The following is a 59,487-nucleotide window of genomic DNA, read 5'->3' as shown; positions in this document are numbered from 1 at the left end:
AAGGTCATGAATGGTAATTTTGATTTGTTAAAATCAATATCTCCTCAGCTGTATGCATGGTATTGCTTATAGCAGTTTGGAATTATACTTTTTTTTATTATTGTTGCAGTGTTTTGCTAGTATGTAACATTAAAAAAGGATACTTTTTTCAACTGCTTGTATTAATGATTAATGATTCATATTAATGTTTTTCCCCCAATTATTTTATTAAAGGAATTATTGTTCATTAGTTACATTTACAAGTAAACAACTTAAAATGTATAATGAGCCAATCTTCATGATTTCTTAACATTTGCTTTAAGAAAATTGCATCTTATGTTTTCACTTTACTTAAAGCCATCAGTGATGAATTTATAGAGGTTAGTAATAGTAACTGGATATTAATAACAATGTTTTCACTTATTTGACAAAAATAAATCTGAATTAGTAAAAAGTCATTGTAACTATGATACAATAACATTTTAGAAATGCTGGTTGCGTCTTTATAAATACATTAATGGAATCATACGACTGCCAAATTAATTCTTATAAATCAGTGTATAATGGATTATGAGTATGTGCATTGAAAAAGAAAATGCATGTAAATACCTATTATTACCATTATGAAGACTTTTATTATGACTGTACAGGAATGATATGTAAAGATGAGTATGTGGGATAGATTTCTTTCAAGAATGTGTGTGTGTGTGTGTGTGTGTGCTCTCAGTGGCTGAAGAGAACTGGAGGAAATGAATAGTGGGTGTGGATAAAGAGAGAAAGAGCCAGAGAAGGAGGGGTGAAGACAAATGTAACTGTCTCTGTAGCTCTGCCACAGTGTATTACAGAACAAAAACAAACCCAGACCGTTTTAGAGATGCACGGCTTGTGAATTCTCCTGTCATGCAGGTGTACACAGCTGAGAGAGACTCACCAGGGAAGACAGAGGATAAGGAACTAAGTGGAAGTGTTCATCACGGTATGCATTAATAAGGAAAGGGATTGGTTTGTTTCTTGATCATTCATTCACTGGACTGAGGAAGTATACAGTGAGGAGTCATCATTTGGGGGGACGTTCGCTCTTTTAGGATGCGCTCTCTCTGCTGTACCTCACATCTGCCCTGGCCACCCTTTCTTTGGGATGTAAAGAAGATTGATGCTTTTCCCCTAAACATCTGCTGACTCTGGAAACCGGGCATCATGCCAGTGATGAAGGGGCTGCTGGCACCCCAGAACACCTTCCTGGACACCATTGCAACTCGTTTCGATGGCACTCGTAAGTACTGGCACAAATGCACATACACCAAACCCATATGAGAGAGAACACTCAAGCTGAAAAAATACAGTTGGTACCTTGAATGTGAAGGTTTTTCATTTCTGTAGGGTCATCAAATGGATGTGCAAAAATAATGGCTTTTTTCAAACATGTGTCTTGAACAAACTTATACTGTCTTGCAATTTACTATTGACATGTTCATAACTGCTACCAGAATTATAACACATCTGGTTTAATGACCCCCTTGAGCACTGAGGTGTGATACTGCCATAGTAGCGCAAGAGCACACATTAGTTATGTACAGTGAGGCTGCACTTTTAAAGTGTTTCTGGCCTGGAAATAAAGTGACTTAACTGATCTGACCCTTAAAAATAACTTCCGTTAGGCAAACTAATGTTGTGTGGTTGATTCAGTCATAAATAATTTACCATTTTAAATAATTCTCATGGTGCTAGCAACGCCAAGGTCATGGGTTCGTTCCTAAGTGATTGCATGATCGGCTAAAATTGTATGTATTTTTTTTTACCATATACAGTAAATTAAAGTTAACTAAAACAATTTTTTTATTGTAGCATTTTCTGTTCAAAGGACTATCATTTTGGTAGCACTTCCTTTTACAGTCCAGTTATCCATGTACATACAATTAACTTATTACAGTAATTACAATAACTGGGTAATAACTTGGTACTAACCCCGAACCTACTCTTAAAGCTAACTTTACCCCTGTAGGTACCTTATATTACCCAGTATTTTCTTAGGTAAGTATACCTGCGTAAGTACACGAAGTGTAAAATAAAGCGCCATCAACATTTGTATAGATTTTATAGATGGCTGGATCAATCTTGAATACCAATTTTTTTTTTTTTTTTTTTTACTGTTCATTTAACAGCAAAATGAAGGCATATCATAAGCTTTAAAGTGAAAATAACTGCGTAAGCAGTTAATACTGTATACACAGATACCATACTCTTGTGTGTTTGTTCTTGTTTTATCATGGGAGATGAATCTTGTGTTTTGCAGTAGCTGGAGTTCTCTCATGGCATTTGTCTTTGAGATACATGTGTGCCATGGGAAAAGTGGATGTCAAGGGACATAGCTGTTTGTGTAATACTTTTATCCTGAACCTTCTTAGCCACTAGTTAAAAGACTGTGATGGTTAAGGGTCAGGTTAAGGTTCTCATTCATAATAAAACCAGGATGTGAATTTTACTCTATTGCATTGAAATATCTATCAAATGACTACGATTTTTAGCATTACAACACAAAATACTAAAATATAATCATAAAGCAAAAAAAATTCACAATTCAACAAAGTTTTCAAATCTGAAGAAATTTGATAATATTCTTCCATAACAGTATTTGTACCAAGATTATGGGCAGCCATACCACACAAATCTGATGACATAAAAGTAGCATACAATCCTCCCATCTGTGCTTTCTTACCATAGTAATGAAGAAAACCCTTCACACAGCTTACATGCAAACTTAATCTCTTCTGTTAGATAACACCACTCTCACACAAACCCACAACTGCATGTTCATGCATATTCACAGCTTCTTATTCTAATAATATGCTATGCTGCAAGATATAATTGTACTCTGCATGAGTGTTTGATCAACTGAATTCGACAACATTTACACTGTTATTTTCCTGATTATTAATATGAAGCTGCTTAGCAACAATCAGTTTTGTATAAAGCACTATATAAATAAATGTGACTTGACCTAAGGACATAATTATAAAATATATATTATTAGCACTAAATGCTCACACAACCTCAGAGCATAATCACCACAACATTTATCAAGGTTACCAAGAGCTGGTTAAAAAAAAAGTGCAACTTTGACTTGGTGGTGATGCTGAAGTGTTTGAGAAGGGGCCGTCAGGAATGTTCAGAATCTCGTCTTTCAATGTGCCAAATTTCACTTTTCAGCTTTTTACCACATGGTTCTGTGGGCATGCCATTGACTCTCAGCATGAAGAAGGCGGCATTTTATGTGCTTGTGGATTCATTTCCTTTTTCTTCACTTTACTTATGTCATGTTCTTCACATGAGGATTCATTTGACATTATAAGGATGTTTTCTCACATGGGTCTTTATTTCTAACAACAGTTTGAGATGAAGAATATAGAGGAGATGTGTCGTTAATGTTAACTTCTCGTCTTGAGATACATTTCTTTTGCTCTTTCTTCACAATGCTGGATGTTTCTGGGTAACAGAGCACCAGTTTACTCACGGCCCAAAATAGCTGCCCTCTTGTTGCCGTAGAGACCAGCTTTTCTGCGCAGTAGACGCAGTGAAGCTGAGCTTGTGGTACTAACCAATGACTTACTGAAGACGCTTCTACAAACAACAAATGTTGATCATTTCACTTTCATTGTTTATATAACCTTTAATTTCATACAAATATATCAGTAGATCAGGGCTAGCTGTCACACAATTTACTTCAGTGAATATTTCTCAGGGTAGTTCATATTTGAATGTCCATTTCTGAATAGGCATATACCGTGCTAGTAGCTACAGAAAACACTATTGAACATTTCCACCGTTAATGACCAGGAAGAAACATGCAATTCATTTAACACGTATTGACCCTGCTATTGGGGCATGTTGTCACACTATATTGGGTAATGTATCACAATAGAAAAGTTACAGTAAACAGCCTTACAGCAAAATTGTAGATTGTTATCAAGCAAACAAACCAATAAAATCTATTTATGAAAGAGCAAAAATGTTGAAGATATACAACCTATCAAACTGTTTGGGCAACAAATAAAGTGTTTGTCCCCATCTGTATTTGTGAGTTTGTGCTCATTTTTTTATATTTTATGAGTTGAGATTTTATTATAGATTGTGGTAGCATATAAATAGAGTCAGGTGGTTTCAAAAGTCTTCCACCAGTTTGCGAGTTCACACTTACAACCCAGAGTACTTCCCCCATTTCCCTGGCTGAGATAAGAACAGATAAGAGTGAGGAGTGAGTTGGGGTGGAGGAGGGTTGCTCGAAAACTGTCATGGGACAGAGGTGAGTCTGCTATTTATATATAGGCCTCCTTGTGCTGATTGGGTAGATTATCTGAATGTGCTCCTTCGGAATTTTGTTAATAAAACATCATAAAGAGCTAATGGTGGGTTGTTTTTGATTGTTTTGGTTAATGAACAGCTTTAATTTGTCTGGCCCTGCCCAATATAAACCAGACTATTGCCTGAATTAGATTTACATTTACATATTTAGCCGCTGCATTTATCCAAGATTACTTACCTTGCATTCAGAGTATACATTTGGTATACGTGACATTGGCGTTGATAGTGCCATGCCATGCCCTACTGTTTGAGCTACAGGAATGCCTTGACAAAAAAAAATATATATATATATAATAATAATAATAATAATAAATAAATACTAAGGCTTATTAGTCTGGAAAAGGTCAAAAAGGCAAAACATTTTATTTTTTAATTTTTTTTTTGTAAAAGTACACACTGATTTGTTGCTTGAAAACATGTCTTACATTCATTATTGGTTTACATTCACAACGTTTCAGCACATGTAACACACACACATACATAAAGGGGGTTTATTTTATTGTCATTAAAATCATTTGTTAATTGAATTGTAATATACATTACCAGTCAAAAGTTTGGAAACATTACTATTTTTAATGTTTTTGAAAGAAGTCTCTTATGCTCATCAAGCCTGCAGTTAAAAAAAAAAAAAGCAGTAATATTATGAAATATTATTACAATTTAAAATAATGGTTCTCTTTTTCAATATATTTTAAAATGCAAAGCTGAATTTTCATCAGCAAGTACTCCAGTCTTTGGTGTCTTATGATCCTTCAGAAATCATTCTAATATGCTGATTTATGATCAATGTTGGAAACAATTGTGCTGCTTAATATTTTTTTTATAACCTGAGATACTTTTTTCAGGATTATTTGATGAATAAAAAGTTAAAAAGAACTGTATTTATTTAGAATAGAAATCTTTTGTAACAATATACACTACCGTTCAAAAGTTTGGGAACAATAACTATTTTTTTTTTTAAGAAATTAGTACTTTAATTCAACAAGGATGCGTTAAATTGATAAAAGTGATGGTAATGATTTATATTGTTAGAAATGTTTTTATTTTGAATAAATGCTGTTTTTATGAATAAATGCTGTTAACGTTTTACTCATCAATGAATCCTGAAGAAAGTATTCCAAAAAAATATATTAAACAGCACAACTGTTTCCATCATTGATAATAACTGAGTATCAAATCATCATATTAGAATGATGTTATGATTTGATTTTCTTGTATGTGTTACACTGCATTTCTGCCTAGTTTCATGTGTCTTGGTTTTTAATTCTCTGCCTGTTTTCTGGACTATACCCTTGTTTTTTGCCTATGTTTTCTGCCCTGTTGCTTGTCTGGATTGGTTGCCCATGTGTTTGACATTTTGCCTGTTTTATGGATTACGACAATGTGACAAAAAGTTGTGCTTCCAGTGTCGCTCTCCTGACCACTCCCGCCTTGTTAGTCCTGAGAGGGTGAAATCTGCGTCTTCTCAAAGGGCTAGGAAACTAGAATGGGCCTCTGAATTTAATTGAGAAGTATGAGTTGACCTTTGGGGAAGCCGACTGTGGGGAAGCCACTGACTTTGTCCACAAAATCCACTTGGTGGACGAGAATTGACGTAGTGTACAGCCCCCTGTCACTATGATAAGCTGTGCACTGTCTTAAATGAGATTGAATTGAAGGGCATTATGAGGAAATCTCAGAATGAATATGCATCTCCGCTAGTTTTAGTGTGGAAAATAAATGTTGACCCTCGTATTTATACAGATTGTAGATGGCTGAATGTGAAGACAGTGAAGGAAACCCACCCACTCCCACACCAAGCGGATGCACTCACAGCCCTGGGAGGCAAGGTTTTATATGGACTTGACTTCTGGGTTTTATAATGTTCCCTTGTTTGAAGAGCATAAGAAGTACACCACTTTTTTCTCTTCTTTCGGTCTCCATGAGTACAATTGGCTACCTCAGGGACTGACCAACAGTCCAGCAACCTTTATGAGGATGAGGATGTCCATTTTTGGTGATGGTATACGGATGGTATAACCCTTTCTCAAAAGAAGATCAGATCTTTCCTGGATATGATTTTATATTATCAGCATTTCATTAAGGACTGTTCTGCTAAGGCAAAACCAGTTTTCAGTCTCCTATCAGATCGGTCACAGAACATAGCTCAAAGGAAGTGTGGTCGAATGAGGCGGCCACTCAGTGTCATGAAGCTTTCTCCAGAGAATTGGACTAGTGAGTGTCGAATGGCTTTTGAAACTCTAAATTCTTGAACACCCAGATTTCAGTCATCCCTTTATTCTCTCTGTTGATGCTACATTGAATGGCATAAGTGCTGTGTTATCTCAGGTGCCGCCTGGTGAGAATATTGCATGCCCATTTGCTTTTGCAAGCAAAACACTCTCCAAGTCCCAGATGAACCACTCAGCACATAGACTTGAATTTCTGGCTTTAAAGTGGGCCATTTGCGACACGTTTAGCCATTGGCTAAAAGGGAGACATTTCACTGCATGGTCTGATAATAATCCCTTGTCCTATATTCTAACCAAACCCAGATTGGATGCGATTGAACAGCAATGGGCAGCGAAGCTCGCTGCATACGACTTTGATCTGAAGTATGTGCCAGTCACGAAAAACATTGTTGCAGATACCTAGAGCAGAGAGCCCTTTGTTAAGTCTTGTGTCAGCCATCATCTGTTGAAAGAACCATAAGTTTCTCTCTTGAATGAGGTCACTGGTGTTGTTATGCATGATGCCTTTCGTGTCACTAAAAACTGTCAGAAAACTGTCAACGGAGCTTCAGGATGACGTGAATGGCTCATGTCCTGGATCCTTCGATGCTGCTGAAGTTTCTCCTGTCTTGGGATGGTGGAGTTAGTCCGTTGACTGTGGCCAGGCTGCAGAAGATCCATCTGTTGCGAACCCATTTTCCAGACTTGTCCATCTCCAAGAGCAGTACAACATAGTTGGTAGAGTCATCAACTATGTTCTGAGACATAAACGTCCTTCAAAGAGTGAGAGAGCAAAGGAACCCAGCTCTGTGACAAACCTTTTGAAGCACAGGAAAAAGCTAAAGATTTGTAATCATGTGCTGTACAGCGTCTGATGAATAAGAAACTTCCCTGAAGCATGACATTCTCTGTGGTGTTCATGATGCAGCTGGACATCAGAGTAGTGTAAGAACTCACTCCCTCGCATCCGAAAGATTCTTTTGGCCAGGGATGAGTAAGGACATCAAGCTTTATGTGAAAAACATAAATGTTATCGGGAAAACTCCAGAAACAGATGCTTGTGCGCCCTGTCGCACCTCTGAAGCTATGGAACTAATATGCATAGACTTTTGGAGTGCTGAATAGACTTCAGGGAAGATGTCCTAGTAGTGACAGATTTTCTAAGATGGCACATGACTTCCCTTCACACATCACAACCAGTCTGCTAAGCAAGTTGCCCATCGCCTTTGGAATGACCTTAATGAAAAATCATTAAGAACTTGCTTGGTGATGGCTAGGGAATATGATAAGAGTTATCCCAGTCAAATCCAAGTCAAGGTGGCCACAGCCTCTAGAGACGTTAACATTCAGCAACAATAAATTGTACTGTACATGAAACAACTGGGTTTGTTCATTTTTATCTTATGTTTGGGAGTATTCCAAGGCTGCTGATTGACATGTTTCAGTATGTCTTTCTTGATGATAAGATGATCAGCCAGCTTGAGTTTGTTACTGCACTGAGAAGAGACCTGAGCACAGCTGCAGAAATTGCCCAGAAACAAAGTCTCAAAGAGCAGAACCGTCATGCCATTCTTTACAATTGGAAGGTCAGAGGCTCACCCTTAGAAGTGGGAGATAGAGCTTTGCTGCCTAACCGTGGAGAGAAAGGCATGAGGAAAGTTGTAGAAAGTGGGACTCTGTTCTGTATGAGGTACTGTCAGTGAGACCAGAGATTGATGTGTACAGGATTAAGGATGTTCAGACTGGCTAAGAAAAAGTGATGCACATGTAACCTTTGGCTAAAAGTACTTAAGAAACCTGACTACGCCACCTAGGTTATTTCTCCACTCAGGAAAATAAAATAAAAATCCCCCAAAAAGAATTAAACCAAAAGGAGTTACAATAATATGAAGGACCCTGCTGGTTCAGATTGGATTAAAGACAGATACGTGACTTTCCAAAATGATTAAAAAAATAATAATAATAATAATAATCACAAAAAAAAAAACATTCATTCTAAAAAGCACTCAACATAGATCTCTTGCCCAGTTTACCAATTAAATACCCAAAGTTAATAAGAGACCATAATCAACCCAACTTTAACAAGGGACAAACCACACAGCAAATCCGTGAATAAAGCTTCTTAAAAGCAAGTGATAAACAAAATAAAAGGAACAAAAAAAAAAAAAAAAAAAAAAAAACTCTCCCCTTCAGTTAAGCTTCAGTATCACAGTCATCAAGCATCCACATGTAGATATACACTGGCAAAGAAACCTGTCATACCAACAAAACAAACAAACAAAAAAAAATCGTTCAAGCTGTTTTAAGGAACCAGAAAACAGGCATGTTAGTTTAATTTAATAGCCCAAAAGACAAAAATGTCCATTACTTCATCACATACAGAGCGATAGGGCAGAATCGTCTGTAAACACTCGGTCGTTCAGTGGTTCAAAACAGCAATGTCCACCGCAGTCTGACACAGTCAGCCGGATGAACAGGACGGTGAAACAGCAATACAAACAAGTAAACAGCAGCACAAAACGGGTATACAAAACAGCAGCACAAAACAGGTACGAAACAGCAGCTAGCGCTCTTGGGCCGCACCTGAAATAAAAGTACAATAGAAGCACGAAAAGTGCATCAATTTCAAATGATTTCACCCCTTCCAAAATAAGAGAAAACCCACAATAAAGTTTCTTACCTAGTAGGTGAAATTTAGATTACTGTGAGCTTTATGCTACCTACGCTCGCCACTTCACGCACACAACATCCCTAATGACAAACATATATTTATCTGCGACTGTGAGAAAAAGCAATAAATCAAGCAATTCACCAGGCAGGGAAAAGCAACAGGAACTCTAGACCCCATTAGCCCTTTATGGCCCCCATGACATGAGCACACATAGAGGGAGAATGACACGACCACACTTAAACATGCTTTTTATAAAGCCTCTAAAACCTAACTCGCCTCAGTAATAGTGCCGCACAGGTGTGCTCAATGTCAAGACGAGGCTTAACGACAGTGGACGTGTCTTCCAATTTCAGATCTAATGAGTCAAAACAAATATTAGAGACACTCAAACTGTCACACACAGAAATCTGTTGCTTCCAGTGAATTTCTTATCCTGGGATGATGGAGAGGACTCAGTTCGATCAGATTCTACATATTCTTGGGACTGTGTCAGATCTATTTCCAGGCAGCAAAATGGACACATTTTCAATTGTTAATAAAGATGATTAATTTGTTTAATTGTTCAATGTAATACATATATAGACATCAAGTTGAGGTTGGGTTCTCCTACTCTTTTAATAAAATACTGTAAAGTGATAATAAATGTGTGCTCCATCCAAAATTCTAAATGCTGCCCCTTTACATAAATAATTTTGGCAATATATTAGCTAAGGCTCTGCAATTTTTCACCACTGTTGTATTGTAGTGACAGTACTGACAGTTCATTGACTGTTTATTAAACAGTAAGGTAGGCCAGCTGGTATGTCACTCCCATGGTCTCAAGAGATACACATTTAAAAATTAAAGCTGTAGAGTTATGAGATAAATATCATGCTATTTTGAGAATAAAGTCATATCAATATGAGAGTAGAGTCATAAACTGAGGAGGGGGTGCCTGAAGTAACATAAGGGGGTGATGACATAACGCAGAGTATCCCCCGCTAAAAAAAAAACATGTCGGACCATAAATAAACCTGTCACTACTACAACTATGAAACTAAAAACTACTAAGCAAATACAGATGGCAGAGCAGTGAATAATATTACTACATAAAACAAAATTGCCTAGGCCAACATGAAAATTTGACACATCAGCTCGGACTGATTTTAAAGTGTCATTTTTCCACCACTAAAATGGGCCATGAGCAGTTGAAATTTGCTCATTTAAGAACATACATTAGCCTATTGCATGGATCGATGGAGCAAAAACATAGTGTTTAAAATGCATATGCATAGTTGAAACCTTTCTCTCTTTGGCGTGCTGTTAATGCTGTTAAACTGAATGTACTCTGCTTAAATAACAACACTGAAATAAGAATGCGCTGTTAATCTTTCGATCAGTTACGACCAGTCACACAGAACGCAGGAACAGGGTTGCTGCAGTAGTCAATTACATTACAGAACATCAGATTTCACTTATCTTGTGAAGATAGTATGAGAAATGACTGACAGGACGATGTCAGAGGATTTGGTGTGCAACAGATCCTGGGTGTCATTGACAAATACTTTATCTTGTAAAATCTGTAAAGAAACAACTTACAGTATATTTCAAAATGCACTGCAATAATTAAAATTCTTAAAATATTAAAATTGTTAAAATAAATACAAAGTACTGAAAATCGAGTTATTACAATTTCTTCACACACACACACACACACACACACACACACACACACACACACACACACACACACACACACACACACGCACACACACACACACTTAGTATACTTCAAGTTCATGCAGTGTTCAAGTATATTTTTAAGTATAGAACATTTTAAACAAAAAGCTAAGAAAATCAAATTTTTGTCAAAGACTACGCCTGGATGGGATTCAGAATGATCAAAACACAGATGGAGTAGATTGAGTCCATTAACACCCCCAAAGCTTCACAGTTGTGGGGAAAGGGTAAAGTAGAAGTAAATTCCTATGTACAGTGTATGAAACCTTATAAACCCAATGAAACCTTATTGCAAAGTGTTACCGACTAGCCTACACATATTAGGAACCGTCACAGTTCTGTTCAGTTTTAATGGACTTTTAGTTTGTTTTCAATTTTTTGTTACCATGGTCCCTGTTACTATATGAGTTTGTTTGGTTCAGCTGTGTTCTATTAATTATCTTGTTTGAGTTACAATTTAAGTTGTACCCTCAGGTTCATTCTCTGTCTGGTCACGTTCACATTTACTGTGTGTCGCTACCTTCTGTTAACCTTGTGAATATTTGATATTAAAGGGGTCAACAGATGCTAAATTCACTTTTATGTGGTGTTATATAAAAGTGACACATATAAATGTGTATTTGCAGTGTGTGGACACAGCCACCATTTCATATAATGAAAAACATCCATTCACTCCTTTTTTTAACACTCTCAATAATCAAGCCGTTTGTATTTTCTGAGCAATATGATGTCATTTTGATCATGCTCAACCCACGACCACTGACGGACTGTCCCGTATTAGCATATTTCCACAAGGCAGGTTGCCATACTTTATGAGTCTTGTGTTGACACGCCCCATGGAAGAGAGGGGTGGGGTGAGCAGTTGCTCATCTATAAATTACAGAAACGTCTGTTTGTCTGTCTGTCTGTCTGTCTGTACGTCCGATGGATTTCAAACTTGACAGGTGTCTTGCTACGGGCACGAGTAAGTGCAATGCCAAGTTTGACGTTGTTTGGATTAGAAATGCAAAAGATATCAGTAAATATATTGATAAAAAAAGCACACAATGGCTTCTGCCGCTCTAGCCGCTGGCCACTCCCCCTCTCACACTGCACATTAAGTGAGCACAGCGCAGGACCAGAGGCCACTCCCCCTCTCACAGTGCACACTGAGTGCCACTCCCCCTCTCACACTGACACTGAGTGAGCACAGCGCAGGACCAGAGGCCACTCCCCCTCTCACACTGACACTGAGTGAGCACAGCGCAGGACCAGAGGCCACTCCCCCTCTCACACTGCACACTGAGTGAGCACAGCGCAGGACCAGAGGCCACTCCCCCTCTCACACTGACACTGAGTGAGCACAGCGCAGGACCAGAGGCCACTCCCCCTCTCACACTGCACACTGAGTGAGCACAGCGCAGGACCAGAGAGGGTCGAAGAAAGCACCGGAGCTTAAGTAGAGTTTTCTCTGAGTTCACTGTGTAGCCTGCTCCCTGAATCGTCACGCTTATTCATTTGTGGATGTTAACTGAATCTGTAAGTCAGCTACACTGTTTATTTCTGAATATTATATTTTATTCTGGTGCGCTTAACGTTATCGCTAACTGTGAAATAGTGATCAATATGCTATTCACCAAATAAACATATCCTATTCAATGCATTCACAGTCTCTTTCACTGCCATCATTTGTAGTAGCCTATTCACAAACTGTTTGCTCAAGTTCACTGTGTAGCCTGCTCCCTCAATCGTGTAGTTCAATTTTTTATATTTATTGTATGTCATTATGTCAGTATCAGTATTTGCTTTCTACCATGAACCACATGAAATACACCGAACCAACAATTACTAAAAACACACACAAAAACTGATTTTGCATGGGCACTTTGCACTAGTTATCATTTAAAAAGATATGCACCGAAATGGGTCGCTGTGAACAGAGCAGTTTTTGAGGAGGTAAAAAGGGTGTTTTACACAACCATTGAGGAATTTTAACCAAAGTATGGTACAAACTTTACATGAAGACCCTAAAGAATCATACCAACTTGTGGAAAATGGGCATCCAATGACCCCTTTAATATCGTGTTGGAACCTCCTTCTTCATCTTTGTCTGTTTACCTGCAACCACACATGGCAGATGACCGGGCTAAAAATGGATGGACTTGCTGTTGCGGCTCAGGAGAGCCACGATTTTTTTAGTTTTACCGAACGTTTTTGTCGTCTTGCCATCACCAGCCCCCATTCTCATAACATGAGAACTGAACTGAGCTGGACGATGACAGCAATTCTTTCAATGACAACGAGACCCTGAAGTCTCTGTTCTGGATAGGGGCAAATTACCATCATCCCATTGACCTCCCAGACACCACCGGACTGACCTTGAAAGAAGCCATCATCCGGTGTCTGGAGAGTGTCCTTCCCCCGATCCAGGACACAGCCAGACCCTGAGCCCGAATCACTACCATTGACCGCAGAGAATTCGTGTGAGCCACCCTGCAGACGGAGAGCTACCACCTGCCGCGACGTGTCAGCCAGAGCCAGATGAGAAGAGGACAGATCTGACCCTCGCCCCGGAAGTGAAGCTCCATCGTGAGTCTGACCAGGGGTGTGAGCCCACAACATCATTGGACGAGGGAGTAGTGAGTGCGGAAAATGAGGACTGGCTAATTGACTTCAACACAGGGGTATTTACTCCTACCCTATCCCACCCAATACCTTCATCATCGCAGTTTCTGTCACAGATTCCACCAACACGCCTTTAGCACCAGGTCCTTCAGCTCCACCCATCCGTTCACAATCGTATTCTAACCAGTCACATCTGTCACCACTTGATTACCTCCCTGACATATACTCACCATCCACACTCACCTGTTTTCCAGTCTCGTCAGTCTCTACAGGAGAGCGCTCTTGCTTGCCTGACTCCTACTTACCTGTATGCTCACCTTATACTCACTACACGCATCCTTGTACCTATGTTCCACATCTCATCCCTATACTGCTTTATCACCTGCAAAAGAAAGAAAGATCAATGAGCTAAGTGTGACTGTCTGCAACCTATCTGCAAATTACTCATTACCTGTTCAATAAAGTACCTGTTCAACAATAACTGTATTCCTTCTCCTGTTTATCTGTGACACCTACACATAGCCATTTCTTAAAACTTTGTACAGTTATAAAGAAAAACATAACAGACAGACAAGTGTAATCACAATTTATTTTTTGCAAAAAATGTCAAAAGCGATACCAAAAGGGGTTCAAATGACAATGTGTTGCAGTCGCGGTCCTCTCTGGCGGTGTGTAATAGTTTTGTATGAGGTACAGAGCATAATTTAAATTATTAATCCATGAAGATGTTAATCCGGCTTCACTCTGTGAAGGTGTGCATTTACCAATTCCAAATGTATAATTTTTAATTTGAATTCATCATAACGAGAGCAGGATTTGACGTTTACGGTCGCTGCGGAGAATGGAGATGAAGATCTCTGGATAAAGGGCTGACTTGGATCTGTTCCTCACAAACGTATGGCTTCTAAAGATTTGGATTACAGCGAACGAATAAAATTGTTGTCTTTTGTGAATGCCACAATTTTAATATTACTAAATTTGTACATCTGTAAAGTTGTTCATAAGTAAATAATTTACATTTTAGTGCTGTCAATATGTAGGCTAAATATTTTATGTTTAAGTGCTGTCAATATGTCATTATTCTACATTTCAGTGTGTATGAAAACGTAAGTGGCCTAAATGTACGTGTGGTAGGCTACACTTTACTTAAAAATACACACATATTCTCATGTCACGTTATTCTGTCGGTGTAAGTCAAGTATAAGTGCAATTTTAAGTAGCTTACATAAGTATATTTCTGAGAACATACAAAGTAGACTGGAAGTATACTTTCTTATTTTTAGTTTAAAAGTATAGCCTACTAATAGTACACTTGAATAAACTTCTTTTTCGTAAAGGGTATTCACATCCACTTGAACTTAATACCAGAAATACGTCATGTAAGTAGAAATGCAAAGATACCACATGGGGATATTGATTTGGAAATGATAAAATGGTATAGCAACAGTACTGCACAAAACACAATACTCAAAACTAACTTTACAATGTCTTTCAAAACATTATTATTCATGATCATGTTTTTGTTCCTCAGACAGCAACTTCCTCCTTGGAAATGCTCAGGGTCACCGGGGCTATCCCATTGTATACTGTTCCGATGGATTCTGTGAGTTGACGGGGTTCGGACGAACAGAGGTGATGCAGAAGAACTGCAGCTGTCATTTCCTATATGGCTTGGGCACTAGTGAGCAGGTTACTCAGAGTGTGGAGAAAGCTCTGGAGGGCAAGGAGGAGTACCAGGCTGAGGTGCAGTTCTACAAGAAGAATGGTAATAATACTGTAGAAATAATACTGTACTAACTTCAGTTGACAACTAATATGTTGGATAATCACTGCCATGATAAAAAACAACAACAACAATGCATATAAATTTAGGCATATCACCCAACCCTTAGCAGTTTCATAAAGAAGTTAAGTTGCCCTGCCCATTGTGCAAGCCAAATGCAACTGTGGCAAGGAACGTAAAACTTTTGTTGTTGAAAAATAGAGAGAAAACCTTTAGCGAAAACAGGCAACACCAGGATGTCAGTTCTCCTCTGGCTATACAGTTAAAAGTCAAAAATAGATATATCTGTTACTATAGTTATTGAACTGTTAGATTAAAGAGTATACGTTACTTTGAGTTCAAGGTAGGAATGAATGAGAAGATGCATCCTGAAGCATCCAAATTAAAACCCACCTGAAGAAGCTAATCAAGGTTTTCAAAAGTACTTAATTGCAGCTAACATAGATTTGTAATTTTAACTGAAACTGATTCCTCACTGAAGACCATTGTGAAATTGATGGTGTTCCCCTGTTGTAAAGTTACAGCTGTTACAATTGTTGTTACAATTGTAAAGCTGACTTGAAGCAATTTGTATTGTATAAAGTGGTATATACAATAAATAAACTGGACTTAACTTGATTTTTACATTGTCTGAATGAAATGTGAGTAGTGTTCGCAGATCCTGTCACTACAATGGGGTTTCTGGGTGTTTGCTTGGGCATTGCTTTAGGCCTTGTCCAATATCAAGTAAAGTCAGGTTTATTTATATACTGTAGCACAGGGGTTTTCAAAGTCAAAGACAGTGGGTCTCCGTTTTGACACAACGTACACAATGGCACCTCCCCGTCCCCCAATTTTTACACATTTTCAACAGATCAGTGCGCAAAGAGTGCTGCAAACACACGGTTTGTTTGCACATCAATAACAGACTCGTGTGCCTAATGTTCGACTCTGTATGTCACTGTAATCGTCTTTACCTTGATTACAATTGTCACCCATTGAAACTTTACTAGCGTGACACTAGTTTGCTGTATCCACCCTAGAAATTTAGTTTGCATATCATTTGCTCATGCAGTGGTTAGGTGTTTTGAGCCGCCGTTCAGTCTGTATTTCACAGCAGGATGAGGCTCCATGAAGCTGGCAACGTGATACTTAATGCCTTTGCAATACTAAGCATCCAACTAGTTGGGGAGCTGCCTTCAAGAAGGCCTGCTAAGGCCTAACTACTTGATAGCGAGGATGTTTAACAGAGCTAGCCTTCAGAAGCCTAGGTGCTCTCACAGACATTTCTGTGGGGCTGGTTATACTTATTTAACATTGCCAACAGGCAGTGTACTCAGCACAAGTGCTATCGACCCTTTAAAGCAAGGAGAGTACAATATCACGCTACCGGAGTATCGAGGAGGCCTACTGTAAGGCCTACAGCTCTGAATATCACAGGCGTCAGCCCGGGCAGTGCTTTGGCTCTAAGGGAGCATCCTCAACCATTCCAAATGGGAGGAAGTAACTAATATGTCTCTACCTGAGCCTGGGTGGTGAAGAGTGATAACATTCAAGCTATGGGTAGCAAAGTACTCCAATGAATGACCCTAACAAGGGGAGCACTATCAGCATGAGGAATGTATCAGGGTCGAGGCCTATTATCTTGTATTTTTACAAGACAGATTTTATATTCTCTACTAAACCCAAGGGAATGGAGGACTCATTAAGTGGCCAACAGCAATCGACCTTATGACTTGAATTATTTTATTCAAGGGGCTCAGGAGAAAAATCCTTTTTTAACTTAAGGCCTTGCTGCCAGCTACTACACTCAATTCTGTAAAGGGCGGAGGCCAGAGCACACTGCTTCTTACTCTCTAGAGAGAAAGACCTGACAACGCCCATAGATATCTGCATGGGAGGCTTCTTGAAGGTAGCCTGCAACCTATGCTGCTATCTACCCTGTTACACCACTAGCATTTACACCTAATGCAAAAGGTGGGCCTTAGACTCTTGTAGTAAGAGGAGGCCAGTACTTGGAAAAACTAGGAATAAAAACTAGGAATATGATTTACAGGAATAAAATCTCTTGATGGTCTAAGGAACCAACACTCAGATACTGAGAGGCACACGAATATTATGTGTCTGAAGTTCAGAGCTATAATCTCAAAACGACTCCCTAAAGTGAGAGGAGAACTACTGTTCTAGTATAAGGTGGCTATCAAGGTGGCCCGACGAAGGCCAATGCTTGATTTTGTAGTTCTATCTGGAGCTTGACAGAGCGGTGGCCTCAGTAGAAAAACTCCCAATAGGGAGGAAGCCATCTCACACAGAATGTCTGTTTGATGCTCAGATGAACAGTGGCCTGATCAAAAATCTTCTGTTTAATAAGGCCAACCTGTTCACTACCACAGATTGGCTCATACTCTAAATCAGAGGAGGCCTATGGGAAGGGTATGCATAGCCTACCTATATATGGGAACTTCAGGGCCCTATTTTTACTCCTATAAAAACCCTAGCTAACACACCCCTTAATACTTTCTAACAGGGAACCAAGGTCTACTGTTCAACCTTACTAAAAAACTCTCATAAAGGGAGGAGACCTACAGAGCTCAACCTGCTGCCCGTAGAGCAATGGCCTAAACGACATACACAAAATGGAGGCCTATCACCATAATGAGCACTGTAGCGAAAAACTACATTTTGGTGTTATATACACGAAAATATTGCTATATTTAGGGGCCAGTTCTCTTCTGGCTATAGAATTTAAAACACAATGTCAACATTAGCTCGCTATGTTACTATATTGTTTGGACTGTAAGAGTTAAGTGTGTTTGAGGTTTGTCCAAGATTTAGAGGTAACAAAGTAAAGATCCACACACCGGAGAGCTCCCATTTACATGATTTATTAATGTGTGACATTTCGGGCCTTTCGCGGGCCTTCCTCAGACTAACAGGAAGTACAATACAGTTGCCCTTTTCTAGTCTCTGTGTCATGTGATTACACCACAAAATTACCGGATTCATTTTTATAAATACATTCACATCCAATATTGCACAGTGCCCATGTATACACAAAACACTCATCAAGTAAAAATACATACAGGGAATAAATATACATATCAATATATCAATATCTAAATATACACAAATAAACACGCACCTGGGTTATTGCACATTGTCCGTGTAAACCTAACATCCATCAAAGAATGGACATATCAACTATTATACCATGTCTGTGTATCCACCATATATACATATAATCACATATCATACAGTATACATATTAACATCAAAACACGTTACAATCTTACTCTTAATGTGAGTGTATGAAATCACAAATCCAATACATATCATTACCATATTTAAATTAACAACATAATCAGGTAAAGTAAAGCGTAAAAAGTAAAAAGGTGAACCATTTTATCCACTCTATAAGACAAGTTAGAGGCATCTGTTTTTTCTCTCAAAACTGCATCATTAGACAATGAGGATCAAATATTCAGTGAAATTATACCAGTCCATATTTATAAAATAAATAACTACATAAAAAAAGAGAAATGTAGACAACAATAGAGAGTCTCAGAGCACCAGAAATACTACTCACATAACAAATTACCCTAAAAAAGGTCTGATATCAAATTCTTCATTGAGGCCTCTAGGAGCTAAAGTATTTAACGTATATATATATCCAAAATAATTCTCTCTTTAAGAGTATGTTATCAACGTTACCCACCCCACATGGACACTTAATAGTCTCTATTCCCACATACTGTATTTTAAACTAGATACATTGTGTTTGGCATTCATGAAATGTACAGCAACAGGGCTAGATATAACACCATTTCTGATAGCACTGCGATGTTCCGAGATCCTAGTTTTCAGTGTCCTAGTGGTCTTGCCTATATATGATAATCCACAGGGGCATGTCAGCATATAAATCACATTGGTAGTAGAGCAAGAAATTACCTCTTTTATCCTATATTTGTTGCCATTATGTGGGTGATTAAATGTGTTGGTTTTATAAGTAAAATGGCATTGTCGACATCTTCCACATGGGTAGTTCCCAGTAGGTATGTTGTACATTAATAAATCATTTAAATGGGAGCTCTCTGGTGTGCGGATCTTTACTTTGTTACTTGCATTATATATGAGATCCAGCACCCATACTTGGCTGGGATGTGCGCGATTAAACTGCTTCTTAAGATTTAGAAGTAGCCATATATCTCTGTGTAACTCTTCTTTTTGGTGTGTTATCACAGGAAGTTCGTTCTGGTGTCTGTTGGACATCGTGCCCATAAAGAATGAGAAGGGGGAGATGGTGCTTTTTCTCTTTTCATTCAAGGATATCACAGAAACATATGGCAAGAGCCATCACAGCAGCAGAACTGATGGTACTGTCTTCACTAAAAACATTATTCTCACCAGTCTTTTAAATGTTGTTAAAATAAATAGCCTTGAAAACACTTATTTCGATGTCAACACTTATCATTGTTTTCGACATTTGATAAGAAATAGCAAGTTTAGAAGCTAGAGGGCACATGTACTGTATAATGAAAATACTTTAAGATCGGATTAAAAATGATATGTGGGAAAAAAAAAACATTTTAGATACTATATAATCTAATAAAATCAATGTTTTATATTGTCTTCACAAACTGGTGGTTACATCTAACGCACAGAACTGCTAAAACACATGGAACATCACTCATGGACACACTGGCACAATCTTATTTTATAATTTATAAACTGTCAAGGCTATTAAGGCTATTTTAATTTTGTGCAGATAATAAGCCATTCAGCAGGACCACTGGAAACTCTCATATCAGTAGAGCCAGAAGGAGGGGTCGCACCATGATTTACCAGCTAACCAGCCAGTTTACCCGTGACAGCAAAAATGACGTCAGCCTAAGTCGGGTGAGTACATGTATGAACTACTTTTTTTATTTATTTGTAATACCTAGAAAGAGGACATACTTAGTCAGCACTTAACAAATTCAAGTTTCCTGTTTGTAGCATTTTGCAGTGTTACAATGTCTCATTGCACTATGGCAAAAATTATTCTATCAAGTCATTTACTTAAATACAGTTTTCGAGTAGGCTTGGACTTTACAATACAAACTGTGAGAATTGCCTTGACTTTGCACAATGTGGTGCCTTGATGGTGACATTGATATGTTATTGTAGGGTTTTCTCGGATGGGACAAGCTGCGTGCTTAGGACGGGGTTTGTTCAAATCACCAACCCTACATAAAGAGCACTGATAACATCACGCCAATAACATGCATTATATAATGATAAACATGTCATTAATGTCTTCAAATTTATATATATATTCACAATAGAATGTGCATGATACTGATCTGTTAAAATGTTAAAATAATTCTTAAAGGTGCAGTAAGTGATTTCTGAGAAACACTGTTTAGAGTAGTTCAGGATTGACTTCACTTTGTAGGCCAACCGACAGTTAGCATCACGCTGGTTCCCTCGACAAAAACCAAATAGGATTTTCCCTTAGGCTTTTGGATTATCAACAAGCTCTGTGACCAACAAAAGTTTATGATACTTGCACGTTTTGTCCATCAAGATAATTATCACAGATGAACACAGTTTTTATGAATTTTGAAGCCTGAATCCTAAAAACCTAAAGGTAGGTTATAAACGAACTACACCACGGTCCCACAAATTTAATGTCACCACCACTAAGCTTCCACCATCTCTTTTAATCTGTATCTAAAAAAAAAAATTAGAATAGTTTGTAAGATCACAATTATAAGCATAACAAGGCTGTAAAAGCAGACAGAGTTTACCTCTTCGGCGTGATGGCGTTTAATCTCCTCGACAGCCTCTGTAGTCCCATTTAGCCACTTATCAGCAATCGCCTTTTCAAGATGCGTTACAGCTTGAAAAAAATCATAAGTGGGGTAATACTGATTATTCTATGTCGTAGAATAAAACGTCAAAGTGTCTTGAGCTTGTGTTCACCACAGATCTTATTTCATTTAACCAAAACCCCATTCAAAAAACCCATTGACTTCGGGACGGTGGAACCGGACGTGCTAAAACACACTTCCGCGTTTTGGCCTACAAAGTGATGTCATATACTATACTCTATTTGACATCAACCCAGACAAACACACCCCTCCCTTCATTGCTCCGCCCCCAAAATGCACGAACACACAATGCAAGTGTGGATGTCCCTTTATCACAGCTGAAGCAAAGCAAAATAAAGCTTCAATGACACTCAAAATTGTCCTGTTACTATAGCTAACATTACAAAAACAGCATATCTCAGTTCTGTGAAACATAGTAAAACCAATGTTACTCACTTATGGAGCAGAAACAGTGCAACCCCAGTGTCTGTTTTCAGACTTAGGTCTTGTCAGTGCTGGAAAGCTTTTCTAACATTAACGTGGGTCCTAAAGCTCTTGCCTGATCTTCCCTTCTTTTCTGATATTCCTCTGACCTTTTCTCTTTTGTAATGTTTCTCAGCCATCTCTGTTTCTACAGTCTTTTCTTTCAATTTCCTTCTTGCTCACTCTCTCTCCTCCCCCATTATGAGTGTATAGGCCCCTTACTGCTAATTGGCTACAAGTGTGTTGTGGTGCTCAGTCCAGCTCAGGATGTGTGTGCAGGATCCTATTTTCCAGTGACAATTTGACTTGTTGTTCAAACAGTGTGAAAAGTGCAGGCCGAGAAGTTTTTAGGATGTCTAATCCTCCATGTCACATCATGTCACATGGCAATGGCGGAACAGGAGGGCATACTGGCAGGTCCCACTTCCGATCACTCCTGGTAACAGATGGCCATGTTTTCAGCTCGACTTTGCTCTCAGCAGAGCCACCTGGCTTTGTTCTATCACACTCCAACTGACTGAGAGAAAAATAGGCAAACAAAAGCATCATGAGAACGGCTCAACAAGAAGGATTTTTGGCCCAGTAGTTCATGAATGTGCCTGCCAATATTTTCACTGGCCCCATAAATTATAAATACAAACAATTCTCTTAGCAGCATGCCAGTGTCAGAAATTTGTATGTGGTTTTAATAAATTATAATTACCAAATAAAGCTGTAAATTCCACAAGAGATGTTGTGCTCATAGGGGATCCAGTTTCCATCACATATCACAAATCCCCTCTCCCTCCCCTGCCTTCCAGTAAAATAAAATAAAAATATATTCAGCCTGCATTACTGATGTGATCAAAACCTCATATATCATCCAGCCAGATGTTCATTATAAACAGAGCAAACAAATGTTTATGATTTGAGTGTTTTAGATAACTTTAGCCACATTAAGTGAAAAACGCAACAACTGAGACCATTGATTTAGCATTATGACCATCAGATCATGGGACTTCTGTTCAAATCAGTTTTATTTGTACAGTGCTTTGCAAAATACACATTGCTTCAAAGCATTTATAACATTAATGTTTATAATTCATTAATGCCTTATTGGCCATAACACTCTAGAGCTGGGCAATGAGAACGATCATTCAGTTGAGATTTGCTATAATTTATATACATTTATATTAAAGCCAGCAATTCTGTAAATGCATGTCTATATATTAAGAATGTTGTTATATAATTACTCAATATAGGAAACAATGTTTTCCAAAACCTGTCTGGAAATTCATTACTAGTATACTAGTAAACTTCTTTTCATCCCAGAACTCAGCAAATTCTCAGTAAATACCTTAAGTGTAATGACGGTTGCTTGCAAGGAGGTGCAGCTTTGATTTAAATAAGATTAAAGGTTACCTAACACATCTTTCAACCCCTTGACAAATTTTAACTTGACAAACTGAACATTAATTATTGAGAAAATATTTGATGGATTTAGGGTCCTAGACTATATTTCACTATATTAAAGGAATAATGTCAGAATCCCAGTGCACAATATCTTCAGAGAGAGTAATAAAGGCATGATGTACTGACGTGTTCAGCTGCATCATGGGTCTGTTCTTAAATCTTAATGAAGAGTGTGGCAGATGAGAGCACGCTGGATTAGAAACTACTTGATTTGCTGCCTCAAACTAATCCTGACCAAAGACCATTAGATTGACCCTTCCCCTGACCTATGTGATGTAAAAGTTAAATTAAAGAAACACCAAGATTTGTCATCTGTCATGTGCTGTCTTTGCAAATAAACATTAAATGTAGTGGTAACACTTTCTATGAAGCCCGTATTTATAATGCATTATAAGTTATTGATGTCTCAATGTCTCAAAAATTACAATACATGCATACTGCCTTATAAACAACCTTATAATATGTTGTATCATCTGATAAATAATCTTAACAACAGTTACAATATACAGTATAATTACCTATTTGCGTTATATGTTTCAAGAGTATAATGCATTATAACACAGATGAAGCCTGCATTTATAATGTATCATAAGGATATTCATAATGCATTATAATGCACACATAATGCCTAATAAACAACATTATAATGTGTTATATCATCGCATGAATAATCGTATCAACAGTAGCCTATACCTACCTAATTATTAGATTTGCTAAAGCCTTGTAATTTTACAGTTTTTTATAATTAAAATGTGAAAATACGATTTGCATTGTGGATGTATTGTTCTTTTGTACTTTTCCACACAACATTTTACCTTTAGGGAAATGTCATGAAACCACTTCATGATATCTTATGGCTGTTTACTTAACTATTGTCACTTTACATAAAACTGCAGTCCGTAGTTTTTCCTCTTTGTCGCCATCTCTGTTCGAAATCTGCAATTGTAGTTATTCGCGGAATTATCAACTTTACGTGGGTTTTGCCTCGGCACGGCACAGCGCGGATGAATCCAATGTTTTGAGGAGAATGTGCGGCTGTCAGTCGCCGCGCCGGTGTGGATACTGTCATTCGGAATCACAGATTCTACTTTTTGGAAGTATGACCAACATAAGAATTTTCACTGGAAAATGTCATCTGAAAAAGTAAGTAACATCCACTTTTGTTCTGACCAACTAAGGGAAAAAAGCATTGCAGTTAATCGTGCTGATTAAATCTAACGATTGCTTATCTTATCACGTCAAACCGTGCAAATTATACTTTGTTCTCAAATTGTTAATGTTAACAACATCAGCACTGTGTGACTACATTTAATGCCCTTCCGATATTATCCTTGTTTTCGCATGGGCCCGATAGTTGGGGGCCATAAGCACATAAATAGATAATTTTGCGCAAATTCATCTAAAAGCACCAAATTTGGCACAGATGTAGCTCAGGTCATACGGAAATGATTTAGCTAGGGCACCGGAGCCAGCGACCCTTGGGGCCAAGATGGCGACCAAATCCAATATGACAACTGCCCGAAAAGGGTTCCGGCTTTAACTTTTGAACCACATGAGTTACAAATACAAACTTGATATGTTTTTCAGCTTTATTGATCATGAGAAACACATAGGAATGTTTATATTTATAACCCAGTATATCTGGACCCCTTGATCTCCCAATTCCAATATGGCCGCTGTCAAAAAAGCAGTTTGGGCTGTAGTATGGGCCTTACACCCCATTGTTTGCGCAAATTCATCTACAAGCACCAAATTTGGCACAGATGTAGCTGAGGGGATACTGAAATGATTTAGCCAGGGCACCCGAGCCAATGGTCCCTGAGACCAAGATGGCGTCCAAAACCAATATGGCCGCCGCCTGAAAGGGATTCGATATTGAATTTAGGGAATTTGGGCGGTCCAATCATAAATATAAGTATTCCTATGGGTTTCCTATGGTCAAAGAAGGTAAAATAGACATCAAGTTTGTATTTGTATCTCATCTGGCTCAAAAGCTATAGACGAATCCCTTTCAGGCGGCGCCATATTGGTTTTGGACGCCATCTTGGTCTCAGGGACCATTGGCTCGGGTGCCCTGGCTAAATCATTTCAGTATCCCCTCAGCTACATCTGTGCCAAATTTGGTGCTTGTAGATGAATTTGCGCAAACAATGGGGTGTAAGGCCCATACTACAGCCCAAACTGCTTTTTTGACAGCGGCCATATTGGAATTGGGAGATCAAGGGGTCCAGATATACTGGGTTATAAATATAAACATTCCTATGTGTTTCTCATGATCAATTAAGCTGAAAAACATATCAAGTTTGTATTTGTAACTCATGTGGTTCAAAAGTTAAAGCCGGAACCCTTTTCGGGCAGTTGTCATATTGGATTTGGCCGCCATCTTGGCCCCCGAGGGTCGCTGGCTCCGGCGCCCTAGCTAAATCATTTCGGTCTGACCTGAGCTACATCTGTGCCAAATTTGGCACTTTTAAATGAATTTGCGCGAAAATGTGCTTAAGGCCCCCAACTACGATTGCAGTCTCTTTTTTTCTGTAGCCACCGCAAAGTCCGAAGTCTTTTGCATTTTACAACGGGTGAATCTCCAGTTGTTACTGGTGATTGTCGTTTGAACCTTTCTGGATCCGCCGTCAAATTGATAAGTTTAATTATATCAAGTGCTGTGAGAAAAGTCTATAAATCTCCACCTCCAAAATCCTCACACGCAATATAGCCTACTAGCTGAGATACCTTATGTGTGACGTAATGACGCAAAGACATGCTCGAATTTCCTGCGGAAATCCACCAGTACCACAGGAATTAAAAACATTATTACAAGCTTACTGTTTTGAATCGAGCTAAGGGAAGCAGATAGTTCTGAACACTGGCTGGTTATGTACTTGCTCAAAAATGTATTTTGGATAAGTTTTAACCCAAAAAAGTTACGGACTGCATCTTTAAAGCAGACAAAACACCACTTATAAATATTATGACCACATTATAAAGCTTTTTAGATGTTTAAAAGAAGACTGTTTTTGTCACTTTACTTTAAGCAGTGAAAGAGCATTCATGAGATGTAGTATGATACTGTGCAGATCTTAAGTAAACAATGTCAAGATATGAGACTATGGGATATATAATCCATTATAACTTAAGTGGTAAAAAATTGTGTTCATTGGGTGTTTTAATATTATAACCACAAATGCAGGCTTCATCTGATGTTACCATTGTAGTCTTAAAAGAAATAACCACAAATAAGTATTATAATAATGTATTGTAACAGTTGTTATGATTATTTATCAGATGGTACAACATGTTATAAGGTTGTTAAGGCATTATGTATGTATTATAATGCATTAAGAAAACCCTTAATAATGCATTATAAATACAGGCTTCATAGAAAGTGTTACCAATGTGGTTTCTTGTTCTTTAATGAATAAGATTATTCTGTCAGTTCTGCTTCTCTATTTCTCCAAAGGTCAAAGTTACTTACTGTTGAGAATTTTCTAAGGCAGTATGGCAGTATGTAATTTTTGTGACATTTGAACAGGATATTTAGAGATTAATTGCTGAATAATAATCAAGTGACTTCATAAGAAGTCTATACAGGCAAAAAAGAAAGATGCCACAAAAAGAATACTTGCGTTAAAATATTTGATAATGCTTTCATATTGTCAAGTATATATACTGCATATATGCAGTATAAAAGAGAATGTGGTATCAACAAACTTTCACAGGAGAAACACATGAGAAGCAAGAGACTTCAGAAAAACTCCTTATTTGCTCATTTAATCTCACAGCTGCCTTGAAGACGTTGAGATATGAGCTCAGCTGTGGCTTTCTTTCTCTCCTCAGGATATATTTGAAAAACCGTCCCTGCCTGAGTACAAAGTGGCAGCAGTCCAGAAGTCTCGTTTCATCCTGCTGCATTACAGTGTGTCCAAGGCATTGTGGGATTGGATGATTCTGCTGGCTACATTCTATGTTGCTGTGACCGTGCCGTACAATGTGTGTTTCACTCCGTACAGCGATCTGGAGACTGCAGGCAGGAGCACCATAGTTAGCGACATCGCAGTGGAAATGCTTTTTATTCTGGGTGAGTTTACTAAGAAAGCAAGAATTTGAACTATAGAACATTTGAGTGACCTTGTAGCATCAGATGGTGTACCATCAGCACATCAAACTGCAGTCATCACCAGTAATATATTAAGTTATATATATACATGAGTTTGTCTTGCAGTTGTGTTGGGCTATATTTTATATTTATCATATTGTTTTCATATCAATCATATCCAATTGTTTTCCCAATTGTTTTCCCTATCTATCTATCTATCTATCTATCTATCTATCTATCTATCTATCTATCTATCTATCTATCTATCTATCTATCTATCTATCTATCTATCTATCTATCTATCTATCTATCTATCTATCTATCTATCTATCTATCTATCTATCTATCTATCTATCTATCTCAGGGATAGATTGGCAAAAAAAAAGCCTCGAAAGAGAATTTTTTTTTATAAAATGTGACTTCTAAAATGAGACTTCCAAGCAAAAGTCATTAACCTGCCTTCTCTTTCAGACATCATTATTAACTTTCGCACCACTTACGTGAGTCAATCAGGGCAGGTGGTGTACGAGCCTCGCTCCATCTGTCTACATTATGCTACCACGTGGTTCTTTGTGGATCTGGTGGCCGCGCTGCCCTTTGACCTGCTCTATGCATTTAACGTTACTGTTGTAAGTTCCAATGTGTGATTGTAGAAACTAATTTGTATTAACTATTTTGTTCACATGTGTGATTGTAGAAACTATTATAAGAATCATATGGCTATTTAAAATAGTAGAAAGGATAAGGTATGATGATTCAAATGAAATCTCCAGAGGTCCTTTACAAAAATGTGTGGTGGTACCATGATCTACTTATATATGCCATGGTACAGATGAATGATTGCCATATTCAATTATCATGACATTCCATTTTTTATAATAACAGCAAAATATGTGATTACAAGTTATCAATTTTTATATAGGCTACTGACACACCACATGTTTGTGCTTGTTCAAGACATCTCTAGTGCACCTGCTGAAAACTGTGCGATTGTTGCGTCTGTTAAGACTGCTGCAGAAGTTGGACAGGTATTCGCAGTACAGCGCCATGGTGCTTACACTGCTCATGTCGATGTTCGCTCTGCTGGCTCACTGGATGGCCTGCATCTGGTATATCATCGGGCGCAAAGAGATGGAGATCAATTCCAATGGAGTCTGGGACATTGGTGAGATATTCACAAACTCTGATCACTAAATGGGATGTTTGAATAGAAAAAAAACACTCAATCAGAGCAAGTCTAATAAAGCCATCTAAACATGACAAAAACAGCCCATTTCTGTGCCCCTGATTCCCAGAATTTGCATAATGCCACCCAATCAGATTGGCACTGGCTATTGTAAACAGTGTGGAGGGATTTACAGAGGTTTACAGCTGTTGATAGACATTGCTCTTACAGGCCCAAAATTTACAGTATAAGGTGTTAAATATTATGATTTTTGCCTGACAAAGTAAGTCAGAGAAGTCAGCCGCAGTTTCATTACTTTTATTGTTTGTACAGTATATATAACAGGCTGGGACACGGCTTAACCTGGATTTAACTTTTATATGAATTGTCACCTATCTCTTTCCTATTTTTCCAGTGTCTTTTCGACTATAGCAGAAAATATGCTCTGTGACCAAGTCTATAATTCTTACACTGATAGCACTTTTTCTGACCTGGTTGTGTCAGTGGTTCAAATTTTTAGATACCAGTGAAATATCATAATTTTCTGCTACAGAATTTAAATAAAGTTGTCAAATGTAAAATAACACTGCATAGTCTTCACTGTATTAATTAAATATAGATGAATCTTTATTAAACTTACAAAAGTCATTCAGTCAAGAGCAGTGAGTGATTTTTTTTTTTTTGATTAACATTAAAAGAACTGCAGCAGATGTATTACGTTTTTTATCTCAACTGTTTACATTCAATTAAGACATAACCAACTATGTTTACTCTCCAAGATGGGCGTTTTTACATAATTTTGTGTGAATTCGTCAGTTTGAGCTCAAGAAGACATGAAAGAGAATTCAATGCAGGTTTCAAGTAGTGTGGGCACACACTTCGGTTATTTGCGCACAGTAAACTTTATGTTCTGTAAACGTTCCGTAATAATGTATTGGACCATTAGTTATACAAAAATCACTGTACATGTTCAAGTTTTTACTTAAAAAAACATTTCCCTGAAATATTTGAATTAAAATAGTTTTGCAAGAGTGTGATTAAACACACAATGAGGCTGCAAAAGCTGTGAGTGTAGGCTACCTGTCATTTAATGTTCCTACAACCTCTGTAGTACCATTTAGCCACTTGTTCAACTGCCTTCTTCAAGACAAGTAAAAGTTAAAAAAAAACATGAGTTGGGTGTTACAAATGTATTTTATGTTGTACAATAAAATGTGTGATATCTTGAATGTGTGTTAACCACAGACCTTATTTCATGCATTTAACCAAAAACCCATTCAAAAACCCACTGAATACAAGATGATGCAACCAGAAGTGCTAAAATGCTAATTCACTCAAAGTGCACATTGAGCAGCGTTCATGTTCTGAACTTCCTTGACCATTGGTTGAAAATCCCACAGTTAGAGGCTCTGCTATGTAAACATAGGGGCCTGCTACTCAACTAGCTACCCATTTTGTGTCTCAATGTCAACCATGGGAACAGTCTCTTTTTACCATTTTACCATTTCGAGGACATATTTTTCGATACTTAGGTCACTTTTTCAAAACTCCTCACACAGTTCTCCTCACCAACTTTCAGCTTGGTACAGCAGTAAATTTCCCATCCAAAATGCACAAAAATGTTGTCTTATTTAGATTTGTATTATGCTTACCAGTTTTGAAATGAGTATTTAAATGTGCAAATTGGTCTGTAGGTACTGTACTGTAACTGTAGGTTTGGTGGTGGTTGTGTCTGAGAGAGAAAATAATTCACATAATTTGAAAGATGTAATTATTGAATGCAATTTGTGCCAAACCAATGGAAAGCTTTCCACAGTTTAGGTCTTAAAGATTGTAAATACAACTGTAAGATGTCCAACTCTACTCAGTGACTATATGCGCATTTCACAGTCGAGCACATGCAAGCTATTCATCAGTTTGTGGTTTGTGGCAACGCTAGGGAAGAGTGCCTTAGAGCTGTGTCTGCCCTCACGCCATTGGGGACTTTATGCACATGAGATGTCTTCTGGCTTGAAACACTGTGTCCCACAACAAGTAGTTCAGTTCACAGTACATTCTGTCCCACACAAGCCCCATCTCTGCACTTATAACATGCATTTGGGTACGCAACATGCCAGGTTAATTTTTACCATTTATATTGTTCCAACAATTTTGTGAATAGAGCATTTTTAGCACATTTGTAATGAGAAGCATAAGTATGTAAATATGAGAAGTAAATAGTATTGAAATTTTAGTAATGTACTGTACAATAAATTATAATACATAATAATCACCATTATAATGTGAATGCATAGAGCATTTTTAACTCTGACCTTCCTGGTCACTGAAAATTGTCTTGGTTGATTATTGTAAATAGTTTACTCTTACTTTACTTTTGTGAAGATTGAACAGCCTTAAAAAGCAACTATTTCTACTGACAGGGCAGAGTGTTCTCTTTGTTCCACTTTTTTTTTTTTTTTTTTACAAAATAATTGCCATATGAGTTTTTGGCCAAATTGTGCAGCGCTGACATGCAGTTTAACATTTGTTTGTTTCTTTGCGTCAGGTTGGCTGCATGAGTTGGGCAGACGTTTAGACAAGCCCTATCTGAACAGTACAGTTGGTGGTCCTTCAGTTCGCAGTGCCTACATCGCCTCTCTGTATTTCACCTTGAGCAGTCTGACCAGTGTGGGCTTTGGCAATGTGTGTGCCAACACTGATGCTGAGAAGATCTTTTCTGTTTGTACTATGCTCATTGGAGGTAAGCAGTAACAGAATTCCTCCTCAGAATTCTATACAATTTCATTCGTGGAAGTAGCTCTTTGGAATACCTCATTCTGTTCCATCACAACATGCTGCTCCATTTTTACAGTATTTGACAATTGCTTAAACACAGCAACACTTTCAATAATGGTCTGTCATTAATAGGTAACTATGCAGTAGGTAACTAATTGGCTATTACCGATTAGTTCATATTGTTTCCATATTACTGACTGTTATCCTAAACAGTCCTAAAGTGTAACAGAAAACACTTCATTTAACACTATTTTACAGTTTTTCACAAAACACTTATGCCGTTTGCAGTGTCAGTGCAATGTTATTCTCAAGGAGTTTTAAAGACTGGTTACACTTATGGATGAATTGCATTCATGCCAGAGAATGCATTGACACACTGAAATGTAATCAATTAAATGAGAACAATGACTGCGGGGAAAGCCATGCATGCAATCATCTTGAAGTCTTAGACAGCGGAAACAAATACTATTTACTTGAAACCCATGAATGCATCTCTCAGCTGCTGTACATGATCTAAAGTGCCAGTCATAGGAAAGCGCCACAGGCTATCATGTATAATTGCGAAAATGTCTTCTCAGGATAAGGACATTCAGTCTCACGATTAGTTATAAGACACAGACGTATCATTGAAGTATACAGTGCTTCAAAACCTGTGACATTGACGTGTTTGCTGTGTCTCATTATCATACAGAGGTAGAATTTGTCAACCGCATAGATTATTGAGAATGTCTCATTTAAGAAGAGCAGGCAGTCTTCAAAATGAGACACATCTTACGTAGATTTTAAACTCAGAAGATGAAAATAAATAAATTTTCTTACTTATTAATAAATAAATATGAAAAGAATTTTAAATCTATTTAAAAAATGAACAGATCCTAACATTGTCTTCTATGATGTAACACAAACATCTTTGTTAACATCTCTGAAAATGTAATTGAGTGTTTCATGACCCTTGATCCGCACAAACTGAACACAATTAACACAATAATTTTCACCATGTGAACATAAAATCATCCGCAGCCAGAACCTCCTAATAACAACCAAAAACAGGATCACTGACTTTTTTCATAGTATTGTACATGTTTGCATGTTTAACATTACATTTTTTACATTAGCCTGTTTAATGACCTTGTCGCTAATTTGCTAGATCATAAATCATATTGGTTCTTTCTCTAATACAGCTCTCATGCACGCTGTGGTGTTTGGGAATGTGACAGCCATCATCCAGCGCATGTACTCACGTCGCTCACAATATCACACGCGCATGAAAGATCTGAAGGACTTTATTCGTGTTCACCGGCTGCCACGGCAGCTGAAACAACGCATGCTGGAATATTTCCAGACCACCTGGTCTGTGAATAATGGCATTGATGTCAATGAGGTGAGAATGTCCTTGGTTTTATCTATGCAGGGATATATTTTTTCCTTTTTTTTTTCTTTTTTTTTTTTTTTACATTTTGACCACATTTTTTCTTATAAACAGCTAAATATACTTATTTAAAATCTACACATGTCTCTTAAATTTCCTAATAATAAATTTGTGTTAGGTAATTATGGTTCCTAGCATTTGATGTCAGTCATACTAATCCACGGCCATGCAGCATATGATGAAGTGCTCATTTTGTGTTCATGAACTCTTTAGAAATTCAGATCAAGACATTGCATTAGTAGCTGTGATCTGTAGAAAGTGGTGGGGAACAGGTACCTTCGACTGAAGGACAGAGAGTGATATGCTCGATACAAACATTCAAGCACTGTAATGTGGCCAGCTTAGGTAAAGCTTTGTTCCCTTGTAACTGAGTTTTAAGAGTACCTGGAGGCATGTTTGGTGAAGCTCAGCCCGCTATCAGGCAGATGTTGCCCATATCTTTTGAATGAGCTCTCACTCTAATGGGGCATTGCAAGCCTTACAAGCTTTCCTGCATTTTTGGGGGGAGGGGGAGAGGGGGTGTAGTAGGCGCTCTGAGATGGGTTTGTGACAGGCATATTTTAATGCATTCTCCAGCCAGAGGAACCCTGAACCAACATAGAAAAAACAACATCAAAGTTATGTTTTATATCATTCTTTTCAAACAATTGTAAAGGAGTAAAGGAGGTTTTCTGTCTTTTTGCAGCTCTTGCGTGACTTTCCTGATGAGTTACGTGCTGACATAGCCATGCACTTAAACAAAGACATCCTGCAACTGCCTGTGTTTGAGGGTGCTAGTAGGGGTTGCCTGCGCTCTCTCTCCCTTCACATCAAAACCTCTTTCTGTACGCCGGGAGAATATCTCATCAGACAGGGGGATGCATTGCAGGCCAACTACTTTGTCTGTTCTGGGTCACTGGAGGTTCTAAAGGACAACATGGTCTTGGCTATTCTGGGTTTGTAACACACTTTGGGTTTGTAACATTTCTTTGATGCTTTGTTACCTTTTTACTTGTTTTTTCTACATTCTATATTGACTTTCCTTCTGAACACTGCACCTGATTTACTAATGCAACTGGCACAGTGTAATAGTAGTAATAAACAATATGTTGAAGGAATGTTTCAGGATGAATGTACAGCATGTGTGACATGCTGTCAATTACCACAACACCACTTTCAACTGTTCTCCAGTTTGTGAAAACAAATTAAAATCAAGCTTACCTACATTAGAAGTCTTAGTGTAACGGAGGCCAGCTAGTAAAAAGCTGTGCAAGTAAACCTCACTCCCCTAGTCTCAAGAGGTGCACTGGCAAGTCGCGACTGAAGTTAGGTCCAGTACACATTGTACGATTTTAATCAGTCCCAGATGAAAGATGACCAATCGTGGTGATTTCTGTGGTCGTGGCTCCTAGACGGTTGTCCTACGTCGTACATTGAGAGAGGTTCAAAGATGGCCGTTGTCACGGTCTTGCGACCAAAGATAGCCTGCAATAATTTTCTGACAGTGTCATAAATTTAGCATGATCATCTCCCAGTGTGTTTGCTGCCAGGACCTACATCTACTGACAAGCCCATAAAAATGCAACATGAAATTCTGTTGATCAAGCGACATAACTATAACCTCAAGCTCCATGTTGGCCTCTTTTCCCTAGCCATGACTGCGTCCATATTCTCCTTTTCACTTACTTTTTTTCAGCGCACATAAAAACCACAATTGCCAAAGTGCGATTCATCTTGCTCTATTTGTTTACCACTAGTGCATGCTGATGACGTTTTATTCTTCTATACTAACTCATAGCCTATGATTGAATAGGTGTCATCACCGTACAGTCTACATACATGCATGTCGTACCCAACTTTATTAGATCCATGTTGTACAGTGTGATGTAATGATCTTATAGGATTGCCGAAATTGTAGCAGGGATTAGATCCTCTGGCCTTTAGCATCCTTGTTAGCACACCCACCTCCCATGGTGGTGACGCTGGTTTGAATCCCAGTCGGAGCGGTGCAAGTATGACCAGTTACAATGGTGCTGTGACTTGGATGGAAGTAAACGGAGTCAAGCTAGTAATAGTAATTTGTTACATTTATATAACGCTTTTCTTGGCACTCAAAGGGCGTTTCATGGAATGGGGAATCTCCTCAACCACCACCAATGTGCAGCATCCACCTAGATGATGTGACGGCAGCCATAATTACACCAGAACTCCCACCACACACCAGAGGAGACAGAGTGATGAAGTCAATCAGTTCATATGGGGATGATTACGAGGCCAATGGGCAAATTAAGCGTCTTTGTTAGAACGCCCACCTCCCATGCTGACCTTGTTTCGAATCCCGTTGGTAGTGGTGGGAGTAGGACCAGTTACGTTAGGAGTAATTATTTTGCATAAAAATGGGTGTTGTTTAAGCTGTACAGTTGTCAGAAATATACTTCTAGTAGTGGGATTAATGGTCTATATAGTTTAGTGTACAGAAGTGGTTTTATGTTAAATGTAAGTCTATGTCTTGTTATACTTTTAAAACAATGTGTAGTGTATTCTAGTGCAATACCTTGCCCTTTAGAGTTCCTTTGTAAGTGCATTACTGTAAAAAGTATGTTGAACCCAAAACATCCTTTTAACAACTACAGTATTATACATAGATAAAAAAACATTAAAAATTAGATTGATATGGAATCGATGTCATTGATGTCGTTGATGTCATTACAGGAAAAGGAGATCTGATTGGCTCAGACCTGCCAAGTCAGAATCATGTGATCAAGACAAATGCAGATGTGAAGGCCCTGACATATTGTGACCTGCAGTACATCAGTGTGAAAGGTTTAAGTGATGTTCTTGAACTATATCCTGAGTATGCCAGCATCTTCACTACCGACATCCACTGTAACCTCACATATAATCTGAGAGAGGGCAGTGAGACTGAGGTATGGCTACGATCTCTAACACACATACTTACATACCTAGTCATAATTATCATAATCAAATCTGTCATATAAAAAACATTTAAAAAAATGATTCATTTACTTGCATATTCACTGTCACTGTCACAAAATAGTCTGTTTGTGAGTGCCCAGTCTTTATTTAACAGGCTCTATGACCAAAAGAGCAAATCTTATTGTTTAGGCAGTTTTTTTTTTTCTTAGTGGAATGGAAAAGAGATTAGAACACCTCTCCATACAATTGTGCGTTGGTGTAAACAGGCCTTCAAGCGTCCTACTGAAAATGCTAATTCAGACCAGTACAGTAAAGGGTGAAACACCAATGGACTTTATTCAATGTTTTAAACATTTTATCATCATTTTAGAATTTTTTTTAAAGTAGTCAATGTATTTTAAGTGTAATAGTATTAACAAATTATTTTTTAGGAGACCTTGAATAAAAAGCAAAATCTCATGAGTGTTAAACGTACAGTATGGGATTTTTTCTCCACTAGGGGTCGCTAACCTCTTTACAATAACAAAGGCGTAGTTTGATGACGCAACACATGCTAAGAATAATGGATGTTGTCGTCAACGTCAAGCCGGCCGATCTAATAATGTTTATGGTTGACTGAATACATCGATGCTTTTATCATGACTGTGATATGAAGCAGTTCGGGATTGCTAAGAGACAGCTATCAGCTCCAAACGCGACGCGAGTCCCGCGGATATACGTTAAAAGGAATACGGACATTTCATTCTACCGAACTACACGCAAGTGCAGAATTACTACTCACAGGTCAGTTTATTAGACAAATTAAACTTGTGAGGTAACGCAGCACTGTTTCATTGGTCTAACATTACACTAGCACACTAAACTGCATTTGAATGTGTTGAAAAGTATGTGTTAGTTTGTCTGTATGAGACTAACTTAGCAGTAAGCTAGATCAACATTAGAATAACATACAGATCATATTCTAACATTTTATCATTGTTGAACTAACGTTATATAACATTGATTAGTTTTATGTAAATGTGCTCACCTGTTTAATAAAGTACATGTAGAAGCGGTTGAAGTCTCGGACGTGGAGCTCTCGTTTATATAAGTTAACGTTACTGTCTATGGGAGCTCTCTGCATCTCGAAAACACCGCGCTGATATATTGATTCTCGTTTTAGTTCTCCTTTTTTATCCAAAGTCTGCTTGCCATGGTCCATAATGTTTGAACAAAACAACAACAGCGTGCAAATAGACATTGCGAACTCCACAGATGTCTGCGTCTGTCGCTTTGGTTAATCAGAGGGCTCTGCTCATAGCTCTGGTTACCATGGCACCATAGGCAGAAACCAGGGACAACGCGGATATGACGCCATTGGCTGCGACATAACGGAAATAAAGACACGGTCCGTGTCTTCGAATTAAAATATTAATTTCTCTGGATTTAGAAGTTAATTGGAACTGTCGGGATAATGTAAATACACAACTTTAAACAATATATAACATAGATATAGTGATTTTTTATATTTTTAAAGCAAAAAAAATACATATTGTGCCTTTAAGTATTACTGTAGTAACATGTAAGTCTAATGTAACGTGTTTTTATTCTGCTAATCAAAAACGTTCATTAATTGGAACTGATGGATATTTCAAAGTACTTTCCACCATTTTGACAGATAAATGCTTTAGAAACATTTCAGTAAATAATGCTAATAGCTATTTGAAAATTACCTTTTAAAGCACCCGTGTGAAAACAAACCAGGAAAGAGACATGAGTGAAGGTTTGGGGAGAAAACGATTCAGAAGTCTTCAGTATCTGTTGTCTTTTTCATATTGTTACAGCAGAATACAAAGAAAAACAGAAAGAAAAAAAAAGCTTTTGCCACATATTCTGGTCATAGTCATACCAATGTCACATTAAAATACAAAGCGTTACTTTATTTTACTGGCAGATAAAAATAGGGCATGAAAAATTTAAAACTTAAAAAAAAAATGTAACCACTGTTGTCATTTCTTTGTCTTCTCCCTGCCGCAGAACTACCCAGATTCCTGTGCATCAACTGAGAATAAGCGTCCATCCATTGTAGAAAAGGCTGATGATGCAAACAAGTACTTCCACATCCCACCTTCTTCCAACACATGCCGGAATCTTCTTCTGCCAAATCTGGGCAGCCCAGTGCGACGTACATCCTTGAGTAACCTTTTAGGGGAGGAGTTACTGCAATTCAATGCCCTGAGACATTGCCGTTCACCTGTCAGGGGTTGGAGTCCAAACCCCTCCCCTAAACCACAGACCAAAGAACAGAAACAAACCCATCCTCCCTCATCTACACCTAAACCCAGCCATAGGACACAGACAGATTCTGAAGGTACAGGACGCAAACCTGCCAAACTGCTCATCCCCACTTTCAACTGCTTTGGACCACCAGATCTTAGTCCAAGGTAACAGACAGTCTTAAGATTTACAGATTTTTACAATCACTAGGACACATTTCTCAATACTTAGATCACTTTTTCAAAACTCAGTTTTCCTTACCAAATTTCAGTTTGGCACAGCAGTAAATTTCACATCCAAAATGCACTAAAACCACCAAAACACTTCATTCATGTCTCAAATTAAGTCATTCTTCCATAACACTAGCAAAGGTTGTCAACCAACAAACATACTTTGTTACTCATAAAATAATGCCCTAAACACGAACAGGTACATAAACCATTATGCAATGCTTTCTTTTGTAAAATGCCTTTACAAAACAAGAATGACACCTATCTACTGTTTGTAATTCACTGCAGTATGTTACGTGATCCATGTTTACATTACAGTCCAAATTATTCCGAAGTTGATAGATGGTAATGAAATTGAAAGACTAACAACCATGTACGTGTTCAGCTAATTGCTTTAATGGTATTTAATTTTAGATATTTTATAGTAGGCCTATTTCATATATTTCAATATGGTAGTCTTGTTCAGTTTTGTATTTTGAACTTGAGTTTAAGCATGTAAACGTGCCTGTGAGTTTTGGTGGTAGTTGTGTCTAAGTGAGAAATGAATTCATGTCATTTGAAAGATGTAGTTATTAAATATATTTTGGGTCAAAGCAATGGAAAATTGTCCACAGTTTAGCTCACATAGATTGATTGGCTTGGTTAGTTTGGGACATTCAATTTAACATTTAATTTAATATTCAACAATAATATTGATCTGCCTGCATTGACACCATTATACAAGAACTGAACTGAGGTGGACAATGACATCACGGTTTTCTCCAGAGCAGCTATATATAGATAAATTAACTAAATTAATAACAAAAATGAAACATCACTGTACTTACTTAAGCTGGACTGTGATGCTATTTTCTTCTGGAAACAAACTTTTTTGCATTATGTTCCTGTTATCTCTGTAAAGCTGCTTTGAAACAATCTGTATTGTAAAAAGCGCTAGGCCTATATAAATACATGTGTGTGACTTGACTTGATTGATGTTGTGCTGTGTGCAGAGTGACTTAAGTATTGAGAAATGGGTCCAACTGTATAACATCATCTTAAAGACCTCATTAAATGGTTTGATGAATGCATTTCTCTTTCCTGTGTTGAAGTATTTCCCTTTAAAAAAAAAAAGAAGCAACATTTTTGGCATTCATGCCATAGCTCTTAAGGTCCTTAAGGTACTTAAGGTTGAAAATGAAAGGCATGTATGAGTCAGTTTTAATCAATAATTGCATTTTATTGAGTCATTTTAAAGAAATGTAGAGTTTTTGTACAATTGATATTTGTGCATAAAAGACTCGGTAACTGACTGTATGGCTTTTTAGAGTTGTAGATGGTATAGAGGACAACGGACATGCATTTCATTTCAATGTGGAGGACAAAACTGCCAAAACAGTGACATCATTGGGTAGTAAGACACTGGACGGTAAGGATATTTTAATCTTAGTATCTACAGTAAGTAACATAGATCATTTGGGTCATTGCTTCTTTGTTTTATTTCAGGGTCTGGTCAGGTGAATGCTTCACTGCTTCAGGAGACAAAAGAAGTGAGAGAGACCATTACCCAACTCAACAAGAAGGTACAGTGACATTCTATCATTCTTAAACTCAGATATTAAATCCTTCTAAAACGTTTATAAGCTCAGTAATCGGAATTGGCATGAGGTGCATTCAAATGAAAACGAAGTACACACATTAGGTTACAAACATTATTATATTAACAATTAAAGTTAAAGGGATAGTTCACCCAAATATTTTCTGCCATCCTTTATTCACTCTCAAGTTGTTCCAAACCTGTATGAATTTCTTTCTTCTGCTGAGAAGATATTTTGAAGAAAGTCGGTAACCAAACAATTGATTAGCCCCATTGACTTCCATAGTATTTTTTCCCCCTATGGAAGTCAATGGGGCCCATCAACTGTTTGGTAATATTTTTCAAATTATCTTCTTTTGTATTCAGTAGTAAAAAAGAATTTCATACAGGTTTGGGAAAAGCTTGAGTGTAAATGACCCAACAGATGATCATCCAACAGATGCCAGATCAATCCAACAGTTCATGAAAATATTTCACGACACCCTCAAATACCATGTCAGTGTATTACTTTTTAATAATACAATTACTCTATAACTCTCTCCAGATGGGCAATCTGAAAGAGGAAGTGTCAATTCTAACAAAGGATCTGCATCACATAATGCACCTGCTGCAAGCACAGATGGCCGTTCGTCATTACGCAGCTCCTATGTCTTCCTATCCCTATGGAGTCCACATGATGTCCAATTCTTCTGTCAGTTTGTCTCCGGCCTACATCTTGGGTTCCAGCATCCACATGCAGCACAAAGACCATGCTGTCCCTGAGAGTCACCTGGGGTCCACATCATGGAGTCATAGCAGAGCTGGTGGTATGACCAAAAACTCTGTATAGTTTTCGTTTGTTCATTGAATAAACCATTTGCATTTCTCTACACAAGTTTACTTTGTAAAGAGACTTTACACAGTCTTTGGCATCATTTGATTAAAAAGTTTCTCTGGTATGTGCAGGTGGATCTGGTTTTGCTCAGCACACTGAGAAACAGGGACACTTTCACCAGCATGAGTCTAATCAGCACTGTCCCGTCACAGCAAATGACCCCTGTTCCCATGACTGGAGCTCCATCCATTCCTCAACCGGCCACCATCACTTCTCCACTGGCTCCACTCTCCTTAGCATCAGCCCAGGAACCCATGGGCCAAAACCTGCAGAAGGCCCCCGAGCAGAGGGCTTATCACTGGGCGTTTGTGCTGGAGCTCATGCCAGTATCAGCCAATCGCAGCCTGTTTTGCATCCATTTCTTTCACAAAACTTGGGAGGTTCCTCTTTGTCCTGCAAGGTCACACCTAGCTCATATTCACACCTACACCTTTCCACAGAACCAGCGTTTTCCTACTCCACTCCAACCCTGGGTGAGGAGAACAGGACTCCAGAAGTGGCCCTCAATCAGAACCAAAATGTGGTTCCTTCCACTTTCCTACCAGAGAATTCTCCACCTTCTCCAAAGGAATCAGGTGTTCACTGTTCTCTTGGGGAGTCATCTGAGATAGAGCACACCAGTGAGGAGTGCCTACTGGGTAATCAAAGGCTGGGCGAAGACGGTGAGATATCAGAGAGCAGGTCTAGTGGATCCAGTGCAGGACTTCAAAGCCAATCGGAGAGCTCAGAGACCACATGGTGCTTGGATCTGATAGAATGATTTAGGAAAGCCTAAAATCAAGACAACTCAAACAGATTCTGCAGCCAAAATTTCAGTTTGAATTTCGATTGACACAACAGTCCTTTCATTGTGAATATCATAACTTCATGAGTATGATTAATGGGAACTAGCAGCACAGCAATTAACCTTTTCCTGTTGTACTGCAGAAAAAGGCAGTTCTGGCACTAGCCTCTAAAACCTGCTGGTCTTAAACGAAAAACCACAAAATATCAGAATCTGGGGGCCGGATGTTCTTTCCAAGTAAGTTTACAAAACTACAACAACTCATACAAATGACACTCACACAGACACACAATAAATGAAGCTATTATCATTGTTAATAGTATGCCTATTCAGTTGATGTACATCACACATAATTCTGTGGATCACATTCTATGAAACATTCTGTCATCATTTGATGACCCACGTCATTTTAAATCCACAAGACTTTTATTCATGTTTGAAACACAAAAATGAAGATATTTGTAATATTCTGTCATCATTTGGCATTTGTCACTGTCATCGTCCAAAGCCATGAAGACGCAGTAAAAGTAATCCACATGAATGGAGTAATCCAAGTCTTCCGAAGATTTACTTTTGAAGACCTACGCTGTAAACAGTGTAGAAATAGCTAGAACTGATTTACCAGTATTCTCAAAAGGTTCTGTTAACACATGATCTCTAAACAGTAATCAGTCATTTTGCAGGAAAGAATGTGCGTGTGAACGCTTCAATTGCAGACATAATTCTGCTCAGTTCTCGATGCAGGACACTAAAAAAAATTGTCTGCTTGAAGTTGTTTCTATTAAATCTTTTTTAATAAGTTTTACAAACTTACAGACTGTACATAAATATGAGCTCATTTTCCATTATCTGAGCACAGCACACTCATCACACTGGATTTAAATGCAAACTAATCTGAAAACTGCTTTTTTCTTTTCAGAAACTTGGTTCCTGGTATTCCGTCACTTTCTCAAAAACTGTAAAACTATGCAATGTCATTAAATTGAGAGCAACTCTACTAAAAATGACTGTTTTGTCTAGGTGTTCATGAGTACAGTAAACTAAACTTGTTAGTTTGTTACTGTGGACATCTGCTGTAATTCACATAATTTTAAAAACATTTCAAGAATCACTTTATGATTTAGATGGTAGTTTTTTTTTCTCCTGACTTGTATAGTTGTTAATTATTTTTCCTAAAGAAAATGTATTCTGAAATGTTGAATGAATATTCTAAATGTTTGCATACATCTAAGAACATTTACATACTTTATCATTTTCCTGTAGATCTTGACTGTTTATACAGATGGGACATGTAAAAAACAAAACAAAACAAAAAAACAGTCAAGTGCACTTAAGGAATAAAACAGTTTTGGCAGCAGACTGTTCTGACAAACTGCTATAATCTATGCCCTTAATATTTCAATCAGATGACCTCATGTAGCAAATATACAGATATAAAGAAAGCCACTTTAAAATCTATATGCACAATTGGCAACGAAAAAATACTAAATACTGCATGACGAATTAGTAAAGCTTATTAAAAATGTATGCATTTTAAAATATGCTGAGTAATGCTGTCATTGCTAAATCTGTGAATGTTGCATGTTGTTGGAATTCCATTAAAACATGTGATGCTTTAAAAATCTGCTGCCAGAATTCCAGTAGTACTCTATTGCACTAAATAACTGAATTTAATACTTGGATTAATGAGACTCAGGGTTGATTTTTTTTATTTGCACAATATGTGACCACTGCAATGATTAGGAGCTATTAAATTTGACTATGTATTGACTAATACTATGACCTATGCATGTAATTACAGTTTATGTGGTAACACTTTACAATAAGGTTTAATTTGTTAACATTAGTTAACTACATTATTTAACATGGAATTAAGAATAACCAATACTTCCACAGCATTTATTGATGTTAATTTCAACATTTACTTATCATTTTTTTTAAATCAAAAGTTGTATTTGTTTACATTATTTGTTAAGATTAATAAGTGTAATCAAATATATTGGTCATTGGCAATGTTTTATTTAATGCATTAAGTAAGGAAAAATTTACTACAGAATTTAGTTAAACAATTTTTATTTATTTTTTTGCCACTCATAAAACAATGACCTATAAACACTGAAAACAAGAGCATTACACCTTTTCTTTTGTAAAATTTCTTAAAAAAAAAAAAAAAACACTGACACTCATAACTGTTTGTAATTCACTAAGTTACATTACATTATCTGTGTTTACAGTACAAAATTATTCCTAAGTTTTCCCCTTTTGTATAGATAGTAATAAAATTGTAAGACTAACACTGTGTTCATACATCTAATTGTTTTGATAGTATTTTATTTTTTAGATTCGTAATATAGTTATATATAATAATATAATAATAATATAGTTCGTAATATAATATATAGTATTACTGTAAAATTGAGCAAATTTCCGTCTTCTGTCTGTTAGGATTTGAACTTAAGTTTAACAGTTTTGAAAAGAGTATGTAAATGTTCAAATTGGCCTGTAGGTACAGTATAACTAATGTTAACAAATGACACCTTATAATAACGTTTTATTTGGTTGAACCTTTAATGTTTAAACATTTGAGTGGTCATAAAAGTAGCATTGCAGTGGCAGACTGGGGAAACCTGATTCAACATTTGAGTGTATTTTTTTTTACTCCAAAACTACGACACTGAATACTAAATACAGATTTTTATCATTCTGTATAGAGGACTGTTAATGCTTTTATTGATTGACAGTTTTTGAAAACATCTCTTGATTGTTAAACTCTTTCATTGTTCTCATTTATAGAATCTTGCATCTTTTATAAAATGGTAGTTTTTCTTATTTTACCATATTTTTTGCATGGTAACTTATTTCAATTGTAAATTTGCTTGGTTTTTGTGCATGCAATTATATTACATTATGAGGATTCCAATAAAACAGTTTTTCCTTAAGTGTGTTCTAAATATCGTTGTCTCAACTTCCATTTCCACAAGACAAACATGCTGGATTGGGGCACAGGAAGAAATCCTGACCTGTTTTGGGCAGGGTCAGAAATGAACTTTTGCATTAAGGTGTAATATTTGCCTCCCTGAAAATTATTTCCATGGGGCATTGTTTTACCTTTATAAGGGCATTTTTATAATAACCTTATAAAATGTATTTGTGTTGTCAAATTTAATTAATGAATATAACAACTATGAATAAGAGATACTCCAGGGTCTGACATTGTTCATTAACATGTTTTTACGTTACCCAAATGTAGCAAACATCTATACACAATAATTGCATAATGTTATGAAATTAATGTTATTTTAAATACATAAAGTATATACATAATAAAAATATAAATCTATCATAAACAAAAGTTTCAGGTTGCTCTGATGCCTCTTTTCATTTACACAGAACTAAAACAACTTTTAGTTGAAGTTTTAGTCAAAGTCTTTTTGAAGTGGGTCAGAGCAGGCATCAGATGTAATAAATATAATATGCTTGTATGTATACTAATTTTGGCAGGTTATGATTATATTCTATCACTTTGGATGTCATTGCTATCAGAGCCTTTAACATTAGCCAAAAACAATGAGTATCACTTTGGTACACCAGTTTGCCAAAATTGCCCTCTGGCATCTTTATTGCGACAGTGTTGGTAAACCCACTGCATTCAGTGAGAAACATTCAATAATATGCTGATGGAAAGGGCATGGAAATTGTATTATCATAAAATTATAGTGCTGCAGTATAATTATGTCATCACGGCATGATATTTGGTGGTATAATTTTCATGATCAGATGCCTTAGGATTAAGAACAGGTTGTCTTTTTAAATGGATGTCATCGGAGGAGAGGCTTCATAGAGAGTTCAGTATGTTAATTATTTGTAAGTAAACAGCTAATTACTTTATGAATTGACAGCCTGTCTGTTAATCTTCAACCTGAGGGTCATAAGCTTGTTGTCATTGTTACTGTATCCAAATGAATTTACCTTCTTTCACAACACTTTTTCAGAACCTGAAACTGAACTCAATGATACTTTTATCCATTCATTACAGGGATTGCAGTTTGGCGAAATTCTGTTCCAGCGACGTGATTGGCTGTTGTTATAAGAGCTAGCCACAGTATGGCCTGTGGTGCCCACTTTCATAAAGTTTGCAGACTGAAGACTGACTTCAAATTTTAACCAGCATTATTTACTTTTCAAACTACTTCCAGATTAACCTAGGCATACATGCATTCATTTGTACCTCAGTAGGTAAGTCTGTATATATTGTTGTCACAAACAGCTTGGTTTGACACAAACCAAGTCCACTAAAGGAGGGGAAGCATTGTTGCATTTGGATCCTAAACTCTGGAATAGCCTTCCTGATGATGGTCGGAGCTCAGATGCACTAATAAAGATTCACATAATACATCTCATAACCTTGAAAGAGCCTGGGAAGATGCAACACTCCTAGTAGAGTGAGCTCTAATGCCCAGAGGTGTTGGGAGCTTCCGCACCTCATAAGCCAAAGATATTGCATCTCTCACCAATGAGAGATCCTGTGAATAGAGGAAACAAACCCTCTGTGGCCGGCCCAAAAACATTAAAACAACTGAGAGGACTTGTGCCACTGGCCAGAGCAGTCCACATACACCTTTAAAGCCCGAACGGGGCAAAGCAAATGGAGCCTAAATGATGTGGATAAAACTTTGGGGACATAACCAGGCCTGGGTCGCAAAAACACCTTCACAAGACCAGGGGCAAACTCCATGCAAGGTCCACTCACAGAAAGAGCCTACCTAAGGGGACCTGGTCTGTGCCCCGACATGCGGCGATAGAAGCCTTTCTAACCGTTAGATGGGAGGGTGTCAGCCGCGGGCCCAAAATCCGCAGAATCTGATGCCACAGTAAATACTGTCAAATATCCTCCATTCCAAGGGAAAAGGCATTGTGTGCCTCTGGACTGGGGCATAAATAATAATCGTGGAGAAATTCCACAGGAGAATCAGTGCGGTGCGAGCGCTTGGGCGAGAGACAGAGGGTGAAACCGGCCTAGCCTGTTTGCTCTTCAGCCTCGCATTCGACATCTGATCCCCGAGACTCAGATTCATGAAGGGCCTTAGCCACAGAGCAACGGGGGAGAGTGGATGAATCCATCTCAAAGCAAGACAACAAGCAAGCAAGCCTCGCGTCGGTTAGTTTTTATGTTTAAAATTCTCACAAAACCTGCAGCCAGGGGCACCATAAATAGCCTTGCGAGCATGAGACAGACCGAGGCATTTGGAAAATCTGAGGAGCAGATGGTGCGTTCACTATATCAAGAGTGAGTAACTTAGTGCTGATGAAGGCGGCGCCCGCGCCATCAGCCAGTATATTGACGTGATTTTATATACAGGTTCAGACAATCAGCACCGCCCCAAGGGCATTTCCCATTGTCATGAGTGAACCTAGAGAACATCATTGCGTCTCAGAATAAAAGGCCTCAGAGCATTATTACCAGCAGATAAATGGAGTTGATAAGTGGGAGAAAGCTTTTTTGTGATACAACCATACCATAATAATATAATAAAAAAAGAATGGTCAATCAAAAATGAAAATTAGTAAATATGACAGCACATAACTTTTAATGAATGCCTTTCTTCCACAATGCCACAGTTTTTCCTTCTCTTTGCAGGAATTTAAAATTCATATCATAATATTTCATTTCATTTATTCTAGAAATGATAGATATTATTCCTAAGAATAATTATAAAGATATAATTAGTGGTGCTTTGTTAGCTAATGAATCAATGCTTTTGAATGAATCGTAAAAGTGAAATCGTTACGTTCAGGTCCATTGTTTCACTTGTGAACAATTTGGTGTTTTCAACAATTCACTTGAATTGATGATTTAATGACATGCTAATAAGACAAAACGGTGGTCAATTATCACCACCTATTCACATAGGCCTACAGACAGTCACATACAGAGTCAAAGCTTTATTGGCATGATTGTCAGGCATTTACAAAACAATTTTTTTTCAACATTAGGTAACACTATTTTACAGTGTCCTTGTTACATGTACTTACTGCAGTAATAACAGTAAATTATGCACAATTACAACTAGCCCTAAACCAAACCCTTATCATAACCCTAAAATACACCATAAAGTAAAATTACTCAGTACTTAAGATGTACAATTGCATTGTAACAAGGACACTTGTAAAAGTGTAACCAAACATTAACAAAAAAAAGAGATTTATATTATAATATAATATAATATTAGAATGCCATTTTGTCCAATGGTTGATCAACAACAGACAGGCCAGATTTATTTCTGACATTGTTTTTTATTTATGTTGTTCAAAGTATGTTATGGAAAATACATAGTTTAATTTGCTACATATCCCTGCAACATTTCCATGAACATGGCCTGAAAGTTACTCAGGAACCGAACATTTGGGTTAGCGCTTACTCTAAATGAACTTACCTAGTTAAACTGCTAAATCTCCTTTCTTGAATACCTCCTAATGATAGAAATCTGCTGTGCTACAGTAAATAAGGGACACATCCGAAATGTGCAGTATTGTGGTCCTGCAGGATCAAGAACCATCACTCAACCATCAGTCCCAAGCAGATCTGCAGACAAGTTTCCCAAATGATCCTTGTGACCTCTGAAGGACACTCAGAAGCGAAGACCAGGAGACTTGGTTGCATCTGCAGCAGGATTCTTTATTGAGAACACGAGCTGTCGGTAGCTGCAGTCATCAAGTCTGACTACGGGAACTTTACATGGTATCTTATAGGCATTCAGTGGGCAGTCCTTAAAGGTGTTGCCAGTCCTTAAAAGTGTTGACCTTACACACAGCCTTAGAGATGACCACTAAATCAAATAATTTAAAAGACAATACAGGCAATTGCCTTCGACTAAAAAAACCTGACTGAAGATAATGGTACCCCTCAATTGTATAAACATCACATGGCCACAAGAACTAAGACTATGTAAACATTCACACATAGTTTGACTCTCAGTAGGAGGATCAAAGACTGACAAAACCCCTTCAACGGAAACTATATTGAATCTGATCAGTAAATTGATGCCCAATACAGTGTAGTTCACCTTAGTTTTTCATGTGATGTTATGTAAGGATGTAGGATCAGCAGACCTAATTAATTTGTAATCCTACACCTCCATCGGATGGACAACTCATGCCCCTGGTTGAGCCTATTCCAGAGGTCTGCATTGAAAATGCGACAGGGGCACACTGTTACACTTTTCAGGGAATCGCCCTACCAATGGGTTATTTACAGCTGTCTCTGCATACACAAATAGGATAGGAGAAACTACTTTAATAGCCAAAAATGACACCTCAGCTTTGTATCAGAGCCTTCATTTCTAATTGAAATGCTCATGAGAAAGCCCTCTGCAGTAGAAAGTCTGCAAACTCTCTCCTACGTATCACACGCTGCATTTTGAAGGTGTTGGACGAAACACTAGAGAAGGCCATCATGCGATCTTTCAGTTCTTGGAAAGTTCCATCGCGAACGAGCTGAACTCTCATTGGTCCGATGCTGCCCTTCATCCTGAAGGATCTGTAGATGTCAGAGTCCTCCTGTAGGCAGTGGTCTAACTGTTGGATTTGAAAAGATATCTAAATTATGAGCAGTTAAAGAGAAGGGTTTCTTAAAAGTTTTTTAATGAACATTATAGATAGTCACCTTGTATCTTTGTTCCTCTGAGAGGTTCCTCACACCCTTTAGCTCAACAAACACAAGATAATGCGGCTGAGATATTCCAGATGCATTGCCTACAGCAAACACAAATAACAAATTAAATGACAGGTTTACTGCACGGATTTCCATTTCAGTATTATACGCAAGATCGACCTTAGGAAAATTCAAGTTATGTTCCAGATTCATTACAACTTGTACTCTAGTTACGTTGCAGACAGGGTCAAAATTCAATCACACTAGTCTCATGCTGACATGTATAATGTACAGGGGAGGGTTGAAACGAAATTCCAGTCCTTCAGGTGCTGGATGCAGCCTGGAATCATAAATCACACCATGTTTGCTCATATGGCCAGAGGAGACGGGCCCCTCGACTGAGCCTAGTTTCTTCCATGATTTTTTTTTTTTTTTTTCATTTCTGTCACCTGATGGAGTTTGGGTTCCCTGACACTGTCGCCTTTGGCTTGTTTAGTTGGGGACATTGAACTGACTCAAGCTGAATAATGACACTATTGTGTTCTGTAGAGCTGTCTATAGTTGAACTGAAATAATTTCATAATAGATGAACTGATGCTGTGTTTCTTGTTTACCATTGTTAAGCTGCTTTGAAGCAATCTGTATTGTAAAGTGCTACTTAAAATTGCCTAGGCTGTATATCAGGGGTGCTTGTAGGATTTTATCTGAAGGTATGCACAGATGGGAAAAAACAATAAAAAGTAAAAAAAAAATATATGTATATATATGCTTGTGTTAATTTTAGTTTTTTTTTTTTTTGGAGTACATTTAGCATTCATGTAACTATTATTACACACTTCAAAAAGACTCTGCACACCTAAGCAGAACAAAGGTGCCTCTAGACACGTTTTAAAACACAAAAATGGCACACAAAAAAATGGTCAAAAACACCCATCTAGTGCATGTTCAGTAGATGCAGCTGAAAAGCACCTGAAAAACAGCGTAGGTGACAAAAATTTTGGTGTGAATGGTCACTTATTCACATGACAATTCTCTCTGAAAATTAAGTTACCTCTCAAAAAGTAGCCTCGTGTCTCAATTGCTTTGTAGGTGAATATCTGCTGTTGCAGATAGCACATTCCTTTAAATGACAAATAATTTGATGAAACATTACCTAGAATGCCACTCTCAACACAGCTGTAGTCTATGAGTCTGGATCCTGGCCACTGCGTCACTGTCCTCTTAAGGGCCCTCAAAAACAGCGATTCAGACACTTTCTCACCACGCACGCTCAACATCTGACCACGCCTGAACACACGTTAAAGAAACAATAACATAGAAATATGTTTTTAATTGATTAGATCAGTGCTTCTCAAACATTCAGGTACTAACTTTGATCAAATTTTCCAGCAGTGGAAAACAGAAATCTGTAAGTAAGAATTTGTATTGTGAGGACTGTGAGCAGCATATACATAATGCCATATTCTGCTGCAGGGGCAAACAGAATAATAATGAATCTGTTCAGTGTTATCTAATCACACCATTAGATAATACATTACATTAATGCATTTGGCAGGCGTATTTATCCTGCATTTAAGGAACACATTCCATCAATTTCATGCATTCCCTGGGACATGAACCCATGATCTCAGTGTTGCAAGTGCCACAAGTGTAGTTTGTTCTACAGGAATAGAGCTACAGCAACTAAAAAATATATATTTTTACTATTTTTCAAACAGTGTGAAATAGTGTTGTGCTGTGTACCACTGAGTAACACAGTTTAAGAACCACTTGATTAGATAATGTATAATAAACATGAGTACCTATACTGAAACTCCACTTTTGGACACTGGTTATGAAATCCGACAACTTTCACAACATCTCCAATGCGATACCTGAAAAACATAGATAAACAATTTAGTAAATGTCTAGTACATAATTTTACCAATATTTTACTTTTCTAAGTTTCTAAAATCTGTTTATTGTTTCTCTGAAAAGACGGAACAACAATAGAAGCCCACGTTGACAAGCCGCTATGTGAGACATTTGTATTGGTCAAAACGTCTGGAGAGAAATAACGCAGACACTGTACAAAGATTAAATTGTTGTATATATGTGTATGAAATCGAACATACTTTGAAAAGCTAAGCGTCTGCTGTACACACACTAAGAGTATCTGTCAAAACTGAAGTATACTTTGGGCTTAAGCAAAAAAAAAAAAAAAAAAAAAAACCTGTTGGAGGATGAATTGTACAAAGATCCAAAAGACTAAACATTTTATATGAATTGAGGAAGAAGCACTGCACCAATACATGATGCCATTAAAAAAAGATTGACTGAATTAGTTGTAGCCTATTTGCAGCATAAGTGTTGTTCAGAGTTTAGTGAAGATCAGGTACATTCCTAGAAATTGTCCATTCAGATATTTTAACAACATCCACTTCTGCAAAACTCTTAACATCGAATGAAAATGTACTGTGACATTTACTTTGTTTTTACCCTCAAATTATCATCCGTGTAATTATAACTGAGGAAAGTAACGTAATATCTCCATGGTAAAATCAGTTGTTTTTTTGGACACAAAAACATTTTTATTCCTACTTAAGACTATTAAGAACTGAACAGACAGATGGTATAAGAGCAGCGAAAGCAGGGTGTGTAAAGAAAACCAAGTAAATGTAAAGCAGCAGGGATCATGTACTTGACCTGAATAATCCCGAGGCATTGGTGACCAGCAGCTCATAGTTGTGTCCTTCTTGAAGCTGCTCTATCAGGAGAGCTTTGGGCTGCTCTAAATCCAGATCCTCCTCTGGTATAAACTCACAGAACATGGAGCGGGGACACAGGAGATACTGTCTGCTGTCCTGCAGAGGCCACAGGTTCACACCTATCAAGCCTGAAACATGAATTACAGACTATTACACACAACTAACGCATGTATGTAAGCTCTACTCGCTGCAAGTATATGCTCCATTCACAACTTTGCTGCTGAATGTTTGCTGTACTGAATAGTAGGCATTGCTACTAGTTCTCAATAATGTTTTAAAATATTGACCCAGCACCTGGACGGAGATACACTGCTAACCACAAGGAATAAGACACTCCACTATAATAGCTGTCGCTGCTTCAAGTTGCTCTGCATTGGCATAAAGTTTGCTGAAAAGCTCAACACGTCCAAAACTAGTTACTAAGAGTCAATTGAAAATGAGAAAATAATAGAAAATGAGGTCTGCCATTTACATTTATAAAGAAATATATGAAGTGATGGTATTTTCCAGTGCTGTATTGAAATACATTTAAACTACATATAGCAGGAATTTAGTTCAAATAACTGTATTTAACGTATTACCGCTAATAAAGACATAGAAAAACATTTATCTTTATCTCTATTACAACTTCAGGTAGTGAATTGTGAAGTATTCCAGACACAACTGTTTGATTTTGAATTTCATTTAGATAATTCTTGAAGTCAGAATTCAGTGCATGACATTATCTGCAGCAATCTTAGGGAATATGTTAAGAATAACACATAAAATATTAAAAACCAATGCTTATCATGGCTTATTTCTTTAATATATCACAATCCAATTAAGAAATGTACACACCAGGGTTTTCTTCCGAGGTGGCAAGGGAGGCATTGCGTCTTTTTTTAAAAACTGAATGAGAAAATAATCTACAGTACAAAAAATATTACATTAAAGAGTGTATAAATCTCCTGTTTTTCTAAAGCGGCAAACCAACAGCAGCGGTTAAAGTTTCGGTAGGAGGCAGCGTCCCTCTTGCCTCCCCTTGTATCTCATGCATAACCAAACAAACGCTGGTTTATGTCATGTCACATTCAAACCTGAAATGATCTGTGAGGGTTTTTTAGTGAACAATCAGTTTTATGAAATTAAAGGTATATCTCTCTGTCTGTGACCATCACGACACCTGCAGTGTTAACGGAAATTTGATGACTGATGATCCGAAAATAAGTTGACTATTAAAAAGAACAGCTTAACATCAGGGCATAAATAAAAAGTCTTACTGTGTTCTTGTAGTTATTGTTTTGAATAAATGTTTTTAAAAAATGCTTTAAAAGCACTAATTTGATGAGAAATATTTTTTTCAATAAATGAAACATTACTTACACTATTAAGAAAACAACAACTAATACAATTCTAAGTAATGTTTATTTAACCTGAAAAAAGTGTCAAAATTAAGTGTAACTGGAACATAAGACTCCTCATTTTTGAACACCACTGCACAGTACTGGTAAACACATACACACACACAGAAACACACCTTCAGTGGCAGCGTAGAAAGGGGAGTAGAACGGGACATCTTTACAGTAGTTCTGTCTTAACATCTCCCCATAAATCTGGTTTGAGCCCGAGTCAACTGCCAGGACCAGGTGTAACTTGGGCCATAGTCTGAGTGCAATCCCCTCAAAGCCTTTCTCAAACTGGGCTGTGAGCTCAGTGGCTCTCACTGGATCTGGCTTCATCAGCTTCTCTAAAGCACAGCGCACATCAGCCTTCAGGTTCAGACCGGAGTTGATCCTGCCCACTTCCACATCCACAACAAGATCTTTCCAATGTTCCTAAATGCAGATGAACACAAGATCATGGGGTCTATCTGATATATTCAGAGTCAGATATAAAACAATGAGCTGATCGGACAAGTCTAAGAGCGGGACAAGAATCTCAAGCATATTATATGTTGCACGCTATCTAGCTGCATTCATTGTTAGAACATATTTGAACAGCTCATCACAAAAAAGTATTCATGGTATCACTACTGTGTGTTTTTTTCTTTCTTTTTTTTCCTTTTGAACATGAGCAGTGCGGTCCAACAACACTGAAAACCTGGAATTATTTTTCGCTCTTTAAACCTGGAAATAAACTAAGTTTTGAATTCTGCATTATTCCTTGGTCACTAAACCAAAGACATTTTTGCATTTCTGTTCATCAGATGGCTTTATACAGTGTGGTCAGTGTGATCTGAGGCCTTGTATTTAAACCTTTAAAAACAAAGTTTTTTTAAAGCTTTATTAACAAAGAGAAGTTATGATGCTGCAAATGATAACTATCTGTGCACAACTTCTAGGTGATCACTCAAATTTTAATGCTGATTATAGAATTATTCAATGAATAATGTAATATAGAAGCATTTTCATAAGGGATCTCAGACCTTTGGTCCTCATTATACCTGCAGGGCTCTGAAGGCATAAAAGACGGTAGAGCAGAAGTTGGATTCCAGCGTGCCGAGATTGCGGTCCTTCAGCCCAAACAGCAGATGCAGATACAAGGCGTCTCTCTCATTCAGCACCTAGAGACAAAACAAACAGTATCTTTTAGATTCTGTATACTAGTGTTCTGATCAGAGCCTATAGGTTAAACACATTTCATTTTAGTTGGCAGGTACTTTTATCCAAAGTTACTTCCATTGCATGAACAGCAGCTTTGTGGACACCAGCCGCATGACTTGTACTTGAGGAACAACAGCATAATTAAACATAACAATCAGACATAATCAAAGAAGACTTGGGATTCAAATTAAAGAGACTCGTAAGCAGACTGTACGAAAACTCATGAATGAGATTCATATTAATTTATTCCAAAAACTAAAATTGTGTTGTTTCAGTTTTCTATTACGTGCATAAATGAATGCAGCAAATCAGTGATTCACTGACAGCAGTCAAGGCTTTTTTTGAAGGCACACAGTTCTGATTTATTATACTAAATTATGCAGGCAATGATTGTATTTGTTCTCAGCATTGGAATTAAAACTGCAGAAACATGTGTGACAGAAATAAGTGTGTTCATCAGGTTCATGTTCACTGAAATTTTGCATTTTAAATTTAGTTTCCGTTCATTTAGTTTTTATAATACTTTTAATATTTTATGGCTGCTACAGTTAACAAACTAATTCTATTATTAAAGACTAAGTAAAGGGAGAAAACAAGATAGGATTAATCATTTAACAAATGAGTAAATATAGAAACAACTGGACATACTCAGAAAACATGACAACAGAGGAGTCAAGAAATAACACAGGGAAACTTGAAAACCAGAGACATCATGTGACAAGCACACACTAGGGGTGCTTCTCATTTCTAATTTGTGCATCTTTGTGTCCTTTCCTCGTGTCTCAGCTCCACCGCCTTAGGATGCGAGGGAAGAAAATGAGGACAGAGGAATCGAAGGGAATCTTATTTTAAATTGGAATATTCTTAATCACTCGAGCATCACTTCAAGGAAGCTCGACGTAACCAGAGGAAGATGTGGATCTTGCACATAATGATAATTCCTCTCGAAACTAAACTGCAGAACTCATCCTCTGAGAAAATATTTCTCGACGTGAAAAATGATCAATGATGCACACTTTCGTTCTCTGGTAGAAGTGTCCATTAGCTAGCTTGAAAAAGTCGATGACAAAACTGTATAACCACTGCTGCTCCATACTTTCACATGAGTATAATTTAGATCCAACACTAATCAAACATATAAGAAAAATCGAATTCATATTTTGAGGATTACTTGAAAATTACAGCCAGGTGTGTTTGATTAGACATGGACATTATAGCACCCTGTAATGGGGGTGGGGGACTATGTATAAAAAGTATTGTCATTTGTACAAGTTGAAAGCAAGTATATGAAAATATCCTTTAATAAAACCTGACAACATGCGCTTTAACCTGTTGTGAATTGTTTGATTACAATTACAAATCTAAAACAGTGGAAAACAAAGAACCTCTCATGATTTGTCTCTCTTTTTACCTTAACATTTACAAATATTATCACTGAATATCATGTTAAATTCATATTCATCCATCCCCTACCTGATAGACTGGTGCTGGTGTGGTGTACAGATGCAGCATGTGTCTAGAGGAGGCAGGGGTTGAGGAGTTGGGGCCAGTGGGAATACCTGCCTCACTCTGACGAAAAAGGGGCGAGTAAAAAAGCTTCAGGGTCTTCTGGAGACAGTTGGTGGCTGGAAAGGCTCGACTCATAGCATCTAGACAAACAGTCACCCCCTGCCAGAAAAGTGCACAAAAATAATAGATTACATGCCCACTGATCCTCTCGAGCCATCTGGGAAATGTACAAAGACTTGAGAACTAATGATCATATTACTTTTATTGATCACAAATTGCAGTAAACTAGTTCAGCTATTAGATATCCAACCGTTGCAACAACCCCAAACTTGTTGCTAGTCGGTCTGCATTGACCCATTACTTCTAAAACTCTGCTCCTAAACATGTGTTAAGGAATCTGTCAGGTTTCTCCATGTTTTTTCACTGCCTTCTGTGCAACCAATCATACTGAATAATGCATTTCTACAATAATGAATGATAAATACTCTGACAAATAGAAAGACAGGGGGAGTGTTTGGAAAAGTGTAATGCTGACATAACTTTGTACTTGTAAAAAATGTTTATGTGTGACCTGTAGAAAGAATTCCGTGTTGGTGTCTCTGGTGCTCAGAAGCATTCGGCTGGTTCCAGACGTTCCTGATGTCATTGCCAGAATAAGAGGCTTCTCCGATATTAAAACCTTCTGCTCTCCTTTAGCCACACGCTCCACATACTTTTCATAATGGTCATAATCCGTGACCGGATGGCGCTGTCGAAATGTTTCTGTGTCTGAAATGATAGAATAAAAACTGTCATACATTTCATGACAAGATGGTGGCATGTCCCACAGGTAATTTCCATTGCCTAGAAGCCAAGAAGTAAAAAAGAATTGCTCCACATACAACTGAATTGTTTTTGTTTTGTTTTTTGTGAATTTTTTCAATGAAAATATACTATTGCCTAAGATTCTAATATATGTAGCCTAAAAAAAATTTACTATATATCTAATATACATAAATTAACTATACAGAATATCTGTGGCATGCAGTCAGAGCCTTCAAATGCTTCGGGAGAAGGGCGATAAAACATTATAGATTCAAAAGCTATGAAACTATATTTTGCACTTTCAATAAAAACCTTATGCATTCAATAATTTACAAATGCATAAATTATAAACTTATTTAAATTAATAATAAGTATATCAATGTAATATTTCAATGTTATATTTTTCATAAATTTGCAAAGTTATGAGGTATTGAGTAGATTGATGTGAAAAATGTGAATTTAAGCTTTTTAGCATAAAAACCATAGACAGGGAAATACCCTGGACAGATGGCCAGTCTATCAAGGTTACTACTTTCAGAAATTACAGGATGGCTGACACAAAACACAAATGTGATAGAAATAGTGGTAGAAAGTGGCCATTAGCCAAATAAATAAAAATTTAACAGAGGCTTTAGCTAAATGGACAACTAAAAACTGTCACCCTGTTAATACAGTGGGTGGGCTGAAATCAAAATGAGGGACTGAAATCAGAAGATTTATCTTATAATCGGCCATGCCAGAAAACCATTATGTCAAGAGTAGGGACTTTAAAAATAGGGCCCCCTCACCCAGACTATCCTTCCCCTAGTCAAGATGAATGTTGACAGTAATAGTTATACACCTTGTTTGCCCCAATGAGTTGAAACATCTGGGTTTCACTCTGAGGAAAAGTGGCATCATGTTCAGCCACCTGTAAAGAAAAAGTTCACCCTCTCAACTTTTTATATGAGTCAGTGAAATTTGAGACAGATGGGTGCAGAAATAGCTGTTTTTGGCATTTATCTTGACTCGCTGATCCTGATAATATTTGTAAAAGTATATCAAATAAAGCTTAGGGAATTGCCTGATATCAAGAGGTGCAATATCAAGAGTTTTATACTTGTACAACATCAAAATAGTCTGCAGGGTTATACTTCATTTTCCCAACCTGGCAAGACAGAGTGAAAGACCGGATAGGTAGTCCTGATACTCAGCCAGAAAAAAAATAAAAATGTCAGATTCTCATAAGAAATAAGTAATAAGAACAGGTTAAAGACCATCAGATTAAAGATATCCAGGTCAAAAGTTTAGACTGATCAGTTACAGTAAGTTTGGTCATAGAAAATAATCAAAAATAAAGTTTACTTAAGAATAAAATGAAGCTTTTACATTTAAACACAAAAAAACATGACATGAGTGATTAAAATATTTGATTAAATACTCAATTATTAAATCGAAATAAAGTGAGTATCAAATCTAAAATTGAACACCCGTTTTGATATAAATAAAAAAAAGAGTACTTTTTACAATTATTACACTGTACACGTTTCTAAATCAATCACCTTTAATTGATCCGAAGTCGTAGAGTTTGCCATAGACTGTGTCGGAGTGTTTGCGCAGGCGCTTGAGCAGAGTTTCCTCCTGAACGCGATGAACGTCCTGAGTGTCTTTCTCCAGTTTGTTTCTCTGGCGATTCCCCAGCCAGCACACTGCCTTCATCGCAGCATACTGAGCCAGAAGACTCGATATGGACCGATTCTCGATCTTTATCTTCCATAGAAGAGCCATACAGCAAAGACACAGGAGCAAAAATGAGCCTGCAGGAGCTGTTACACAAGAACATAACGCATAGCATTGACTCTTCCCGAACGAAAGAGGGCGCCAATGCACAAATCAACATTTAACCACAGACAGCACAGGGTTTATGTGTATGTAAATATAAAATGTATACAACTTTACAATTATGTATATATGTATTTATCATTTATAGCCAAAACATAAAACAACCATTTAGGTGTACTCAAAGAAAGCCTGGTCAATTGACACTATTCTAAGTAACAAATTCATTTTTGGATTGACAGCTCCTCACCAAGAAGTGCTGTAGCAGTACCATAGTACGCACAGCGATGGCAATACCTTGAATTAAGCAAAAGGGACCATACCAGTTTGAATGTACATATAGTATGATTATCATGTTTCTTTTTGATATTGTCTGTAACGGACAGAGCTACTATATTATTATCACAGAAACAAACTCACCACATGTAATGGTCACGGCCAATAAAGCAATAAAACATGGTAAAATGATCCACAAACGTTGATGTGTCCGAATCATTGTGACGGACAGTATTATTGAAAACTGAAACCAAACACTAACACCAACTTCTTCTTCTTCTGTGCAACACGGTAGGATCAAGCGCGCCATCTACTGGTCGTGTTCACTGCTGCCACCAAAGTCCCTGAAAAGGCAAGTGCTGCTCACTGCAGAACCAAAGAATGTCCAGCTCCCCTTCTCTGGACGTCATGGGTTGAGCTTGACCTAGTCTTGACCACCTCTGAGGACCTAACGGGTAGAGGGATGGGGATAGGGTGTGGTTGGACCTTCTAGCTCCACCCATTATGATGCACCCAAATTCCATCTAGAGAGCTGGACGTCCAGAGAGGGGGAGCTGGACTTCATTCTCCACCCACGGCTCTGCAGTGAGCAGCCTCTGAAGTTCAGTTGACAGCCTTTACAGAACCCATGAAGCTAGCTGAACAAACTCAGGGTTACAGGAGATTTTTCAAGTTGACAAAACCAAACCAATCAGGCTTTGCTAGTACCATGATACTGCTGATCAGCTTTTTCTATCAGATCAGACTTTGACCATGAGTTCATGAGAGTAACTATGGAGCGCAAGCATATGGAACTTCTCACTGCTAAAAATGTATATATGTTTATGAAATCTGAAGAATTTAAATGTATTTACACAGTAAGAAGAAATGAGTTGATGAAAAAGGATGATGAACAAATATCAGTAAAATAA

The 59,487-nt window shown here is 37.6% G+C and overlaps 2 protein-coding genes across 2 annotated transcripts; one reads left to right on the top strand and one right to left on the bottom strand.

The window, feature by feature from the left end:
* Positions 1 to 1,010: 1,010 nt before the first annotated feature.
* On the top strand, positions 1,011 to 43,476 carry kcnh4b (potassium voltage-gated channel, subfamily H (eag-related), member 4b). The gene is made up of 17 exons (XM_081392404.1): positions 1,011 to 1,252; positions 15,074 to 15,307; positions 19,546 to 19,677; positions 20,070 to 20,200; positions 26,926 to 27,166; positions 27,656 to 27,813; positions 28,142 to 28,349; positions 30,895 to 31,089; positions 32,306 to 32,505; positions 33,239 to 33,488; positions 35,245 to 35,459; positions 37,486 to 37,892; positions 39,263 to 39,363; positions 39,441 to 39,517; positions 40,076 to 40,337; positions 40,477 to 41,426; positions 42,109 to 43,476. The coding sequence occupies exons 1-16, from the start codon at positions 1,177 to 1,179 to the stop codon at positions 41,163 to 41,165; spliced, it is 3,576 nt and encodes a 1,191-aa protein (XP_081248530.1). The 5' UTR covers positions 1,011 to 1,176; the 3' UTR covers positions 41,166 to 41,426; positions 42,109 to 43,476.
* Positions 43,477 to 47,119: 3,643 nt separating this feature from the next.
* ghdc (GH3 domain containing) lies at positions 47,120 to 58,897 on the bottom strand. Its single transcript, XM_081392254.1, has 11 exons — positions 58,721 to 58,897; positions 58,024 to 58,287; positions 56,250 to 56,446; positions 55,643 to 55,837; positions 54,010 to 54,129; positions 53,104 to 53,401; positions 51,526 to 51,715; positions 50,643 to 50,714; positions 49,994 to 50,127; positions 48,853 to 48,941; positions 47,120 to 48,764 (listed from the first exon to the last, which is right to left on the bottom strand). The coding sequence occupies exons 1-11, from the start codon at positions 58,884 to 58,886 to the stop codon at positions 48,543 to 48,545; spliced, it is 1,947 nt and encodes a 648-aa protein (XP_081248380.1). The 5' UTR covers positions 58,887 to 58,897; the 3' UTR covers positions 47,120 to 48,542.
* Between the last annotated feature and the right edge of the window lie 590 nt (positions 58,898 to 59,487).

The sequence above is a fragment of the Scardinius erythrophthalmus genome (genome assembly GCF_964197995.2).
Source record: "Scardinius erythrophthalmus genome assembly, chromosome: 18".
Taxonomy (NCBI): Eukaryota; Metazoa; Chordata; class Actinopteri; order Cypriniformes; family Leuciscidae; genus Scardinius; species Scardinius erythrophthalmus.
This window is presented reverse-complemented; position numbering and strand designations above follow the sequence as displayed.

What these genes read in the sequence shown, in the direction of transcription:
- kcnh4b (XM_081392404.1), top strand. Translation starts at nt 1,177, where the DNA reads ATGCCAGTGATGAAGGGGCTGCTGGCACCCCAGAACACCTTCCTGGAC. An exon ending in GGAAATGCTTTTTATTCTGG is followed by an intron (nt 27,167 to 27,655) that starts GTGAGTTTACTA and finishes CTTCTCTTTCAG; the next exon opens with ACATCATTATTAACTTTCGC. An exon ending in GAGAGGGCAGTGAGACTGAG is followed by an intron (nt 35,460 to 37,485) that starts GTATGGCTACGA and finishes TCCCTGCCGCAG; the next exon opens with AACTACCCAGATTCCTGTGC.
- ghdc (XM_081392254.1), bottom strand. Translation starts at nt 58,886, where the DNA reads ATGGCGCGCTTGATCCTACCGTGTTGCACAGAAGAAGAAGAAGTTGGT. An exon ending in CGACTTCGGATCAATTAAAG is followed by an intron (nt 56,447 to 58,023) that starts GTGATTGATTTA and finishes CTATCATTTCAG; the next exon opens with ACACAGAAACATTTCGACAG. An exon ending in AATGCCTCGGGATTATTCAG is followed by an intron (nt 50,715 to 51,525) that starts GTCAAGTACATG and finishes TATGTTTTTCAG; the next exon opens with GTATCGCATTGGAGATGTTG.